Source organism: Ambystoma mexicanum, chromosome 2p (assembly GCF_040938575.1).
Source record: "Ambystoma mexicanum isolate Mex_15411 chromosome 2p, UKY_AmexF1_1, whole genome shotgun sequence".
Classification (NCBI taxonomy): Eukaryota; Metazoa; Chordata; class Amphibia; order Caudata; family Ambystomatidae; genus Ambystoma; species Ambystoma mexicanum.
The window spans coordinates 250,153,770-250,225,858 of record NC_090923.1 but is presented as its reverse complement, the minus strand read 5'-3'; positions in this window follow the sequence as shown (position 1 = coordinate 250,225,858).

Here is a 72,089-nt window from a genome sequence, read left to right as displayed (position 1 = left end):
TACTGTTCATTAAGAAACAAGACAGAGACTCAACATCCATGTAGTTTTAAACATTGTTTTGATTATGTTGTCTAGCAGTGTGATGTTTGTATGTTTGCAGGTTAATGGACATAATTGCGTTTTTCAACATGCACTTCACTTGCACTTTATTTTTTGAATAGAAGATTGAATTTATCCTACTTAAGTTCCTCATTCAAAGTAGAACTTAGACACATACTGTACTGGCCACTAGGGATCACTAGTAGGCATTTCTATAATAAATATAGCATCAGATCAGCGGGCAGAATACAGTTGAAGTTATAAATATTACATATTCAGGTCAGACAAGTTCATCCATACACTATTTTAGTGTGGTTTTCTATTGATATCCCTCTCAGTTTATAGGATTACAAGGACACCCTGAGTAGGTCATTGGTACAATGCTTTGGTGCACAGATACATACATCTAGTGGCATTAAAAAGATTGATATGTGGATAACACTGATACATTCTGTCAATGCAGTGATCACCTTGCCACAGGAGAAACAAAACCTGTATATGAGGTTGAATGACCTCAAACATTAGATGCACAGACGTATATCAAATGCCTTGGAAGCCAAAGAGAGTACTGGTGAGGAGAGATTCAACACCACCACCAGGGAGAACAAGGTGCTCCCACTGATCACATTGGAAACTGTTACAGGCCCAGAGGAGAGACATGACACAGGGGAGTGAGACATCGACAAATCCAGGCATGCAATTATAAGGTGTTTCTCCCAATGTTTCTGTAAGAAGAGTAAGCAGCAACGTGTAGGAGTCCTGAGTGTGCGATACTGGATGATTGATCTATCCTCATATGAGTGCCTGGAACAGACCATTGTATGTGCAGGTGGCCCTGTGGGAGGGTAGGCCCTCTCCTAGTGGCTGGTCAGCCCTGGTGACTAGCAGTAATCCATGAGCACCGGTTTAAACAACCAGTCAAAGCCTTATTTCATTTGGCAAGCTTGATCTGCCTTCTTTATGTAACAGAATATGTAAAACCAGATCCTCAGTATGCCCGAGTAATATTACACCACAGGGGTAACATCAGTGGGTCACATGGGAACAAGTTACATCACATTTGGTAAATAAATAATTAGCATCAAATGGGTCACCTGGGAGCAATGTAACTCACATTTGGTAGATAAATAATTATCCTATTTGAGGTGCTCTTGGTTAGTTCATGAACTAAATAAATACTTAAGTGTATTCCTTCCATTACCTCCCTTATTGAATTATTAAATAAACATCAGTGGGTCACCTGGGAACAAGGTAAATCACATTTGGTTAATACATAATTAAATAGCATTAATTGAGTCACCTGGGAGCAAGGTTAATCACACATGGTAAATAAATAATTAGATAGCATCAAATGGGTCACCTGGAACAATGTAAATCACATTTGGCAAATAAATAATTAATTAGCATCAAATGGGTCACCTGGGAGCAATGCAACTCACATTTGGTAGATAAATAATGATCACTGGCAAACTCTACATTTCTGGTAGCTGCAGACTACCACATAGCTTCACATCACTTTGGTCACAGACACGCAAAACTGTTAGCCTAACCAGGGAAATACCTGCTCAATTACCCCTTTACCAGTGGGGTGTGTTATCGGTCCTTAAAGGAGCATACCATTATCCTTCAAACACCGCCTTGTATAGGAGGTGGACGTGGGCTGATTAACATGCACTCTGCCTGCCCTAACACATTAAACAAATAGGGTTTTGTATGAGCCTGCCACCAGACAACACACAAAGGACTTATACCTCCTTCTCTACCACTTCACTATCCCCGATCAGGAATGAGGACCCGTCTCATGGAGCAGACTGCTGTTAAGCGACTTCACTACAACACTACAGCTAAGTCAATGCCTAGTCTGGGATGCTGAGGGAAACCCTTATTGATATATTTTTAGGTCCAGTTCATGTACTCTGGATGACAACCCTTATATAACACCCCTCTCTTAGAATCCCCCTGACCTCACTGAGCCAAGAAGTAGGTTTGTTTTTGCAAATTAAAAGGTTTATTTGAAACATTAAGCAATATATATATATATCACACTTTTATAATAAATTAATATCTGATAGTACACTGAGACATATGATGTGGATCCACAATGGGTAATGTTACAGTTGTACATTTGATTACTTAGGAGTAGTATAGAGGATGAGGTAGCTGAAAATGCTTTATGGTTTCAAGGAAATGCAAGGTGGAATAAAATGCAGTACAGCAAATAAACTTGATATGATTTCAACCAACAACAATGTAATCACTTTTTCTCTGGCAATTCACCCCCCCCCCCCATGCAATGTAAGAAATGGAAGGAGATGGAAAGAGGAGCACACAGTTCTCAGGAATGCAATCAAATACAATATGAAATTCAGTTCCCCCCCAGCAAGCTTAGAGGAAACAGGTAGAAGTTTGAAACACAGGCCCAAAATGCCTTTAAATTTGATGGCAAAGGACGGGTAAATGCGCTAACTGATTTTAATTCCCTCTAGAGATTCAGGGTGAGTGAGAGATGCTTGTTGGTATTAGTTCAGGCTCACTTTAGCAATGCTCTATGAGTTATTACCAGGTTGCAAACGGATTTTAACAAAGGAAGGAATGGAGCTGCTATTTTGATAAGTGGAGAAATTGAGCCAAAATCGCAAATCGCGGTAAAGTGCGTAAATCGCGATTGCGGAAAAAGTATAGGGAGTAGGAAGTCGGTTCAAGGTTCGTTGGAAATCCTAGAATCACAGCTTTAAAATGAACAAACGGTTCCGGAGATACAGACGATTTAATAAAGGTTGATTTTGGGATTTAAAGTAAAACTCAAAATGACAGGTGACAGTTTGCAGCCGCAGAATTGACAGGTGACAGTTGTGCAGCTTTACAAATGACAGATGACACGATTTCTAGGAGGCTGTTCTAATTAGGTTAAAATAGTTTGGATTAGATTATTTTAACTAAGAGATTGGGTTCTGCACAGTTCTGGCGGATACTCACTCCTAATTTTGAAATGAATGGGCCTCGTCACGGATCTGGTCAACACGTCCAGCGGCGGTTCTCTCTGCTCGGCGGGTCAATCAGACACCGGTTCTGCTCACAGCGATCCGGATCTCTGGTTCTGCTCACAGCGGTCTGGGTCTGGGCTGCGGTTCGGGCACAAGTTCGTGGCGAAGAATTCAAACAGTTCGCCCGGCTGTTGAATAGTTTGGTTAGGTTTGCTGGATTCTGAAGGCCTGCTGAGAATACTTTTGCTTGCAGTGGGCCTTCTTGTTTCAAAGTTCTGTAGTCTCTGTTTAGCTTAGAAGTCTAAGTGTTGGATCTCTGGATGTGAAGTCGTCGGTCAGCACGCTCCGCAGCAAATGGAATTCAATGTCCCTACCTAGGTTTCAATGTTCCTTTTATGTATTTTGAAAGTGGGTGTGTGCGTGGGCCTAGCTAAGCCTGCCCCTCTCTACTTGTCATTGGCCCAATTCTCCCCTCTCCCTTGATTGGGGGAAGGAAATGGATTGTCATCATTTATGGGTCCGAGGATCCTCCCCTGGTCAATTTGCCCACAAATCTATATTTGATTCAAATACATATTTCCCAGATACACAATTTGTTGAAATTACATGTACACATTATATATTCCTTATGGTCCATGCTTGTCCGCCTCTGATCTTCCTGGGGGCTTGCATTAAAAAATGACAACATTTTGCGCTTTTTGACTGGTTTACCAATATCGGACATTTACCAAAAATTACACACATGTGCGCAAGGAGTATGGACATTAATTGATGAAGTGTCAGATTTTTAACATGCAGACATTTGGAGTAAGACCCTATTTTCTGCTAGCAACCCCCCAGGATACACCACAGGGTCCTAACACCTCTTAAAACGTGCACAGAAAAATCACCAGAATAATGATATTACTTATATAATTTTGACCAGCCCGCACTATGAGTTATCTATCTTTTTTAAATTATGCCCTGGTCAAAAAGGGGTGTGGCTTCCCACATCACAGGGTGGAATAACTGGTTTATCCACTTCCCCCAAGGTCAGCTGCTAGCAGAGGCACTGTCCCTCCCAGTTTCCCCCAAGAGGAAGCCACTTTACGGCCCCCCCAATATAACATTTGCCTGAATTCAGGACAAGGCTTTGTTCAACCTCCTGCTGGTGCCCCTCCCCTAATCTAATCAGAGAGGTGTCTTCTCCTTTTGGTGGGGAAGCAGGAGGCAGCCAGGCTTGGGAATGCAGTTTGATCAAGTTTCAACTCCTGTCGGGGGTTGTTGTCAGGCAGAATTCAGCTAAATGTCACTTTAGTTCCCAGTTTAAATCAAAACTTACAATTTTTACATATACATTAAATAATTAGTTCCTTCAAGTCATTTCAGAATATAGTTTTACATTGTATCCACCTCTTAGCAAGTCTTTCCTTGGCCTGGTTTGGGTTCCTCTGTTCAGTTTTACACAAAAGTCTGGTGGTTTTAAAACGCCGGCTTTCTGATAGTGGTGAGTACCGGTATTGCATCCATTTTTGGAATCTGTCTTGAATTACTGCATTTCAATAGAGTGGTCTTTTGCTTGATAGTATAGGACCCTTGCTTAAACTTTGTTTTGATGGCATCCTTACAGTAGAGTGGTGATGTGGAACCCCCCCACAAGAAGGTTGTATCTTTGGAGTGGTCTTGTGCCAACTGCGCAGTTCTCCTGGATTCTGAAGTGAATGTGGGCGGCAATAGCTCATCCCCACATCCACCCAGTCTATTGATTTAGTTTGTTCTGGGATAGAATAATGGGCGGCGACAGCTCATCCCCACATCTACCCAGTCTAAGGATTCAACATGGGTCAAAACCCTTGAGACTGCGCTGTACACGCTAAGGCGCAGGTGAAGAAAACAAAACCACCCAGTTCACAAGGGAACCTCTGGAGGGGCACCTAACGTCTGACTGATTGGGAATTACCTCAGTAACACATCCCTAGAGAACCCTGTTATACCAGGCGTCAGCGTGTCTCTTAGGCCAATCACCACCCCCACTGCAGTCAAGTCTACCTGAGGCAGAGAGAGGGGGAAAAAAACAACAAAACGCACATTGCCTAAAGTGCCCCTTCCCCACTTTTGTTTCACTCCTACCTCAGTGGGCAAACACCAGCTAAACGTTCTCCCTACTTTCCTGTTCCCAGCACCGGCACTGCTCCAGCATTCGACCATGTGAAGGGGAGAGAGAACTGCAAAACCAGATATGGAACAGCCGATAGGGACATCCCTGGTCTTTATTCTTCAGGGAAATTGTCACCACTTTTCCAGTCTCCTCGTCTCTCCCTCTCATGTTGCTCCAGTGCTTTCCCCAGTCTGAGGATTCACTCAGGGCTTTATGCTCCCAGGGGACCTTCTACTTCAGTTTTCCAGCAGGGGAGTTCAAAGAGCAGCTGAGGTGAATTCTCCTCACAGACCGGTCCGCTCCCCCTGCTGGCGGATCATACCATGCCGGTCAAAAACAAATGCCTCGCGCTGGGAGCGCGAAACGGAGTAACGAAGTAAAAGGAAAGAAATAGAAAGGGTGATGAAAAAATGCCTGCAAACAGGGACACCATGCTCATTCATACACATAATCCCACAAGAAATAGGGATATACACAATAGTAAACCATACTCGTACGCACACACACACAAAAAACACACATACACATACATACATATGCAGATATGCAAAAATAAATACATACAGATGCAACACAAACACATGTTAACCAACATACCCCCACACTGAGCACACACACATCATACACATACATGTATTCATATTACTTTGAAGAACAGGAATGTACATTTCGAGAGAAATTACTTCCAATAATACATTTAAAGAGGCATTCCCCCAAAGGGTCACTGTACAGTAGCACAAAGATGATAACAAGTGGTGAGCCAGGTTATGAGGGTGCACAAAGGTGGGACATATACCAGTGACAAAAAAAAATGTATTAGACAACAGGCGACTTACAGAGGTAACACTATCCTAAGGAGGCATGTGTTTTAAAGTAAAGAGGAGTACTATTGAAATATATAAAATTACAATATTTAGCATAAATGGAATCAGTGGTGGGGTCAGGCAGGGAGGATGGGCGAGGGGGCATCAGGGTGGGATCGTCACTGGAGAGTGGGGGCCAATTTCTGGCCATGCCTGGGGCGGTTTGGAAGAAAAAAAAATCACATTTTTTTTTTCCAAAAGCCTTTCATCCTTCTTAGGTCCATACATGAGTACCAACACAGGTTCGGTGATATTGTATGCATATTTGTTCTATAAAAAAGAGCTTATTATCAGTCGGCCGTGTACGTCTGCTTGGATTCACAGTAATTTAGTGTACTTAGGAATAATGCTATTTGATGCCAGTTCATGTTTTGTCAAAGGGTGAAAGGTTGTGTTTCATCGCTTCCCGGGATGTCACTTTGGGTGGGATCAAACTACATCACTTCCGGTGATGTCATCAGAGGGCAAGGGTGTGAGGCGAGGGGTGGGCCGCTTTTTTGAGGCGAGGGGTGGGCCACTTTTCTTTGGGTGACAGTGCCTATTTCTTGTCCCAGTCCGATTCTGAGGGCAGTGGGAGCTCCAGCTTTAACAATAAAATGAAAGGCAAGATGAGCATCTGAGAGATCCACAGTTGAACTGGTTTTGATTGTTATGGGTAGTGGAGAACTGAGAGGTAGCATAGGGATGGTATGAGGTGGTGAGGTTTACTGCAGTGGAGGATAGCAGGGAGCAAGATAGTAACTAAACTGAGATACAATCAGACAGGTACTGAGGAGCAAGACTACTGATAGCTCTGAAGGCTAAGAGAAGCCATTGCAAAAGAGATGCTGTGCATGGAGAGCCAACCAGTAACTTGTTGGCAGGTAGAAGGAGGGTAGGAACTGGGTGTTTCTAGAGGGTACAGATAGCAAAGTGGATAACTTTGTCGAGTTTGGAAGTGGAGATTAGAGTTTTTGTAGAGTGGTTTGTAAGAAAAGGACACCATTTTCCAAATGTTTCAGAGGTTAATATGAGAAACAGAAGCAGTTATATTGATGAATTGTTGCAGTCATAGGGCACTATCAACGAGGACCCCAAGATTGTGAAGGAGCAAGGTGTCAGCTGGGAAGGAAAAAGGAGAGGAAAGGAGAGGAATGGCATCAAAGCCAGGAGAAAGACGACTTCTATGGTTAAACAGTTCAGTATGAGGCAGCAGACAGTCATCCATGAACAAATTGCAGTGAGACAATGTATAATCTGTTCCAATATGCATGAACGTAAGGAGGGGAATGAGAAAAATCTATCAGTGTCATTAGCAAAAAGGTGATAGTGAAAGCCAGACATCACGGAGAGTGTAGCCAAGCACAGAGATGCAACATACCAATGATGCAAATGATGTCATTCATTTCTGTGGGCAACACATAACATCATTCCAGTGAGCCTGAGGATGCACATGCCAAACAGCAGAGAAGGCATGCAAAGAAGCAACACTATGCAATGTCAAGGTGCATTGCCAGCACCAAAAGTGACACCACACATGTCAAGGAACGCAGTGCAGACTCAGTTGCCACTGAGACACCTGCACTCAAAGTGGGCTTTGGCATTTGTAGTGGCTCCACCTAGTCAACCTCTGGAGCCCCCATGTAGATATCAGAACCCATATCACAGGTGGGAGCCATGAAGCAGGCGAAATAGGTGCCATCAGAAGACCTTTTGAATCAGGAGCCTATACAAGGAAAATATGAAGACCAACAAAGAGACATTTCAGATAATTAGACTGATGATTATCCCACTGCCCCTCTACAAATGTCCGCCCTCCAGCACACACCTACTCCACATGAAGATGTCATAATAGTGTATGGCCAACATGACATTTTTGAAGAGGCCACAAGCAGTCTGATGCTACTGATCAACAGCTGCACTTACAGGACGGGATCCCCCAAACAGTCTGAGCAGCACAACTAGTTCTTGACATATCACAATGAAATCCAGGCACCCCTGAAAGAAAGACAAACAGCAGCTTTCTTAACCTCTCATAAAGACAAAGACAGTACAGTGACAGCATGATAATGCCAGTCTAGCAAACCTTGAACAGAGCATTCACCGTGCTGTGGCAACTGCTATCACCCTGCAGTGTGGCGTTCATCAGGACATTGTTCGCTGTATGGAGGCCACCAATAGGGTGCAGGAGCATCTGACAACTTGTTATACTCGCAGGACAAATCACTGTAACATGCACTACTGCATCAGCAGCAGACAGAGTTGCCCACATTGTGTGTATCTCGCACGACACCTCATTGTTCAAGCCCAGCCTGTACATGCAGTCAATCCACCCTCATACCAGGATTAGAGTACTGGGACATGGAAAATACACTAGAGGTATAGTCACCAATGTAAACGTGATGAGTATGCTCTGTTGAGTACCTCATAGGAACAATGTTGTTGCACAAATGGGAGGGAATATGTGTGCTCCAAGACCCACAGCCCCATTGGGGCCCATTGAGAGCAGGCCAGAACTCTGCATGTAAGGGAATACTTGAGCGCTCAGGACTCATAGCCCTCGGTGGTCCACATTGACACCAGGCCAGTATGCGTGCCTGTGGGGTAACACGTGTGCTGCCAGAACCCATAGGCCCAGTTAGTTCACATTAACAACAGATGCCACAAGTGGGGAACTTGTATGGGGTGCTCTCATCCACATAATTGTGTGGATAGATGTCATTCCTGGTGGGCAAAGGCAATATAAAGATGTATTTAATCATACTTTGGACTTTGGACCATCATCATTCTAATGTCCATGTATGAGCATGTGCCTAGCTACCAATAGGCACATGCTATGCATTTTTGTAAACATGTCTACCAACTGAGCAGGGGCCTTGGGGGATAGCAAAGGTGATTGACAAATGATGATTGGTGCAGTGTGTCTCTGCTTTTGTGCAAGGCCCCTGCCCCTGTGCGGCTATGTCTGAATTCAAACTTGTAGAGGAGCAGCTGAATGCCTCTGCAGGAAGTCTCTCCCCCATTCTTCCAATATGTCTGAAACCAGAAATCATGACATGTATGACACCAGTGATTGTGCCAATTTCACAAAAAGTCTTTGTGAAAAGGTACCCATTGAGAAGACCCAACATGGCGTATCCCCATAGACATGACAATCCCTTGGGGCAGATCCCTGAAGGAATATGAAGATGAGAGAAAAGAAGGAGGCTGGTGACATCACAAGAAATGAGTGTGAAACACTGAGAAGAATGGTTAAAGAAGAAGATGCATAGACCTTATGGAATCTGATGAAGAAGTAAAGAATCATGTAAACTTTCGTATTTGTATGCAAAATGAAGATTGCACTGCAGAAAATGGAAGCTGTTTTATAAATGTACAGATGCAGCAACGCAAGTAGACAAACAAGTCATAAAGGCAGGCTATACATAGTGAATAGACTGCAGGCGGTGCTGCCATTGTATAGAATCTGGACATCGGTGTCACACATTTAGTAAGCTTAGACCCGTAAAGAAAGAAGGATCGGAAAGTTGTGTTGCAGTAAGAAAATAGCTGAAGATCGAGGAAAGTCTTGAAATAGCTGTCTGGCCTGGTGTCAAAGAATGAAGTAGCCAAGAAACGGTTATCTATTTTTGAAGAACAGTGAACATGAGAAGCTGAATCAGCCCTTGTTAAGGTGCAAGAAAGAACACTATGAGTGCCAAGTTTATTAATTCAAGACAATTAAATGCTGCAAAACAGGCCAAAATATGGTTTCCAGTCACGTGAGTCAAGGATGGAAATAGGAGTTGGGCATACAGACCTGAACTGCGATAAGAGTGTGTCTCTATAATCCCTTTTATTCTCAGGAGCAATGATACTTTGCAAGGACAAGTTCAAAGACAATCTGAATGGCAGACAGCATGAGTGATGAGAGATGTTGGGCTAATTGGGTCGGGAGACACAATCAAATCCACCCACTGGCAACTGGGGTACCAGCTTACGTGCTGCTAGTGAATGGAATGTTCCAGAAGGTTACAAGTGTGCCAACCAATAGTTGACAGCTATTTAATGAAGGGCCTTATGGTTTGATAGCCAATGGTGTAGCGTGTATCTAGTAACTGATGAATATTACTTGCAGTAGGGGTGGGCATAAATTGTACACCTGACTGTAGAGACCCAATCACAACACAATCCCTTAAAGAAAGTATACTTAGATGTTCCCCTTAAGCCAATCACAACCCCCTGCAGGTTTTCTTAGTTTGCCACGTAATATGATGCCACGTAAGACACATTTTTGCTATAAAACAACAGTTTTTATGAAATGCATTGAGATAATGTTGTGCGATGTCTGTTGATGTCTGTTGTAACTCCATGTTTTAGACAATTGAAAATAAAACAGTTGGAAGAGACTTTTTGACAGCTTCCTGAGTCAGTCTTATTATTTGGTGTAATAAATGAGTTATTCTGCATCCTATCCTGAATATGACATGTTATTGATTTAAAAGGGTCCCATAAGGGTTCACGTGGTAGCAGAGGATATTTATTAAAGAAGACCCATCGACCTGTTGACTCCAGAGCTTCAGACAATCGGACATCCACTGCCATCTAGCAAGAAGATTGCAGGGTTTCCTCTGGAGAGCGGCCGAATAGAAAACTTGCAAGTAGAATCCAGATGGTCGGCAGGGTCCCTCTTTGAAGAAATCCCTATGTTTTTTCAAAGGCACTTTGCAGATGGAATGCAAAAGTGGTAGATTGGAGGAGGATATGATACTGAGGGCTTTGCGTGAATGGTGAGTAGACTAAGGGGAATCATAAACTAGGGAGATGGGTTTGTGAAAACGAAAAGTAACGAGAAGTAACGAGAAGTAATGGGAGTAACGGTAGATTTTTTGCATATGAAAAGTGAGATAAAGAGATAAGAATGCCTGCAAGTCCTAACCTGAGGGGTTTTAGAAGAGGTTGCTTCACACTCCAATTGGATTAAACTAGGCCACGTGCAGGACAGGTCCACATAAGGTGACAATCTAAACTCTATAAATCAGGGTATTAATAGGGGCAGAGAGTAAGAGTGATCACTGAGGTTTTTATGTAAAGAGTTGACTTGTCTGTCTCTTTATCTATTTATGTTGAAATTAAGGTGTCGAGGAGCGACCAAAACAGTTGTATGAGAACTGGGACAAGGTTAAAAAGTTATATTACCTATCTAAAGAAGTAGTTGGTACCAACCCAGAGGTAAACAGAGGAAATTGGAGAGATAAAGGTTTTGAGCAGTGATTGTTGGAGCACGCTCATATTTATTGTTTTAAGAATCAAAAAGCAGCAAAGGTATTGTGTAAACACTGGTAAGTATTGACAGTCAATTGAGACTTGTCACAATGGGAGACATTACTCATCTGATGCATTTATGTTAGACATTACCAAAGCACATGCCCAAGCTCAAACAGTATAGTGCGGAATGGGTGAAAGGCAGGGCAGATAAGATGTTCATGCAGTGGCAACAAGGGGGAATCACTGTCAAAAGCAGTATTGCAACAGATGACCACATACTTACACGCTGCATACACTGGAAATACATTAGAGAAGAGGTGAGCTATTTTAGAGCTTTGGAAGATGTACCAGGAAGAGGGGGAAGATCCACCACCTGAGGAGTGCATGCTTAATCAGTGTAAGGAGGAAGGTGTTGAGCCCTCAGCTCCCCTTTCCTCGTCGGGAGTAAACAGCAAAAGTACGGAAGAAATGGGATTGTATCCTTTAGAGGAACTGAAAGCAGCGATGGGGTATCACAATCAGATATACAAACCGCCTGCTTATAGCAGTTACGTCAGTCCAGAAGAGAGTAAGAGAAAAGAGGAGATCTTTAAGATCTTGCAGGACAAAGGGGAGAAAGGTAAACGCTCAAATATACCGACAGATAGAAAGAGAGATAAAGAGATGGAAAGGAGAGAAGGATAAAGCTGATGAGGTAATGCTCGTACAGAATGAATGCATGGGAGGACAGATATTGCTCAAGCTAGATGGAAAAGTATTGAGGAAGTAAGGCAAAGATATGATCCGGACGAACAGGATAGAAAAGATAATGAGCGAGAAAAGAGATTAAAGGAAGATGAGCATAAACGAAACAGCAGGCAGCAGCGTTAAAATTGTATCAGGAGGGGCAACAAAAGAAAGAAGAAAGGGCAGAGGAGCAAAGGAAGCATGACAACAAGCAGAGAGCAATAGAAGAATGGGATAGGCAAGAAAAGAAAAGAGAAGTGGAGGGAGTGCAGAGATTGAAGGATAAAAGAATAAAAAGATAAAGAGAAGAGGAAGAAAGTAGAGCAGGGGCAAGGAGAGAAGAGAGAAGAGATAAAACAGGAAGCGTAGAGAGTTAGCTGGGAGGCAGAAAAAGAAAAGAACTAGATGAAGAGATAGACCAAAAGCGAAGACAGCAGGAGCCCGATTTTACCTAATTCAAAAGGAGCTGATGGAACCCAGTCCAGCAATACAATGGGGCAGTATAGAGGAGTACCCCCCATTACAGAGAGCAATGTTAGTCCCATCTAGGGTAGCCTTAGAAGAGAACGTTTATGTAGGATATAAGGCTTATCAAGAATTAAGGTAAGGTAGAAAATCGGGAAGCTGAGTGAAGGGAGATCTCGCCCTAGCCTTCCAACCAAGAAGTGAAGAAGTTGGGGACTAGATACGTCAGATGAAGAAAGAGAATCCTTCCATGGGGAGGACTGAGGAGGTGCATGTGCCCCCGAGGGATGCCGGCAGGCGAACAAGGAAGTAAGATGGTCTTATTTAGAGCAACCAAAGGATAGAATGCCAGATCCCATGGCATACCCAGAGCATCCCAAAAGACGATTGTAGTGAGAAGGGAGAATCACCAACATATGTGAGCAGGTTAACACCATTGCCAGGGAAGAGACGGTCAGGACCATTGTCCCTACTATGGATAGGCAGACAATGGAAGCCGAATGTGGGTTAGGGTTTACGCAGTTTCCCTTATTGGAAAAAGGGGGAGCAAACCCACAGTATATTCCATGGCCACATATGGATAAGGATCATTTAAGATGCAAGCTCACAAACTTGTCATCGGGTGCTGGGAAATGGATTTATGTATTGGTAATAATGACAGGAGGAAACATGCTAGCCATAGGGGATATTAAGGATCTCTTAACAGCCATTCTTGGGGAAAGAGCTAATGACAAATGGAAGAGAGCAGTCTATTAAGTGTGACAGCTCAGCACACAGTGCATGATGTAGTGCTGTTTAATAATTGTAGAGCAGATGTCAGGAGGGCTCTCAGGTTACAGTATCCTGACACGTCAGACACGGGTGGAATCATGACATGTTAAATGAAAGAAGATGAAGATCCTCTTGCTTACATTCAGGACAGACAAGAGTGCTGGACTATTGAAACGAGTAAACCTTGGGAAAAAAAACTGAACTGTAGCATTATTTTACCACACTTTATGTTAAGGGTTGCCTGAGCAGGTACAGAGGCAAATAGAAAAAGCAAGTGGGAATGGAAGCAAAGCCATGGGTAGAAATACAGTTGACAATAGTACATCACTCTTGGCTGTTGCAGGAGAAAAACAAGAAGAGGGAAGAGGCTAGGAAACTTGAGGAAGATAAACTAGTTCAGAAGAAACTGTCAAACTATGCCATACAAGCAACAGTATTGCCAAGGGAAGAAGAACTAGGAATACAACAAGCAGCGGGTACATTGCAGGTGAATAATCATCCTCTAATGGACCAAGGAGGGAATGGGTTTGTACGACAGGTTTGAGGCATGGGATACAGAGGAATTTGTGGATTCCAGAACAACCAAGGTGGGCTTCAAAACACACAGAATGAAAATCAGAATGTGCAAGGAGGGTTCCACCAAGGGGGACTAGTTAGAAGGGCTCCTCCTGTATGTTGGACTTGTGGGACGACAGGGCACATTGCACGCGTATACAGGAGACAAGGGTATGTACAGAATGGTCAATTCTCAAGAGTTTATACTCCAGCATATAGCTCACAAGATAGGGAAGGGTTCGCCCATGATCAGACAATGTAGCAGACACAGATGATGCAAATGCAACAGGCACAGTAACCACAGAAAGCACAAATGAATCCACTGCAAGGGCAGTCACAGCACGTCCCTAAAAAATGCAGCAGACTATAAACATGGGGCAGTTATTGACACCTACAATAGGGGGTGTCACTGTGGTAGGAGGAAATCCTTTTATGAGTTCAGGGGTATGCATGTATCCACAAGAGGACAGCTCACAGGGTGACTTGATGTGTTCAGTAGTACCAGTAACAACAGACCCCCAAGAGGAACTAAGGTCCAACGTGACTAAAAGAAGAAAATCGTTTTCCTTTTTAGTAGACACTGGGGCTACTGGTTCATGTATACAAGAGGGAAAATATCCAATGTCAGGAAAGCCATGAATGCTCAAGGATTCTCTGGAACTAAGAGTTGAGTTCCTTTTACTGATGAATTACCAGTCTCTATAGGAGAGTGTTACATGTCCGTTCCATTGTTGTATTCCCAACAGACGCCAGTTAACATTTTGGGAAGAGATAAGATGACCAAACTCAACATGACAATTTCCTTTACTGATGGAGCTGATGAAGGGATAGTGTGTTCCACTCCTGGAATGCATTACAAAATTGTGGGCAAATTCATATTGACATTCACAAGGCAAACGGCTCTGTGAGGTGTTCCAATAGAGCGAGAGTTTTTTCTTTATGGGGTGAGCATTCTGTTGACATGGCTACCTGGCTTAGGGGAGAAAACTATGAGAATACCTGATGATTTTTGTTTAGACCACAGATACCCATGGACAGAGAGAGGGGACAGACCATCCCAATAGAATTAGATGTAGCCATAGTATGAAGGGAAATGGCAATGCTCGAAGGAATGGATGACGAGCGTAGACCATGGAAAACAGTGATAGCTATTGACAAAGGGTGTTGGTTAACTGACACCACTGACAATGACATGTTTAGAGACAACCCAACAGTTGATGAAATAGTGTTTTTTATGAGCATCACATATTGGATTAGAATGGAGAAAATGGAGATCCCACTGCGAATGGTGATAATGAGGCAGCGACAGGATTTTTTTGACGAAGACCTGGAGAAAGTGCCTAGCCCCTTACAAATTGCAGGCTCTTATGACGTAGGTCTGTTAAATGGGGTAGGGGACATCATAATAAAGTTGAAACCAGGAGCGATTTTACCTCTAACAAGACAGTACACAATGTCTCGAGATGCTGATGAGGGCATTTTAAATACTATCTCAACATTGATGGAACAAGGTATTCTGGAACCTTCAGAATCATTGTGCAACCCTGCAGTGTACCCTGTGAAAAACTCAATGGGAGGGTCGTGTATATTCATACGGGACATGAAACTGATTAACCAGATTGTATGCAGAGTTCCCTTTAGTTCTTATCCCGGCGACAATACTATGCAGTATCCCAGTAGAAGCTCGATATTTCACGGTGATCAATTTGATAATTGTGTTTTTCTCAATCCGTTGCATGAGGACTCACAAGACCTGGATTCATTTACATTCCACCAGACTCGACTGAAGCACACTAGGTTGCCCCAAGGGTACTGGGAGTCCCCATCGATCTTTAACAGGATCCTTATTAGGCAGAATTATGTGCAGTACACTTTGGGAACACTACACAAAATTAAGACTACAAGTGGAAGTACAATTTCACCTCTTCTACAAGCCTGTATTACACAGTAATGTGGTAGCAATGGCTGAGCAGCCAGACTCAAGCGTAAAGTGAGCAGTCCAATAGGTTACACGAAGGACTAACAATCACAGTGATTCAAACAAACACTTACTCAAGGTTTCTTGGTAAAAGAATATACATTTATTTACACATCCATTTGGAAAACATTCCACTAGCAAGTGCAGCTCAATATCACAATCTAATACACTACAACAAACAACAATCAGTTTCTGAACAAGTTTAGCCCCCCTGAGTGGGAGCAAAATGGCACTTCAGTTACTTTAAAATGGGGTAGAAAGACAAGGTTAAAAGAAAGATAGCACAAATACTTTGTAGGGGAAGGGAAAATAGTTTCAGTTCACTACAACCAGCAATTCAATTAATTTGGCCTGGGCCAAAGTCAATGGTTCAGAGTCTTGTATAGAATAGAATAGTTCTGGTAGTAAACGGTTAAGTCTTTGCCATGGTTTTTAGAAGAATTTGGTCAGGCGAAAAGTTATATGTGGGTTTAGGGAAGGACAAGCCTTCAAAGTCATGAAACTTTCACAAACTTTCACTGCGGCCGAACAGAGTTCTGCACTGCACTTGCACAGTACCTTGTAAGTGAAGGAAAGCTGTAGTTGAGGCAGTTGTTCCTGGCAGTTCTTGCAGATCTCGCTGTTCCCGAGCTTCAGTCGTGGTGACAAGAAGGAGGGTGTTGGGAGGTTACTGCACTTGCCAGGGAAGAGGCCACAAGCATGGCAAAATGTCAGTTTAAGGTGTGAGTGCCTTAAAGACCACAAACTGGTATCCTTCCCACTGGCCATCCGGTTTTCAACAGCACTCTGGAGAAAATTCGACCAGTATGGGGACAGCGTCCAGGCGGCTTGTGAGTTGGTTATTCCCACCAAACTCAAGGGAAGAAGTTAACCTTGAAGGGCTTCTCTGTCGATGGAGTTCCAGGCAATTTGGACCTGCAGCAGGGCTTTATCGGTGGACCAGGAGTTGCCGCAGTCTTCGTCCTTCAGCTCGTCTTCGGTTCTTTCGTTCCAGTGGTCGACTTTGCTTTCCAAGTCCCAGAGACCTGCTTTTAAACAGTTTTCCCCCATTCATTCCATCCTTGCTGTCACTCACACAGCAGGGTGGCTGTCCTTGCTGGACAGCCAGCCAGCCAATCATGCCAAAGTGCATTCAGGTCTCCTAGGAGACTAATCACAGGGAGTTTCGGGCATCTCCCTCACATCCTGTCCACCCCAGACCCTCAGGCGCCAGAGGAGGGCTTCAGCACTGAAGCCTGCCAAAGGCTCAACAAACAAAGAGACCACACCTGGTTTGGCGCACAGAGACAAACACAAGAAGGACTTTCCAAAAAGAAATGGCAAAAAAAGTTGCCCAGAGTCTGTTTTTACAGATAGGTCTTGGGCGCCATATTGGAAAACATGGCTGACCCGAATTTTAGCTACTGGTGTTTGCGGTCGGGAGAAATCATGGTAGTTTGTTTAAAACCACTGCCACCACCCATTTCAAGTGGGAAAAGGTAACATTTGACTGTTACGTTAGTGTTTAGATTCAGGTGAAGCTAGACAGTCCCTCTAACACTCTATAAGAAGATAGTGTGTGCTGGGTCTGTACATTTTATAAGACTAGTAAAGTTAATTTAACCTTACATGCTCTGGGAGACAGTAGTCAGTCCCAGAGAAGGTATTTAAACCATGGGGACGTCTGAAAGACACCCCTGCACCACTGCACTGAGGGTGCTGTGTGACAAATAGAAACAGATGATGCCTATGGAGTTGTTTTAAAACTCCATATCCAAAGAACACAAAAGTAAAACACACATCAAAATAAATGAAAAAGTGGGAACAAGACTCACACTCTTTCTAGGTAGAAATTAAAGTCCTAGAAATCCAGCAAAGTTGCTGGGGGTCTCAAAATGTAAGGGAAATGAGCACATTCTTGAGAATTCTCCCTAACATTCCTACCGATGGACCTAGGCAATATTGATTTGAAGGGTGTTGTGATACCGGTTGTGATGCCGTATTTTAAGTTATACCACCACAGAAGATGAGTGCAGGCAGGACTCGAATCAGTTTATGGAGTAGAGGAATCAAGGACTCCATTGTTACCCGGGTCAATGCGACCTCATATACCAAGTGCCTAAATCAAGACAAAGGGCGCAGAGTTCTACCTCAAATAGATTCCTCACCGTTCTACAGTCAAATCAGTTTATCACTATCCTATCAGAAAAAGGATACACGGTAGACAAAGAGAAGCTACAGTTCTGTCAAGAAGAGGTGTTATACATAGGCCAATTGTTTTCACATGAGGGAAAGAGAGTGACACCTGGAAGAGCTGAGGTGATTATGAAAACTGCAAAACCGCACACGGTAAAGCAGATACAACAGTTCATGGCACTATTTCATTATGTAATAGACTGGGTGTTTGACTACAGTTCTTACACAAAACACCTTTTGCAGGCTTTAAAGAAAGTAGATGCAAGCAAGGAGAAAATAGAATGGACTGAGGAAATGGAGGAAGGTTTTGAAGAATTGAAGAAAGAAATTCCTGCAGCTCCTGTTTTAGGAATTCCCAATTATGCTAAGGATTTTTTTTATTTTCGCACACAAATGGGACAGTTATGACTGCAGTGCTTACACAGAGGACCACATTGGGGTATAAGCCTCTAGCACATTATAGTGGGATTCTAGACCCAGTTATGAAGGGACAATGTCCTTGCGAACAGTCATTGGCAGCTTCCATGTTTGCAATTGACAAATTTACAAGAATGGTGATGGGCTGCTCTATGACGCTTTTTGTTGAACATGCTTTATTTGCCATATTAGAGAAACCCAAAGTACATTGACATCACAGAGAGCTTCTGCTTACAAAGTTATGATTTCAAACCCAGCGATTAAAATTGTCAGATGTAAAATAGTGAACCATGCCACCTTTGCAGCTGAGCCAGTGGCAGAGGGTGAGCATAAGTTGTCCACTTGACTGTACAGACCCAATTAAAACCCGATTCCTTTAAGGAAAGTATACTTAGATGTTCCCCATAAGTCATTTGCAACCTCTGTTGGTTCTTCTTAGTTTTCCATGTAGTATGAGATCACATATGATGAGTTGTTGCTACAAAAGACTTTTTTTATTAAATGCGTTGAAATAATGCTGTGCAACCTTTTTTTGATGTCCGTTGTAACTCCCTGTTTTAGACAATTGAAAATAAAACTGTTGAAGGAGACTTTTTGCAAACTTCCTGAGTTGATGTTACTATTTGGTGTAAGAGTTATTCTGCATCCCATCCTGAGTATGATGTGTTACTGATTTAAAAGGGCCCCCTAAGGGTTCAAACTAGTGTGGGATTTGGAAGTCCCAGGTATGTCCTACAAATGACTAATGCTAGGTTTATCCATGTTCTCCCAATATTGCTCTTGTGGATAGTCCGGCCATTACTCCATTGGTTTATATCCCATGCATGCCATATCCATTGTGACTTGTCTGGTGGTATACACAGCAACTTTACAGAGTGATAATAGATCTGTATTGGTGGATGCGTGTACCAGAGTGTGCATGCAGAGAGTACAGTGTTCTTTTCCAACGTTCACACTTGTATTCACAACAAGCTGTGCAAGGAACGCCAACAACACGCCCCCTGCACACCACAAAGCAAGCCAAACGACTAACACGGCACAAGTCTCCATGCCACCCCTCGCCCAGCATCCAGCACAACCAGCAAAATCACGCGCTTAACCTCAAAATCCCATGCCGCACCCCAGAAAAATTGCTTGCCCTCCCTTGCAAGCCCAGCCCATACCCCAGCAAAATCGTACATCTCAGTTCGCAATCCCAGGCCACACCACAGAGAAAATGCGTGCCCTCCCTCGAAAGCCCAGTCTGTACCCCAGCGAAATCGCATACCTTACCTCGCAACCCAAGGCCGCACCCTAGCGAAAACATAAGCCCCCCATCGCAAGCCCAGGCCACACCCCAGTGAAATCACATGCCTCACCTCGCAATCTCAGGCCGCACCCCATCAAAATTTCACGCCTCACTTTGCAATCCAGGGCGCACCCCATATAAAATGCATGCGCTCCCTCGTAAGCCCAGGCAGCACCCCAGTGGAATTGTGTGATTCACCTTGCAATCCTAGACCACACGCCAGAGAAAACTTGTGACCTTGCTCGCAAGCCCAGGCTGCAACCCAACAAAATAATGCACCTAACCTTTGAATCACAGGCCACACCCCAGAGAAAATGCATGCCCTCCCTCACAAGCCCAGCCTGTACCCCAGTGAAAAGGTGCAGCCCCTCATCAGTGTAGACTACACCCCTTACAAAAATGTGAGTCCCCTTACTACACCCTCAGCACCCATCCTGTCCACATACCCCCCTACGGCATATGAACCAGTATAGTCCACACACCACCCTGCTTTGCCCCTCACCTGTGACACCCCCCACAGGTATCCCCCTCCAGATGGAACACTAACCGCCAACCACTCTCACCTGTGGCACCCCCCACAGGCAGCCCCCTCCAGACAGGAAACCATCCCCCAGCCCCCCTTCACCTGTGACACCACCACATGCAGCAACATCCAGATAGGAACCCCCACCAGCCCCCCTTATCTGTGACACCCCCCACAGGCAGCCCCCTCCAGAGGGGTCACCACCCTCCAGCCCCCCTCACCTATGATATCCCCAACAGGTGCCCCCTCTGGATGGGTACCCCCATCCCCCCTCACCTGTGACACACCCGAAAGGCAGGGTGCCCCTCCAGATGGGACACCACTCACAGACAGCCCCGTCCAGACTTCACAGCCCCCCACAGGCAGTCATCTCCAGACAGGACACCACCCCCAGCCCCGCTCACCTGTGACACCCCCATAGGCATTCCCCTCCAGATGGGACACCAACCCCAGCCTCCCTCATCTGTGACACCCCCCTCTCTGTTCTCTCCTCCCCTCCCCCTTTTCCTATCTCCTCCCCTCCTCCCCTTACTTTCTTCTATGCACTTAATCTATCAGAATTGTCCCTGGACCTACTATGATAGCAACCTCGTCTGTCGCTCTCCTATCCCCTTACTTTCCCCCCCCCTCCGCCTCCAGCACTATCTGAAACGTTGTCAGGCCTAGTACGATAGTCACTTGTTTTGTTTCTCCCCTTCGTTTCTGCACACCTCTCCCTCACCTTTTATTTTCCTTCGGCTCTACCAGAAATGTTGTCAGGCCTAGTACGGTAGTTGCCTGTCTGTTTACATTTTCTTCCCACTCTCCCCCTCCCTTCCTTATCTATGTCTTAGCACTTGCACTATCTGAAATGTTGTCATGCCGAGTACGATAGTTAATTTCACATCCTTACTGTTCATGTCCTGTAAGAATGTCGTCGTATTTTCCCTTGTTTCCTTCCTTGCCTTGAAGCGCTTTGAAACACATTGTGTATAGTCGCTATATAAATAAACTATCATATCATATCTATCATACCCCCAGACCCCTCAGCCGTGACAACCCCCACAGGCAGTCCCCTACAGATGGGACACCACCCCCAGCCCACCTCACCTGTGACAGCCCCCACAGGCAGCCCCCTCCAGAGAGGACACCCCCCACAGGCAGCCCCCTCAAGACAGGACACCACCCCCCAGCACTCCTCACCTGTGACAACCCCCACAGGCAGTCACTTCCAGATGGGACACCACCCAATACCCCCTCACCTGTTACACTCCCCACATGCAGCCCTCTCCAGATGGGACACCACCCCCATCTCCCCTCACCTGTGAAACCCAGCGCAGGCAACCCCCTCCAGAGGGGACACCACCCCCAGCCACCCTCACCTGTGACACCCCCATAGGCAGCCCCCTCCAAACGGGACAGCGCCCACAAACAGCCCCCTCCAGACAAGACACCACCTCCCAGCCCCCCTCACCTGTGACACCCCCACAGGCAGCCCCCTACAGACAGGCCACCAGCACCCCTCACCTATGACAGTCAGTCTTCACTGGTTTGCGGTTGAGGACTGCATTAAGTTTAAAGTGGCATATCTGGTATTTATGTGCTTGAACAAACTGGCACCAGAATATCTGAAGGACAATATTAGTCAATACAAGCCCTCCAGATGTATAGGCACATAGGACCAAGCCCTTATTTCTATCCCTCTATCTAAATTTGTATCTAGAGAGGACAGAACATGTTCAGTTTTTGGCCCAAGACTTTGGAATAGCAAACCTAGTGAAATTAGGACTCTCGATCACTCTCAGAGTTTCGTAAGGCCATAAAAACATTTCTGTTTAAATAAAAAAAATAGTACACTTCTGTGCCTGCTAGGAACACTATTTGGTTCTGAGGATGGAACCTAACATAGTTATACAATTCTGGGGATGTCATCTGCGCCATTATATGGTTTAGTCCATTCCGAGCGCATTATAAATCTCTCAAAATAAAATCTCTCAAAATCAAATGAAATGAAAATCAAGTCTGACACATTACCATTGCAAAGCATGTCTGTTGCTCACCTGAAATTCGGTGGTGTGACAGCACCATGATTTGCAACATGAACATGTATCCTGCATCCATGAGTGGAGCATCTGCTCACACACCCTTTCAGGCCTTAATCATCGCCCAACATACACATGTGACAAGTGAGTACAAAACGTGTGCACGCTGCCCATGCCACATTGCCAAGGCATTAAAGCACAGTGACAGAATGTGTGCCCACAACAGAAGCAAACATGCCAAAAGTTGTTGCCAGATCAATAAACAATTGCCAGACATGTCACAACCTGAGCATGAGTGAGATGGGTGGCAAAATACCTATCAGGAAACTATCACATGACTGGTCCGTGCATGGCTGATGGTAGCGCAGTCAGAGAGAGCATAACTCACAGAGAATGGTGAATTGTGCAGCCACTCAGGAAGATCAAATATGTGCCACTACTGTATTCCAGTGGTAGAGGTTGACCAACACATGAGAGACGGCATTGCATGGCTGCACATGCTGGTGAAGGTGTATGCACGGCATGTGTTTTAAAAAGCAATAACAAAGTAATATGTTTTGAACATGACCATGTAACACTCCCACAGTGAGCCCACCTCCCACCTCCCCTACCACACTGATGCAGCATAGGTCAGTGCAAATCCAAATATACAATGCACACCCATTTGTCTGATTGACACACCACCAAATGTCAGACACATGTGCATCTTGCCATCCACAACCATCTCAGCACAAGAACAATACATAAGCATGCACACAACAAGACACATGACTTGCAATGGAGAGATGCCATGGCTAAAAATAGAACTAGCAAACATGCTGACACACAAATGAACAGCTCAAACCATGGAATTTAACAAACAGAATGATATATATTGAAGAAATATATACAGAAAAAATCTTCATATGAAGTTAAAAGTTGTCCATGTAAAATCGGTGCAAAATGAAATCCTTAACCCTAAAAAACTATATAGAGTAAAAATGGGGAAGGAATGTCAGAAAAGTCTGGGGAAAATAATAAATAAAGAACAAAAGCCTACATCTAAATAACTATTTACACAGGCAGTGGGCTAGTCCAACTCCTCATCACCAATCTCATCAGGCTCTCTACCAGGGCCACGTCCTCACTCCTCAGGTGGGCCTTTGGTCTTGCCTGAAGGGCTTGCAGGGGTCTCCAGCATCTGTGCCTCTCTCTCTCGTCGGCTGCCCTTCAGGATGGCAGACCACCTCCTCACCAAATGCAGCGCTATCGCAGCCCTGGTCAACACAATCCTCGCGTCCCATGCCCGCTGCCTCTCTGCTCCGATCTGCTGCCCACATTGCCAGAATACAGAAGACATCCTGTCCCTCAGGTCAATGTGTTCCTCCCACCATACATTGCACACCTGCCCCCTTTGGGTGTTGTGCTCTGAGAATATTAGCCTACTCCTGATTGCCGGCTTCTGGCTTAGTGCCCAGTGCCTGCTTTGTGTGCACACCCTCCGGGCTGATGATGATACCTGGGGGCGTACGTCCCCATGCCCTGCTTAAGAGTGCCTGCTGTCCCTGTGTAGGCACGGTGACCACCTCAGCTGATAGACCTTGGACTCCCAATTCATGCAGGGATGTTGTCTCCATGTGAGTGGGACTGGTGCACAGGGATCTCTGGTGGTATACGGGCCGGCAGGCACCCCGAGGATGAGTGACATACAGAGGAGTTACACTGTGAGTGCTGCTACCGTTAGGACCCTCCTGTGCCTGAAAATCTTTTTTTTTTAATAAATTGAGCCCATCCAGGCTCCAGCATCCATGATAGTTCCCCGACCTTCTCCTTCTCTCTCCCCTCCATCCGCCCACCTCCCAGACCACCCTCCTCCCCTGATTGGACACTGTGTGTCCTTGTACCTGGGTTAGCAGCCGGCACCCGTGTGGTGTGCCATTTCCACTTGGCATTACACAGCGAGTGTTGCTGTTGTTAGGACCTACTTCGGCCTGAATATTGTTTTTTTAAATCTTTTTTTATCCCCCCCATGCCCTGGCGTCCACGCTAGTTCCCTGACCCTCTCCTTCTCTCTCCCCTCCCTCTTCCCACCAACTAGCCCACCCAAATCCCCTTATTGGACACTGTGTGTCCTTGTGCCTGGGTTAGCAGCCGGCACCTGTGTGTGTATGCCACTTCCACCGGATGTTACACTTAGAATGCTGCTGCTGTTAGAACCCTCCTGGGTCTGAAAATCATTTTCTGATATTTCTTTAGCCCTCCCCAGGCCCTGGCATCCACGCTAGTTACCCGAGCCCCTCCTTCTCTCTCCCCTCCCTCCTCCTACCTCCCAGCCCACCCCTCCTCTCCTGATTGGCCCATTGTCCCTCTTAACTGACCCTCCCAGGGCAGCCCTCTGCCCGGCAGCCTCTGTGGCTAAGGTCCTAAGGCAAAGGGCAGGTCCCACTGAGGCGGCTCCAGCTAGTGTCTGCAGGTGTCGGTAGGGGAAGCCAGTGGCCAGCCAAAAACCAGCAGCAACTAAGTAAGATAGGAGTGGGCTGGGTTAGATATAGAGCCTCACTCTACCTTGTAACCTACCTTGTAACCTGGCCACATAGCAGACTCTCAGACTTAGGTGTGTTTCTCCGGTATTTAAAATTTCCTTGTGAAACCTAAACCTTTTTCCTCACTATACAGGACTCTCATACTTAGCTGTTTTTCTCCAGTATTTAAAATTGCATTGTGAAACCTAGGTGTTTCTTCCCTCTATACAGGAATCCCAAACCGAGGTGTGTTTTTCTCCAGTATTAATGAAAGTAGTTCCAATCTTTGTTTTTTGTCTCCTAGGAAAGCACTTATCTAGAAACTTTCTACCATTCCTGAGCTCCTGTTGTCTTGTGCAATTGTCGACTTGTCTCATCTCTCTCTGTCTTGTCTGCTTGCGCCCCTCCCTGTGTCCTTCCCTAGTGTCCTCCCTTCCCACTCCCTTCTTCTTCTCTCCACTCACTACCTACTATCTGGTGCTCTCTGTCTCTCCTATATTGTCTAACTTCTTCTCTGTCGACTTTCCTGCTCTCCTCACTAAATCTGGTAGGAAGACGTTTAAAAAATGACATCCTGGTCTCCAACCCTTGCCTCCCTATCGCTGACACCTATTCCAGTGCCTTCTCCAGGTAAACCCTCACTGACATCCTCTTTGTCGTTCCCTCACCAGACGTTTGGACTCTACATATGGTCTCTATGCTTTGTCCTTCCTAACCTTCTCCTCTTTGATAGACGCTTCCCGTGCCTCATCAATTTCCTTTCTTCTCCTGCTGTCCACTCTCTTCCCTCCATGGCTTCCTCACCTCCCCCTACTGTTTCCTCCTTGGCTAACTTGCCCTCTCCTCCTTCCTCTTCTGCCCCCCTCAGGATTCTTATACACCTCTGCAGGGTGTACCTCTGATTTGTACCCCTCCCCGTAAGTCTTTCAAGGATGGCAACCTTCTCCCTATTGCCATACTAAACTTTCGCTCAGCTTTCAAATACTCCTCTAACATCTGCCACCTCCTGGAGGAACTTGACCTGAATGTCCTCGATCTCACCGAGACATGGTTCAAGGCCGGCTCTGTCACAAGCTTTGACACTCTCCTCCCTGATGGCTACAAGATGCTCTCTGTGACCAGATCCAACCGTTCTGCAGGCGGTGTAGCCCTGATCTTCTTGACTCTGGCATTCCTACTCAGGCCTACTCATCTTTCGAATGCCTCGTCTGCAGGCTCTCTCTCTCTCTCCTGACCATTCCCTTACTGTGGCTACAATCTATCAGCCACCTGGAGACTTTAACATCCACCTGGATGCTTCCTGTCCTTGCTCTGGACTCTTTTGCAACCTCTGCGACACTCTCTCTCTTTCTATCCTTGTTAGGCAGAATCCTGTGTAGTGCCCTTAGGGACCACTACACACAATTAAGGCCACATATGGTAATACAAGTTCACCTCAAGCCTGTACTACTATGTTAAAGTGGTAGCAGTAGCGGAGCAGCCAGGTTTATCTTAAGAGTATATGAGCAGTAGCAGAGATTACACAAAGGGACCACAATTACTGTGACTCAAGCAAACACTGACTCAAAGTTTCAGGTAAAAAAATATAAGTACATTTATTTTAAATAATCTGTTACAAAACACAACACTTCTATAAATTCAAAACCACACGTAAAATACACTACACACAACCAATTCACTTGGTACAGTATAACTCAAGGTAAGTACCCTATGTTTGAATGGACGGTGTTGTGAAACAAAAGATGCTACGGGGAATACATATGCAATCACTTTTTGACAGTAATGACAGTCCGGTCTTGGGGGCAAAAATCATAGGCAATACTTTTGTCAGGGCAGACAGAATCAGAGAACACTCGTTGACAGAAATACAAGAGTCAATAGGCCGGAGCCAGTGTCAAGTGGAACTGGGTTCCTGTTGTCGAGGATCACACATTCGGACAGTTCAAGATTCAACGTTCCTAGGAATACTTAGATATTGTGAACAGAGGAAGTAAAAGTTATAAGAAGGAGGGAAGATAAGGACAAGCCTTGGAAGAGGAGAAAAGGGATTCACCCTAGTTCCTCAAGCAGAACACGGCACCTTATTCAAGGGAGAAGCTGGTGCCACAGCAGTTGTTCCTGGTAGTTTCCTGCAGACCCACGGTTCCTGGAGCTTCGGTCGTGGGGACAAGAAGGAGGACGTCTGGAGGGGTCTGCACCGCACACGGTTGAAGCTAGCAGCAGCGACGGTGAAAAAAAGGTGTGCCCCTTTAAAACAGGAGAGGCTCTTCAGGTGGCTATCCGGACCACTACAGCAGTGTGCAGTGATTTGGACCACAAAGAGGATCCTCTGGCTGTGGACAATTAGCTGGTTGACCCTACCAGGCTCAGGGGAAGAAGACTCCTGACTGGATCCTCTCTGGTCGTCGAAGGGTAGATAGCTCAGGACTGCAGCAGGGCTTTACCGGGACCGGGTAGTTGCAGCAGCCGTCTTCTTCTCCGCTTCTCTTCGGTTCCTTGCAGTTCCAGTGGTGACTCTGACTTCCAGCCCAAGAGTCCTGCCTTTTATGCAAAAATCCCCCATTCACACAGCCAGGCTGTCATTCCCGCATCAGGGGGGGTTGCCCAGCCCGGACAACCACCTCAGCCAATCATGGCAAAGTGCGATTTGGGTTTCCTAGGATACCCTGTGCAGGGGGTGACTACACCCGTCCCTCACATTCAGCCCACCTAGACACCCAGGTGCCTAGAGGAGGGCTTCTTGGCAGAAGCCCGCCAAAAGACAGTGAACAAAGGAGGCAAACCTGTTTGCCGCGCAAAGTAAAACACAAGAAGGACTTTAACAAAAAGAAATGGTGACTAAACCCAACCGGAGCCAAAAAAAAGATTATTTGGTGAAGCAGGTTTAGTTTGAGGCTAATATAATAGCCTATAACAGTACCACAGTTATATAGTATAAACGCGGTAGCTACCACTGCCACCAGCCAAGTCTAAATGTTAAAAGAGCAAAACAGGGCTCTAGGAGGTACAGAAAAAAAGGCTAAGGAGTAACCCTTTCCAGTACTCCATGTAAGATGGGGTGGACTGGATCTGTGGTTAAATGACTAGGTAAAGTTAATGGCAACTTTATACCCTTTTCTGGGGGACAGTAGTCAGCCACAGAAATGGAGCCGGTGGGAAGTGTAAAAGACAACCCTGTGTCACTGCACTGAAGGTGCTGTGTAACACACAACAGAAGGGGGCTACTGAAGTGGTGTACTCCAGAGTCCACAATCACAAAAACAGAGGAAATGCACATGGCAAAACATGGGTAAGAGTGGGGGAAAAGCTCACACTCTTACCAAGTGGACAAAATAAACTCCAGAAATCCAGCCATAGACTGAGAATTCTCCCTAACAATCTTCCCCTCTGGCCCAACTCACTCTGCAGGGCACACTCTGGATGTTCTGATCTCTTAAAGACCTTACCTTTTCAATCCCTCTCACCACTCCTCTCTCCTGGAGTGATCACTTTCTCCTTTCTTCCCAGCTACCCTCTTGACCCCTTAGGCCAAGCCAACTCCAGCACTGCCACCTACCTTCTCGGTCATCTGACCCATGAAGCATGTGTTAGTTGAGGCTTTTGCTGCCACTTGCTCACTCCCTCCATCCCCTTGGCTGACTCACACCCTGACACAGCCCTTTTTATGTTCCACTCTGTTATATTTGACACTCTTGATGTTCTTGCCCCTATCACAAGGATCTGCTTGAAGCCCAACTCTTGGTATGACTCAGACCTCGTCACCCTTAAACGAAAGTGCAGGGTGGCTGAGAGGAAATGGTTTGCTTCCGGTACATCCTCCAACAAACTGACCTGACGCCTGCTCCAAAGGCAATACTAACTCTCTGTCCGCACCAAGAAGAGAACCCACATCCAAGACCACTTCTCTGCAGCAACTAACAACTCGGCCAAACTATTTAAAATCTGCAATGAACTGGCCAATCCTGCTGCAGTCTCTACATCTCCTGTCCCCTCCCAGTTCCTCTGCACGGCGTTGGCTTCTCATTTCTTCTCTAAAACTCAGGACATCCTGTCCTTTCTCTCTTCCTCTCTCTCTCCTCCCCCTACTCCCTGCTCTTCCTCAGCCCTTTTTCGGCCACCTCTCCTCCCTCCTTCTCTGTCTTTCCCCAGGTCTCCCCAGACAAGGTTTCTAGACAAGTCTGATGTATGAAAGTCTTGTCAAAACAGGTTTACCTCTGTTCCTCCAAAACCATCAAGGACCACATTGACACCCTGGCACCTGCTCTGACGGACTTCTGCGAAAACAACCCCTTCACCACTGGAGGCTTCCTTTCCCCCTGAAGCACTCCCTTGTGCACCCTCTTCTTAAGAACCCCTCTGCTGACCCTGCTAACTATTGCCCAATCTCATCCAAACTCCTTAAAAAGCTGGCAATCGCCCAGCTTAATCTAAACCCTGAATCTGTTGGTTGTCACCATGACCATCAGTCTGGCTTCAGAACTGCCAGAAGTATGGAAACTGCTCTCCTGAACATCCGTGAAGACCTGCACTCCAACCCTGACTCCAACATCCCCTGTTTCCCCATTTTACTTGATATTTTTTCTGCCTTTGACATGGTCAACCATTCCATCCTGTTCAACTGTCTCCATGATAACTTGGGTATGACCGATCAGGCACTGGCTTGGCTGACTTTATTTTCTCTCCGATCGACCCTCCCAGGTCCAACTTGGGTCCTTCCTCTCCTCTTTCTATATCTCTACTGGGGATGTTTCCCAGGGGTCTAAACCCTTTCCCTGTCTGTTCAACCAACACCTGTCTGTTCTTGCCCACCGTATTGCCACTCTCTGGCCTAACTTTCAGTATTATGCGGATGACACTCAAGTCATTTTCAGTCTCCCTTCTGCCACCTCCTCTCCTTCTCTCATCTCTGACTGTCTGTCTGCTATCCAGGAGTGGTGTGCCACCAATAATCTCTGCCTTAATGCCAGTAAGACCGAGATTCTCCTCATCAGAAAAACTGCTCCCTCCTTTCCTGTTACTCTCTGGCTAGCCTCTCTTGGCACTATTCCTGCTCCCACCTGTGAGGCTAAAAACTTCAGGGTCATCGTTCCTTCTCTCGTCACATCTCTGACGTCTCTAAGAAGTCACACTACCAGGTGCACCTCCTCAGAGGTATTCATTCTTTGCTCTCACGGTTTCCAGTGCTCTGGTTCTCTCCAGGCTGGACTACTGCAAAAGCCTCTTTCTAAATCTGCCTTCCTCTACTCTCCACCCTCTGTAACTCATCCAAAACAGGACTGCAAAGCTTGTCCTTGGCCTCAAGCCAAGGGATCATATCTCTCCAGCACTGAAATCTCTGCACTGGCTCCCAGTGGTGGTGAGGATTAACTTCAAAACCCTCTGCGTTGTCCACAAAGCCTTCTGGGGCCTGAGGCGTCAATACCTTCAACTCTCTCTTCCTAAATATCTTCCTTCTCAAGCTCTTTGCTCATCCTCCTCCAAATCACTCAGGGTCAGTCGCTTCTCCAAGCAACGAATTGAGGGTCGATCTCTTTCTTCGGCTGAGGTCTTTCTCTGGAACAGCCTCCCTGCCTCTCTGAAACTTGAGGAGAAGCATCTCCGGTTCCGGAATCATCTCAAGACTTTCCTCTTTGCTTCTACTTTCTCTCCTTCTCTCACCTGCTACACTCCTGGCTGAAACTGAAACTTCACTGGTTACATGGCTACCCTGTGATCTTGGGCCTAGGTCCCCTGCCTGCCGGTTGCACACCTGCACTGCCCCCCTGGGAACCCTTGCACACAGGGACTGCTCTGTATCCCCACAGTCCCCCACATACACTTAACACCTGATGTCTGCACATACCCTAGCACTTGCCACCAGCTGGCCACACTTTTATCTATTGTCTTATTTATTTTACTGTTATCCTATATATTGAACTGCCCCCTCCCCTTTCCCCCTGCACTTTTTCCCATTGCCCCCCGTTAGGCAGAATTACATGCAATACCCTTTGGGAACACTACACACAATTAAGACTACAGGTGTAAGCAAAATCTCACCCATGGTATAAGTCCGTACTACACAGTTTTGTGGTAGCATGGCTGAGCAGCCAGGCTAATCTCAAGAGGAATGTGAGCAGTACAAGGTGTTACACAATCACAGTGGTTCAACCAAACACTTACTCAAGGTTTCTTGGAAAAACAATATTAATTTATTTACACAGTCATTTAGAAAACATTCCACTAGCAATAAGCAGGTCAATATCACACTATAATACAATCCAGTACCAAACGAATACGTTTCTGAACAAGTGAGGCTCCCCAGAAGTGGCAGCAAAATGGCACTTCAGTAACTTTAAATGGGAGTAAAAGACACAAATTATTAGAATTAAACACACATACTTTCTTAGGCAGGGCAAATATGTTCAGTTCACTATCAGAAGCAGTTCAATTCAATATGCTTCGGCCAAAGTCAATGGACCAGTGTCTTGGATAGGATAACAGAGTTCTGGTAGTAAACGGTTAAGTCTTTGCCAATGTTCTCAGAAGTAGTTTGCATGAAAGAGTTATATGTCGGATTAGGAGTGACCAAAGAAATGGTGAAAAAAGTCGGTCAGAACCTGTTTTTACAGAGGGGGCTCAGACGCCATCTTGAACAACATGGCTCCGGTGGATTTTAACTACCGGAGCATTTAAACAGGTCACGGTCGGGAAAATCATGTTAATACCACTGCCACCAGCCATTCTGAGAGGAAAGGGTAGCATGTGGGTGCTATATGAGTTTTCTAGGCATAGGGAATACTAGGTATTCCCTTCAGCACTCTGCTGTAAGTCAGTGTGTGCTGGGTCTAGCAATTTAAAAAGACTAGCAAAGTCAATTTAACTTTACATTAATTTGGAGACACTAGTCAGTCCCAGAGAAGGTATTTAAACCTTGGGAAGTCTGAAAGACATCCCAATGCCACTGCACCGAGCGTGCTGTGTGACACACAAGAAAAGATGATGCCTATGCCTATGTCTAAAAGTCCATATCCAAAGAACACAAAAGTAAAACATACATCAAAATACATGAAAGAGTTGGAAAAAAGGCTCACACTCTTTCCAGGTAAACATTAAAGTCTTAAAAATCCAGCAAAGTTACTGGGGGTCTCAAAAGGTAAGGGAAATTAGGACTTTTCTGTAAATTCTCCCTAACAGCCCCTCCCCTGAACTTGCGCAATCTCAATGTGACCTGCCCTAGTAAGATCATCGTCTCTGTCTTCCCTCTGTTCCCCTTCCGTTGCCTCGTCCCGCCTTGAAACACTTCTGTATAGGCGTGTTATAAAAGCCATATCATATCATATATCATATCAGGAGGAAGTCGAGGAGGGGGTTACATCAGTGAGTAACCAATTGAGCACAAAACAGAACAGGCATGTTGCAAGCGAGGTGATGAGGTGGCACACCTCACTGTGATGCTGTGCAAGCAGACTATGTGTATCCTGCACATCATCATGGATGATGGCTGTACACCATGCCACACAGTCCTGCAGGGGATATTACATAGTCTCATATGGCAACACCAGATGTGGGTGTCGGTCTGAATGGACACTGCGGATGGGACTGGGTGGAGTCATCCCAGCAAGCGCAGCATCGGATATCAACATTCACATGAACATGACTAGTCAAGGGAACAACTATCATCCTCCACCCCCACACACATAGACATTCAATCCACATCCATACAGATACATGCATGCCCATCACTACAGACATTCACATCAGGCTATGTGCCACTCTCACGATCAATCAATTTTGTATGCTACACAGATATGCATCAAGTGCACATAGATATGGCATGCACCCACATCAACAGAGAGGCCACAATCAGCATTATAAGCAATCACATCAGAGTCCTGCTAACTGTAATCCCTCTACATGACTACGACAGACAACCAAATGCATGTGCTGCATCCAGGTGTGAGTGATGGCCAGTCCCAATTTCCATCTTTGGCACATACAAATGAACATCATGCATGACCATGATGCAGGCACCACTACTGCAACTGTCACACTTGTCAGACGGGCACGTCTCAGACACAGGTATCAAAACATGTGCACGGTCTGAAAGCCAGCAGTACAACACACAATGCAAGTGACATTTCATTCAAAATACATATGGTCCAATACACACATGGATAACTATGCCTCGGGCATGCATGCAGACATGCATCTCAGAGGCATACTTGCTGCAAGCCTAAGGGTCTCACTGCCAACATGCAGCAACATGCACATGCACAGTAGAGCATAGCAACACATGGATACTCACCAGCCGACGCCAAACACTGACGCATCTCACAGACGTGGGTGTGCAGCGCCAGGTAAAACTCCTCCAGGACCTGCATGTTGGTATTGGACAGCCGGCATTTGTACGCATGGTGAACCTCCATGGATGCACCATCCTCGATGAAGCAGTGGGCATTGCTGTGGGTCCTGGATTTCAGGTCCTCCCACCGCTTGTGCACAGTCTTAAAGGTCTGGGATGCCACCCCCTCCACGTGGATGGAATCCGTTATCCCATCCCAGATCTGCTGACTTCCTTCCTTGCTGCATTGCATCACTGGGTTGAAGAGGGCATCATAATTCTCCAGGACCTTCTCCACGATGTCAACCTCCCTGGCAGAGTAGTTGACAGCCTTTTGCTCACTGCCATGGGGTTGCTGCTCTGGTCTGAAGATGACAGTGCAGACATGGCAACCCCCGAGGCAGGTGTGGGTGGGCAAGGTGGTGCTGGAGATGGGCTGTGGAGCGGTGGTGGTGGTATGGCATGGTGGGAGTCCGTTGAAGCAGCTGAGGTGGTCGCAGGGCCAAGGACAAGAGCTCTGGCAATGTCTGGACAGCAGGCACTCAAAACACAGTGCTGGTGGGCAACAGGCACACAAACTGGACAGGCAGCAGCAGATGGCTAGGTAGGAGGCAGCTCAGGGCAAAGGGAGGCAGGCTAAATAGCTCAGAGGCAGGAACGTGGGTCTTCCATGTATTGATCCGTGGGCAGTCGGAAACCGTAAGAAATTAGAATGGAGATGTTAAATCCGAGAAAAGGCCCTCAGCGCATAACTTACATGACATGCGCTGCACGCTGGCATTGAGCACACCGGATTTGGGTGTACATAAGTCCGTGAGGAGGCGACTCTGACCGTACAAGCAAAGGGGTGTAGACAGACGGGTGGAATTCTGTAATTTCGGGGTGTCACGCAATTCTTTGACTTCATGGACTGTACAAACTTCTCATTTTGGTGGGGGATTTGCCTCTGCGCATACGCGCGTCTACATTTGTATTTTCAGAGGCTAACAGTGAGTCACATATGCATTTTCCTGTGTATCGCGTACCTCTAGTCTTACCTTTACTGTAGCTTTCCAGGGTTCGCATACACATTGTTAGTGTTGCTGGGGGCCAATGCATATCGCATAGCGCTTTTACTTTTTTGGAAGGTATCCAGGTCTCGCGTATGCACATTTTCTTTTTTTGGGGTGCATGTGCATTACGCATCCTGTGTTTTCTCACCTGGGATACTTTTAAGCCTTGCTAGACCACAGAAGTACATTTTCCATTACGTACTACACTGCCCTCTAACTCTAATTGCCCAGGACAATTACTTGGTGTGCCTTCCATTGTTCACTTAACCTGGAACATGAGTGGAAAGACCCCAACATGGACAGGTGGCAGAGGTGGCCAAGGTCCGGGATGTGCAGCGGAAGCTGCTGTCCCAGGCCCAAGGGTCCGGGGACATTCAGCATGAGCAGCTATCCCAGCCCCAAGGGTCCAGGGATGTACAGCGGAAGCAGCAGTCCCAGCCTCAAGGGTCCCAGGACGTGCAGCAGAAGCAGCTGTCCCATCCCAAATAGTCCATAGACGTGCAGTGGAAGCAGCTGTCCCAGTCCCAAAGGGTAAGGGATGTGCACCGGAAGCAGCTGTCCTTGTCCCAAGGGTCCAGGGATGTGTAGCAGAAGCAGCTGTCCCAGCCCCAAATGGTAAGGGATGGGCAGCTAAAGCAGCAATGCATACATTCAGACATACACACAATTCTTGCACACATGCATGCACACAAACACATTTGTTTTCTTACCTGCTCCTTCTGGGCACAGCAGCAGGTTTGTTGCTTAGGGGGGGGGCTGATGGGGCTATAGCCCCAGATCTTTTGGTTTTAACCCCAGCTAGAAGCTCAGGAGCTAGCCCCGAGTCCTGACAGCCTGGACATTAGCGTAGCTCCAGATCTTTTCCAGACCTAGCAACACCCCTGCACAGCAGGATGCTTCCCTCTCAGCGGCTACTTGTGCCATAGGCCCCTGGCTACCCTGCTCCACTGAAGGCACAGACAGGAACCAGATAGCAGGGGGAGCTTCCTGGTTCCTGACATGTATCTGTGAGCCCAGAGAATGACCACTGCTGGTCAGCCTACCTGGTAATATCTGTAAAATGCTCACATATAGCTGCTGAGTGGATATGTACACGTTTTGTCGGGCCCTTGCCCTCATAGGGCCTACCCTTTCTACGCCTCTGCACCACCTACAGCGTCCAGCCAAATGACTGCCAATGGAACTGCAGGGATACAGGTGCAAATCAAATGCAATTTCGATCTTTCATCAAACCAGTATGATGTTTGGTGATACTGAAAACTGTGTAACATGATGTATGTTTGAAATGAGGTGTGTCAGTGGGGTTCCTCGTCGCTTTTTGTAATGCCTTTCCTAACACCTTAGTTACTTAAGCAAAGCATTGTAAAATATATAATGGCAGACACCCCAGAATGTGTGCTTTTTAGTTTTTGTTTACAAGTTTCCAGCAATGGGAATGATTCTTTTACAAATACATCATACACAAACTATAGAAAATATAAAACGATGGGATTGCTACCCAACAAAGACAAGGTAGCGGGTTGGAGAATATAGACATTGGATGGAGACGGAGAGGTAGACGGACAGCCGCAATAAGTACAGATTATAAAGATTGGAGTGATGAAAATATGGGCCTCATTACGAGTTTGGCAGTATTTTGGTAGATCTAAGGCTGCAATACTGCCAAATTTTATTACTGTTACAGCCACTTGGTCCGATGGAATAACGCCGGATTACAAGTGGCAGTATGGTGGTGTTAGTCCCCATTAATTGAGTCCATAAGACTCCAAAGGGATTTCGCGAGTATTACCACTGATGGTAATTCTGCTGAAAAAAGGGTGTGTTTTGGCAGTAAAGTGGTGAAATTACCTCCAGCATTTAGCTGGAATTCCTTACCTCCACCCCACTTCCAAAACCAAAGTTGGGCAGTGTGGTGATGCAGCGGTAAAAGTGGACTCTGTTAGCACTGAGTTACCACTGATTTTAACTGCACAGCCCAACTCATAAAGAAGCCAACGGCCTCATTTTGTGAGTTGGGCTGTGCGGCTAAAATCAGCGGTAATGAGACAGTAATGTGGAGCTAATGGAGTTTTACAGAGCAGTAACGCCTACGGCACTGCCCAACTATGGATTTGGTGGTGGGGTGGTGGAAAAACCTCCAGCAAAATTGTGAATGCAATTTACCTATTTTACCTCCACAATACAGCCATTCAGCTGAATTACTGCCAGTGGAATTATCATTGGCGGTAATTCCATTAAAATTCCTGTGGAGTCCTATGTAATCCGGTGCTAATTCTGCCAGACCAAGTGGTGATAACAGTAATACAGTTTGTCGGTATTCTATCAGTAATTCTGCCAGAATACTGTCAAACTTGTCATGTCCGATTTAGCCTGGAAAGCTGGAAAGGCGAGATCAAAGTCACTGAGGATAAGGGTTGTATAGACTTGAACATACTTGATGGGACAATTTTACAGATACTGTGTAGCTAGAGCCTGCAGGTGTGAGGAACTAAGTTAATATGACTGCAAAAAGTGGTGCACACACATTTCAGCAGTGAGCACTTATTTCCTTACGCAAAATGTTTAGCATCAGATGAAAACCAATAAGAGAGCCTTAGGGGATGATTAAAGATTCCACAAACAACTAGTTAACCCACCAATTCTCTATTGGATCCATATATATATATATATTACACAGCAACAGTAGTGGCTGTGTAGTTATGGTTAAGTTGCTGTTTCCATAGGAAGAGCCCTTTTTGGCCGGCTTATAACTCCTCTCCCCCTGGACAAATCCTCACCAAACTTTGCAAGAAAAGTATATGGGTCACTCTGAAATGTTTTGCAGAGTTTGGTGAGGTTTGGTCTAGGGGGGACAAAGTTATATGGGGGGTCCCAAAACTTATTTTTTTCCCATAGACTGAATGGGGAAAAAACTTTGCTCACGCCTACAGGCCAAACCACTGAAGGGATTTTCAACAAACTTGGACCAGGAGCAGCGGCTTGGTCCCAAAAGCGTGCTTTTGCAAATTTGGTGAAAATACGTCCAGTAGTTATTTGTAAAATGACCAAAACTATGTCACAAAAAATGTGTGATACCTATGTTCGGTCCGTGGACACACTTCCCTGTTCGCTCCGCGGACAGTGTCCTGATTGGCCAACTGGCGTGCGTCATGTCCGCGGACATGCAACGTGTTCGCTGATTGGACGGTGAAGAGCATGAAGCAGGTCAGATTTTCGGGAACGCCCGCCATCTTGGATTTGCGGACATCCGCGGACAGCGCGGTGAAACTTGGTGGAAAAAATACTATTTAGTAGAGTGTGTTGGTGTGTAAAAGTGTTTGGGGAGGGTGGGGGAGTAAGAAATGGGTTAAATGTTGTATGCGTATGTTCTGAGGATGGAAAGCCTGTCCGTTTTGTTCGCAGGCAAGTTCATGTGTCCTGGGATGTTCGTCCATATGCAAAATGGGGGTGTCCTGAGGACGGTATGCCTGTCCGTACTGTTCGCAGGCAAGTTGAAATGTTCGAAAATAAACGAAATGGGTGTGTCCTGCGGACGGTATGCCTGTCCGTTTTGTTCGCAGGCAAGTTGAAACTGTTCTAATAACACATGCAGTGTCCTGAAATGTTCGTCAATGGACGAAATGGGGGTGTCCTGAGGGCGTTGTCCGTATTGTTCGCTGGCAAGATGAAAGTGTTCTTAGAACACATTATGTGTCCTGGGATGTTCGTAAATAAACAAAATGGGGGTGTCCTGAGGACGTTATGCCTGTCCATACTGTTCGTGGGCAAGTTGAAACTGTTCTAAGAACACTCATCATGTCCGCGGACATTAAAAGTGCCAATATGGCATTGTTCAAATATTTGACTCTATGGGTGTGATATGCTGCGGTGGTTGTGGCCAAGGCATAGAGTCTTGGGAGCATGGCCATATGGCCATGCACCCAAGACTCTATGCCCTGGCCACAACCACCGCAGCATATCACACCCATAGCGGCTTATAACTTTGGGATCCAAGAACAAATTTATAAGCAACAAAGTTATAAGCCACTACGGGTGTGATATGCTGTGGTGGTTGTGGGCAGGGCCTATAGTCTTGGGAGCATGGACAAGACCAAATTTATAAGCACCAACATAATAAGTCACTATGGGTGTGATTTTCTGTGATGGTTGTACTTAATATAATATACTTACTGTTTGGTTTAGTAACTGTAGTACATGTATTTCTTGTTTATTTCTGTGATAAAAGAAAAGATCATGTTAGTATTGGTATTTTGTAACGACGTATAACATTGAATAATCAACATTTTTATTTTTACCCTCATATTTAGTAGATTACAAACCAGTGTACTGTGCAATTTGCTCAGTTTCTGTGTTTGTTGCTAAAATCATTGGGTCTGTGGGAGAAAAAAAAATCCATGTTGGATTTAAAATAAAAAAAACTTTTTTTGTTATGCTACAGTCTATTTGTTTGTTTGTTTTCAGTGTTCATTTGTTGTTTCTGGCTAATGCTCTATATATTGGTTTGTTGAAGATTTCTGGAGCAGTTAGATACCTGTTGACATATTCTAACAGTCTATTTTTTGTTATAATGAAGTGGTATTGATTTATCTGTTTGGATATTGTATAATTTCGGTGTAGTTAGATACCAGTTGGCGTATTCTGTCTATTTTTTGTTATAATATATTGGTATTGATTTATCTGTTTGGTTATTGAAAATATTGGGGTAGTTAGATACCAGTTGGCGTATTCTAACTGTTTATTGTTTGATATAATTTGGTGGTATTCATTTATCTGTTTAGTTGTTGTAGAATCTTGGGGCAGTTATATAGCTGTTGGCATATTGTAACAGTTTATAGTTTTTTAACAGAAAGTTTAGTTAATGTTTAAGTACAGTTTACTTCATAAATTTTGGTTTTAAGAACATTAAATAAGCGTTTGTAAGATTTGCAGGTAATCTCTGCTTTAGAGTAATGGTACTATCATTACATTCGAACCACCTATATTTTCTTTTTATATCTGCAGTATAGTGACCTGCATTGGCTGTGGCTCCTGTGTGGTAGATTATACCTATTGTTGTGAAGGTTTTTTTACCAAGTGATACTTGACCATGTGTGAATCCAGTCAGCTTGCAGTTGTTTTTGGTACCATCTGCATTGTAACGTAGAAGCATTAGTATTACATATTTACTATGTGTTTGTATTAGTAAGGTGGAGCGATTATCCATATTGCAGGTAGAACATAATCTACCATGGATGTGCATTTTGTACAAGTTGCTGAAATGGAACGGATTCACAATTAGGTATGGATATATACACAAAACGCATTTATGTTTCCACATGTATGAAATCTGGAAGATTTCATTTATAGGTATGTTTTTATTTTCCAGTACTTTTAGTAAGTACATTAGAAATTCTTGTGGATCTTCCTGTGAGTTTATAGTGAATTTCACCATTCCAGCACAGTAGTCTTATTGTTGTTGTATTCCATAAACGCTATACGTGTTGTCAGGATTGTTTGTTGCGTTTCTATGAAGCACTAACATTTGCAAACACAATTGGTCTGTACTGTGTAAGTAAATGTTGTCAACTATTGGTGGTAATTGAAATAGAATATTCATTGCTACATTTGCGTAGCAACTTACACCAATTACATTTGAAAGTTTAAATGGACCAGGTAGTTCTGTATCTGAGTGCTTTTTTTGGAGTTTGTCTTCCTTCTTTGAAGAAGTTCCTGGTTTACTTTCCCTAATAGGTTCTTTTTTGATTGTGGTACTTGATGAAGTATTAGTTTCTGTTAATCTCTTTGGAGGATTTGCAGTGACATCCTGTTGCATTTCTGTTTGATTTAGTTTTCTTTTAGAAAATTTTACTTTTTGTGGAATAGGATATGTTTTTAGATGGGGGTGTATAGTTAATGAAGTCTATTGTATTCTGAAATGCAAGGAATATCAGTGTTTACTTTACTTGCATCAAAGTTGATTAGAAATAGACCGTCATGTGTACGTACGCGTGATAGTGCTACGTAGCTCATGCCTTCTTTAAAGATGTCTATCAATGCTTTGTCTAGGGTAAGACCTTGTGATTTATGAATTGTGACTGCATATGCAAGAGTTAGAGAAAATTGTTCTCTGCGTACATACATGTCTTTGAAGAGAAGGAATCGAGCTGTTGAGCGTCCTATCCTTTTCACTTCTGAAAGTTTGTCAAAGAGAATATTGACAAACTGAATGTTGTTGTCATGTGGGTATGTTTGAAAGCCAACCACTGTACCCAGTGCTCCATTAACTATTCCTTTACCCACGTCAAGGTTACGTTTAAGCATTACTCTGCAATTTAAGGATAATTTTGATATTTTATCCAATTCAGCTGTGTTGGAGATTGAATTTTCTAAACTATTTAGTCTTGTTGTGGCTTGTTCACACATGGGTAGTGTCATACGATGTATGTCTAGTTTGTCTGTGGCTCTAATTTCAATTATTGGTTGCATTTCTTTTTTAACATTGTTTCATTGAATATGAAACAGCTTGCAAGATTTGGTATTAAGGCCATACAATTGACATTTTTGTGGGCTAATTGTTCCATAACATCCGTAGCGCATGCATTATCGCCATAAAGTGCATGAATGTGCCAGGTTTTCAATATTGCTCGTGCTTCTTGTGATAATATACCAACTCTAATACTTTTTAAGATGTTGGCATAAGTGAGATCTGCAGATTGCTGCATGTTTTCTGTTAATTCTCTATATTGGAAATGTTGCCAAAGGTTGACATTTCCAATGCTGCCAACTGTTTTACGGAAGAGTTTGTGTCCTAAGATTTTAAAAATAGGCTCACCTTTCACTGGTGTCAATTGAAGAAGATCTCCGAAAACAATAATGAGCTCTTCGTAGTTCGTTTTGAGTACTTCTTGTAATCTGAGGTGAATCAAGGCCAACATTAGGTTGTAGACCATGTTTACTTCATCTATTAGTAGCATTTTATTTTGTTTTAATACTGTGCTTAGTTCCATTGCAGCTTCTGTAGAAACTTTGTAATAGTCTAATTTGTTTTGGTGTTCTACGGCAGGAGTAGCAATCGGTGTAAATTGACACCGCCTATGTTGTAGGCAGCTAAACCTGTGGGGGCAGTGACAACAGCTGACAGTTTGTTGTTTGTCAATTGTTGAAGGAATTTACTGATGATTTTGATTAAGAATGTTTTGCCAGAACCAGCTTCACCACTGACGTACAATAGTATAGGTTTGTAATTTTGGCAGGTGCATTCTTTGTTTTTATATTGTACACCATGTGCAATTTCTTTTGTTACTTCTTCAAAAATGCTACGTTGCTCATTGTTTAGTTTTGATTGTAGTATAGTTAAGTCTTCTTTATCTTCATACTGACACATGGTGTTTTCTACTTCTGTCATAGCTAATTCTGCCTCATTTGTTATTAGTGGCTCTCCCAGTGGTCCCTGGTTTCCTGTTACAGAAGGTTGACTACTGTCAGGAGTGTCCTTATCTAGTTGGGCCTAGATTTCTTCTTCGTGTTGCTGTTTATTGTGCAACATTGTTTTGTACTGTGTAAAGTTTACATCAGTTATAGTGCTTTCATTTGCTTTGAAAGCATCTTCATAGGACTCATAGTTATCTAGTATTTCTTCTTCTTTTCTCCATGGTTTAAAGAGTTGTAGCAGGGACATGTAATATAGTTCTTTATGTTGAGGAGTCTTTAATGACAATTTGATATGATTAATTAAATTTGGTTTGGTGAGTTTTACTAAGCTGCCTTCACAATTTGTCACTCTGTATTTACCTTTTTTTCATCGGGTTTTATATTATTTTTGTATGTGAAATTTTGGGCTATTTGATATAGACACATGGTCTCCAAAGTGGTACTTCTGTTTGGGTATTATGTGTCCAGTAAATTGCTTTTTAAAATGTCTTGGCTGTTGAGATTATGTGTGGCTATTGTTTCTATATCTTCGTATGATTTTAGAACTCTTTTTCTAGATTTAGCAGGACCAAGACTTAGCCATACTATATTTTCAGATTTTCGATACAAAGCAGGACTAGTTAAACAATTTGCTGCTTCAAAGGAGCCACATTCTCTATGTGAGAGCATTTTTATGCCCAAGCTGTATAATTTCTGAGATAGTGTTTTGTCTGATGACAGGTCATTCCAGAGGTCTTTGAGTTCTGTTTTTCTGCTTTGGTTAAGTATGCTGTAACATAACGTGCAACTGCAGTGGAATTGTCTGCAATGTACTGCACATCTATGTTTGCATTCCATAAGTGGGCAATGTTTGCATTGTAATCAATGATATATTTTTCTTCTTCTGTTCTTTTTATGTATTATGTATTTTTAGGTGATTTACCTTTAACATTATGTCTAACTGAAGACATGAAGTTGTTCATTTGACCTGTTTTTGTAACCGGTCTAGGGAAACCAAAGCTGCATTTGGTGTAGTATTTCCCTTTGTTTTTTTTATTTGCGACAACAATATTTGCCACATTTGTGTCTTTGAAATTGTAAAATTTGTGCATGAAGATCACTATTTGTTGCTTCTGATGGAATATTTTTCAATAAACTGTAACACAGTGGCACCATTGTCTTGACCAAATTTGGGAGCATCTTTAATCCATACAAGCATGTGGATATGTGGTGCTCCTCTGGCTTGGTATTCTTTTCTACAAAAGAAGTGTTGCACTTCTCCGAGGGGAGGAGCAGTTTTATTACAAATAAAGTGTAGCATAGCAATGAAGCAATGGTGAAAATATCTTGAAACATTAACAGGATCTAGAGAACAAAGTTCTCCAGGTGTTAGTATATCTATGTTTGTTTTTTTTTGTTTGATATGCGTAGGAAATCATGTAAATCTTCCCACGCATATTCTGCACAACTTAATGTAACAAACCAAGTGGGTGGGCCAAGGTTTCTTATAATACAACGTAAATCTGCATGACGTCGAAACCAGTACTCTTTTGTACCACTCATGTTTGCTAATAGATTTGTAATATTTGATTGTAAAACCTCATCTTTTTGTTGCATTTTTTGTAATAATTGTGTAGCTGACATATTTTGAAAGTGGGATCCTGATTTTAATGTGTGTGCAACTCCATAACATAAAGTTGCTAGTTCACTTTCAAAGAGTAGGTGGAACATGTATTCCACATGTTGTCTAAATCTGGGATCTTCAGAATACATCCGTAACAAGCGGTATTCTAATGCTGTTATTTGAATAGGTCTATCATCGTACCTTCCTCCTTTTCCAGTAGGAAAGAGTAGAGGAAAAGCACATGCTTCTATACTTTTTTCCCATATGTTGATTGGTGATCCTTTTGTTTGACGCATTTGGTATGTTTCTAGGACATCTTCTACGGTGTCATTAGAGTGCAATTGATGAATTGTATAATGGTCTAATGTACTGAATATTGTAGCAGGATCTAGGAGCTCAAATTGACCAGCTTCTTGTGTCTTTTGAATTATTTCAGTAGTATCCTTCAAGTTTTCTTCAATATTAATTTCTTTATAGTATTCAGTGTTGTCTTTTAGATATTGCAAGGCTTGTCTAACTTTATGTAAATCTACCAGTTGTTGCCAATTTTTTTTGTCTTTTGTAGGTACACCATTTACTAAGATAATTAAAGATTGCTCCATGGGACGTTGCACTCCTAGAGTGTGCACATTTTGTTTTAGATCTAATGGTAAATACACTACTTTTCCATGAATACCTTTCACTAATTCAGAGGGAGGTAATTTTGCTGTTTTTGGTTGAAGGCATATTATTGCTTGAAAGGGATGCACTGTTTGAATTATGATGCTCTCATATAAATTGAGTTGTTGTAGGGGTTTTGGTAGTGGACATAATTCCAAATTATTTGTGATAGCACATGAAGGAGTTTGGTTGTTGTCAAGTTTTGTAGTGCAGTAACTGCAAAGTATTAAGGTGTCAGTTATTTCGTATTTGTTTTCTGCTATAAGGTAGAGAGCTAATTCAAACCATTTCAAATCTTCATTGTCTTCTATTTTGTATGTTAGGTCTACAGTTTTTGTGTTACTTTTATAAAAAAAAGTTCTACAGCAACATACACACACATGGTTTGGTACTTCAGCAGATGTACTTTTAAATTTCAGTATTTCTTTTTTGTATGTGTGTAGTAGAAGGTTGCCATGCATAGAATCGTTGCTAATTTGCTTTAAAGCTATTTCATTCTGTAAGTGGCATTCACTTCCAAAATATTTTTTCTGGATATAGTCGATTTCTTCAAGTAGGTCTTTTCCTGTACCATGTAGAAGAATTTTATTTAAATTGGTTAGTGCTAAAGCAGGTCTTTTAGCATAATACAGTGTATAGACTAGATTTCTTATAGTTGAATGATGTGTTGATATCATTTTGATATAATGGAAGGTGGTTTCGCAAGTAGGTCCTGAAATGCAGGCCAATGAATGTCCTTGTAGTCCTGTGTACTTGCGCACTGGACAGGTATCCATATTTTGCAGTAGTTTAATTTTGAATTTGTCTTTGCTTTTCACATATTGATTGAGGAATTGGCGTAAAGACTTGAAAGAATTTTTTGGAATGTTACACATTGACGTGCATGGCCATTTGTATACTAGGCGTTCTGATTCAGTTGAATGGAGAGGTAATTTTAAGTTTTCTGGGGATATTTTTATAAGAAGTATTTCTTGTTTCATTATGGTATTATTAACTTTTTCATAACCTCATTCACTGCTATCTATGGCAATTGTATTTGTTTGCTTTTGTTTGTATGCTTCTTCATTAAAATCTGGTTCTGTGCTTGTAGTATGACTCCACTCACCTCCACAGATACTTAAGAAGTTATTTCTGTTGACATTTAATTTATTGAGAAGTCTTTTTTGTAATTTAGTCATTAGTTTTGTTAGTGGTTTCATTTTGTTTAACACTAAAATGAATAATATTCTTTTGAGAAGGATTGCACTATCAACGCTTCTAAGATTAATTGCCTATGATAGGTTTTAAGGGTTGTGCCTGATTTCTCTCCTGTTTTTATAAGATTTTGAAGGACTCTGTGACGGAACATTTTTGCTAAAATACTTTTTTTGGTATGCTTACTTTGCACTATATCAAGATTTATAGGAGCAGTAGTATCTGTAGTGGTAGCTGAATTTTTGTTAACTGTTTTCTGGTTAGTTTTACATTTTGATAGAGGAGGCAAAGTTTCTGTACTTGAAGCTTGTTTTGTTTCGCTAAATGACTGTATTAGCTGTTTTGTTTGAACTTTTTTTTACAAATTCTGTTAGAGGTGGATGCTTATTTTGGACACTTCTATTTTCATTTGCTCTGCTTCTGTGTTGCTTTCTACGGACTTGATTTTTGGTAGGCATTCTTTAGGGTCTGTTGAAAAAAATAAAGAAGCTATGGGTTGGGGTGTTCTGCAATGTATGTGTGCTGTGTGCATGAGTGTCTGAGTAAGATGATAAAGATGTATGTGATGGTGTGTGATTATGCATTGGGCAACTACAACTCGTTGGTATGTGTATTCTTCAATTCCTGTGCTATTAAACTGGGGTTCAGATGACAGTCGAAAGTAAGCTAGTGGTGTGGATAAGTACCAATAGTAAATCTAATGATATACAATTAAAACAGTTGTTTGTTCTATAATATCAAAATTCTAGGGGCTGAGTTGGGTCATTTGTGTGCCGAAAAATAGGAATTTGTGTGCCATTCTGCTTGTAAATCTCTGTTTTACAAATGGGGATTTGTGGACAGAATGGTACACAATCTCTATTTTTAGGAGTAGAAATAGCATGAATTAACCTTACAGTGTGTTTGAGTAACAGTACAAATACTATGGTGGTATTCAACTTACTTTTCTTTTTTTAATTGACTTTGACCCTCAGCGCCTTCCGCAAAACCATGAAAACTATCCTATTCACATAAGATGCGTCGCACCAGTTGAATACATATCATATGTTCTTAATGCATACGCTGTATTGTAATGACTAACTGTACCAACCAAAATATCAGTTCTATGCCTTGTGGAATTCATAATGTACCACTGAATGCCAATATTCCTGTAACTAAGCTCTTGCAAGTAACAGCGCCTCAATGCCCATGGGCTGCTTGCGTGCTATATAAATATAAATAAATAAATAAATACATTTTCATGTTTTTGTACAAGTATTGTTGTTTGATATCTGAACATACTGTGTGCATGCAATTTTGTTAGAGTATGTTAACTCTTTATATTGTACTTTAAATATGTTAGTTCAACATGTTTTGCAAATGTGTGTGTAAAAAGAAATTAAATAGCAGATAGGTTTGAAAGTGACAGTTGATTATAGGAGATGGAAAAAATGACAGTAAATAGATCATACAAGCTAAAAGTCAGTTAATCTGTTTATATGAATGTATAAGAATTGTACATGTACTATACAGAACATATGCATACTTGTAGTTTGTGTTCATGCATATGGATATGCATGCAGCTGCAAGTAGAAATCTTGGAGACTTGTACAGTATTTCTTGTAGAAGGTGCTTTCCAATGATATGACTATGATGATGCAGTTAGATGTAGAGGTCTTGGTTGTGATTGATGGATGGTTGTGTGCCTTCTTAGCCATATCCAATGAGGGAATAGCACAGAAAGTGAAATGAAAATGGTAGAAGGACTGTCCATGTTACGATATGTCCACGGACATGGCGGAAGTCCGCAGATATTGCGTGTTACATCCATGGATTTTGGGGTGAGGAGGCATCCAAATGAGAATGAGCAGACCAAGGGATTGGTCAGTAAAGTTTAGCTGGTGTGTTGTGCCAGGAGAGAGTTTCTCAGATACTCTTTTTGCTGAGAGAAGAACAGATAGCCATGGCTGTATTTTGGAAGACTCTTGGATACATTGGTTGAAGGTGCATGCAGAAAGCTGTGGAGTAGCTGTAGATATTGGATTCCCAAATGTGGAAGTGGACTGGCATGGAATACTTGGAATGAAGTGGTTGGACTTGCTACCTCTTTGTGCTACTTTGGAGACAGAGCAACATCCAGACATAATTGTAATTCATTGTGGAGGGAACAGTTTAGGACATGTGTCTGGAATGTCTTTGCAATTTGCAGTGAAAGAAGGACTTGGGAAGGTCACGGACATGTTTCCAAATTCTCAAGTTATTTTTTCATGGATTGCGCAGAGACAAATGTGGCTTTGTTCTTCTTCATTTGGTCCACAAATGGAGAATTCAAGGCACAATGTCAATAAGGCTGTTTGTGCCTTTCTAAGAGATTTTGGCATGTCATCTTTTCACAATGAAAATATTATGTTTCATAGCACATACATTTTTCGCAGAGATGAAGTCCATCTTACTTATGCTGGCAATCAGATTTTTCTGAGAAATGTACAAATGCATTGCAACCTTTTTTGGAATTACAGCATCAATTTTGTAGTAGGTGTTGAGCATTTCAAATTTTTCAAACACAAACAAACACCACCAAAAGGTTCTTTTCAGAGCCACCACTTCCTCTCAGAAAAAACTGCAATGGTTATGATAGGGCAACACCCCAAAATTTTAGATGTTCGGGGACTGTCCGCGGACTTCTAAAAAACACACAGTGCCCTGCTTCATTTATTTTCACTTCTATTTTTAAACTGTGAAAGGCAGCTCTGAAAAGAGCCTTTTTTTATTGTTGTTGTTTTATATTTTTTTTGTTTTTTTTATACACGACACACTAGGAGAGGAGGGAAAAGGAGGGTAAAGGGGGACACCAACCACAGGGATAAGAAAGGGCGGGTGGAGAGAGGAAGATGTAGAGTGGGTTTTACTTGGGTAGTGAGCAGATCTTCTCGTGCTCTGAGACCAGAGCCTCAAAAGCACTTTGAAGTCTCTCCCCCCTGCAGAGTTCTGCATCGCAGTACATACACACAACTGTGACCCTCGAAAGATAAGAGTCATCAGTATTGCGTATGGCCTGTGAGGCAGTTTGAGGAATCCGCTGTCCCACAGGAGTGTTCCTTGTGGTGACAGAATTGGAAATGGAGGATGAAGTAGAGGAAGTCAACCTACTATGCTCATTGCAAGGTTTTAACCTTGCGAATGGCCCCAGTGTGGAATGACTTTAGGTGTCGCTTCATGGTAGTTGTCCCAAAGCTGTATGAACCAGCCCTCCCATGACTGAGTACCATTTTGCACTCTTTGCAGGTGACTCGGTTCACACTTCCCTTAGGAACATTACCATGAATGGTAAATAACCGCCACACCCAAGACTCACGCCGAGTACTAGTAGTAGGGAGTTCCTCTACCTCATTCACGTCCTCCTCTTCATCCTCCTCTGCATCCTCACTCCTGTTCCCCTCTTCAGGCCCTTGGGGAAGTGGTGGTGGTGGAGGGGGTAGGGGTGGTGCTGAGGCAAATGTAGCACCAGGTGGCAGTACTGCAGCCATGGATGCCATCAGGTTTCCGATTAAAATCTGGAAAGTTGGTTGGAAAATGCACTGTGTTCTGTAAGATAGCCAGAAACACAATGAGAATGAGCTCTATGGTGTGGCCTTTTATGGGGGTGCATGTTCACATGCGCGCTGTCCGCAGACAGATCGAACACCAAAAAAAGGTTTAAAAAGTCCCAAAAAGTATATAGAAACTCAGGATTACTATGTGGGACTTGTGCTAAGGTGAGTTATTATTGTAAAATGTTGTGGATTGCTTGAAAAGGTAGTTTTAAATTGTTTGGGGACACAAAAAGTGTTCGCAGTCAGAGCACATGCTCAGCATGGGTGCGGTCATATGATAGCTTTGCGAACATGTCCGCGAAGGGAGCGGGTGTCTGAAGGACATCAAATGCACTGAAACTGTTTTGCGCATGCGTGTTGGTGTTCTACGGACACTGTTCGGGACCTGAAACTAATTAAAAGTGTGTCACAAGTGAAACAAATAATTACGGACAGGCGTTTGTTCTTAGAACAGTTTTAACTCGCTTGCGAACAATACGGACAGGCATATAATCATCAGGACACCCCATTTTGTTTATTTGTGAACATCCAAGGACACTTGATGTGTTCTGAGAACAGTTTGAATATGCTTACGAACAGCACGAACAGGTCTAGCGTCCTCAGGACACCCTGATTTTGTTTATTTACGAATATGTGTGTGTTCTTAGGACAGTTTCAGCTTGCCTCCAAACAATACAGACAGGTATAGCGTCCTTTGGACACCCCCATTTTGTTTATTTACGAACATTTCAGGATACTGCCTGTGTTCTTAGAACAGTTTCAACTCGCCTGTGAAAAATACGGACAGATCCAGCGTCCTCAGGACACCCCCATTTTGTTTATTTACGAACATTTCAGGTCACAGCGTTTGTTTTAGGACAGTTTCAGTTTGCCTCTGAACAATACAGACAGGTATAGCGTCCTCAGGACACACCCATTTTGTTTATTTACGAACATTTCAGGACACCGCTTGTGTTCCTAGAAAAGTTTCAACTCACCTGCGAACAATACGGACAGGTCTGGCGTCCTCAGGACACCCCCATTTTGTTTATTGGCGAACATTTCAGGACACTGTGTGTGTTCTTAGGACAGTTTCAGCTTGCCTCCGAACAATACGGACAAGTATACCATCCTTAGGACACCCCTATTTAGTTTATTTACGAACATTTCAGGATACTGCCGGTGTTCTTAGAACAGTTTCAACTCGCCTGCGATCGATACGGACAGGTCTAGCGTCCTCATGACACCTCCATTTTGTTTATTGACAAACATTTCAGGACATCGCATGTGGTAGTTTGATTGCAGACATTCCGAACACCAGCTCTGTTCTTAGAACAGTTTCAACTTACATGCGAACATTACGGACAGATATAGTGTCCTTAGGACGCTCGCATTTTCATTTGCTTACGAACATTCCGGACACCCACGCTGTCCGCGGACACCTGAACTGCTTTTTAAAAAAAGACAAGAAATTAATTAGGACATAATATAATAATTTTACTTTATTTTATATGGATGTTAAATTTATGACAGAGAAGGTGAGGCGGAAACTGAAACAAAAAACAGGAGAATAGGGGGTTTAAATTGGATTTATATGAGGTGAAGAAGGGATGGAAGTGATGTCATCAATGGCATTTGTGATGTCATCTTTGATGTTGTGGATGTTAGTCTTAGCAATGCACAGTGGTGGCGCGAGTTATGGTTGCTTAGCTTACCAGAACTGGTGAATTTCAAGGGTTTTTCGATTTTACTTAGAACCACAACGTCGCTTTAACATAGTTTTTTTACTGAGTTTCATAGGTTTTTAGTGGCGCAACTTAACCATAACCTCCCTTTAACAAAGTTTTTTTACTGAATATATATATATATATATACATATATATATATATATATATATATAGGAGAAAGAGGAAAAATGAGCCGCACTCTCCGCGGCCGATTAATAGGCCACGGTCATGGAGAAAAAAGGCACAGCTCACAGCAAAATGCAGGTCTGAAAGTAATTTAATGTGTCATACAAAAAAAGACATCAATAAAAGATACGGCTGGAAGGCAGTAGAAAAAACAGGCAGGACGCCGTAAGCGCGACCCACACACAACGCGTTTCACACTCAACTGAGTGCTTGATGAAGGATCTCATTTTGACACACTGCCAATAATATGTGCTCATTTGGGGGAATCGGGGCAGAAAACCCATTACCCAAGTGCTGGAGACACACTGGCCGAACCCTCTGTATTGTTTCTGAGTGCTCTATATTTGTAATTGTATTTCGTATTCAGAATGTATTGACCACCTGAAGGTCTCTTGACACTATGTGGCAATGAGAGGAAGTGGGAAAAGGCAACACAAATAGAAGAAAAGAACCAATTCATCACAGTTCGCAGAGGCAGTGAATTCCAGAGTTTGGGACATAAAACCGAGGAGGCCCTGACAGATTTGGAATTATGAAACGTTGCCATTTACTCCTGGGATCGCCAGGAGTAAATCAGAGCTGGATCATAGAGAGTGGAGGGCATGCATTTAGTGAATGTTTCTATTATATTTGGGGGCTGATAGACCATGAATAGTGTTTTAAAGCAAACAAACTAAGTAACAGGAAGGCAATAGCAGCGTCTCAAGGCTTGGGGGGTGTGACGAAAACGCATCAGACTTGTAAAATAGAGTCTGCCACATGTTGCCAGATTTGCCCAGACTCCTTCTATCTGAATCAGCTGGCAGAATACATATCTGTGGAAATGCCAGAAGAAGCAATTCTAGGAGTTTGCACAACATCTTCAACTCACCACAGAGTGGATTTGTGGAGTATGCGAGAGGGACCCGGATATTTTTATGCAAGAGAAGAAGGGATGGGCAGATTACTCAAAGGTAATTGAGAAGATTACGATCCAGCCCAATATGTCACCTATTCTCCTGGCACATTATAGAGAAGGTTGATATAAGGGAAGGGACGTGCTACAGGAACCGGACCAAACTGTAGACATTTTAGAAAAAGTCCCCCTGCAAAAGCAGCTATTATTTGAGGTGCTGGTTCCTAAATGTCTTCTCATCAGCTAAATCCCTGATATATATTTACGCCTCTTAGAATGTTGCTATATCTGAACGCCAGCGCCCCTCTTATGCGCAGGCTGTATATAGTCTATAATTGCTGGGAAATGATGGAGAAGTGTTCGCAGGAAAAAAAAAACCTGTCAGACCTTCTGCATAACATGGCTAAGTAATGAGAGCAAAAATAGCGCTCATTTAAATGTAATCTGGTTAAATTGCCTACGGGTAGACTAGCTGAATGTGTTGCTGCTGATTCTGAAATCACTGGTCACAAAGGGAACTCACAAACAGCTCTTTTCATTCCATTAATATCATGTATTGTGACATCGTCAACTTGCAGTGTGTGCTGTCACTGTCAGTGTGATTCGGCGGGCGGGGGGCACACTGCTGCGTGGGGCTGATGTTAGCTCTATTGTAAATCCCGCACCATGGTTGACGTCTAAAGTAACCCGAAGTGATTGAAACTTAAAAGCAGACAGCAGACTGATTGGTGAATATACCTCACTAGTGTGTTTCCCCAATAATGTTTACATCACAAGAGATACTTTGCCTGCAGATCAAGACATGCTTTATCATATCTTGCTTGTCATCTGTGTCTTCCCCAGGTCGGTCAGTGGGCCTAGGAAGATGAGGCTTGCATCAAGGAATGCCCATCATTCATTCCCACCTCGTAGAAGGCAAAGGATTCCAATTTGCAGGAATGATCTGCCAATGAGTCTGTCTACTGTGGCACGACCCTTCTCCAATTGGAAGAGACGATTCTACGTTTTCATTTGGCATAGGGACAGTGCGACTGCGTGGATCCTTCAGTTAATGTACTGACAACAGAAGCGTGAAACGGGTTCTCGCATTAGCACTGTGGCAGGCAAACCCTTTAAAACCAAATGCAAATCTGTGTAATGCAATGTCACACTTTCACCATCAGGCAGACCCTGATTTGCCGAAGCCCTGAAGCCCAATGCACAACACTGCATAGCTAGTCAGCATCCAACGTACCGCACAACATGACATAGCCCTGGTCGTCCTGGATTCACACGCCACACAAGACCCCAGGATTTGGTGGAGTATCCAGCATTGCAAAAGTGTGGAGGGAGGGTAAAAGGGGGGAGGGGCTGAAGCGACGAAAAACGTCAGGCTACTTTTCCCGCAAATCCAGTGTGCGAGACCACATACGGTATCATTCGCACATGCCCAATCCGTTTTTTGTAACATTAGGGGCAGATGGCAATAACATATGCTCGTAACAATACAAACCTAATTTGCAAATGGATTGCACAACAATGAAGGTGCTGATTCAGCGACAGACATGGGGGCACACCTACGAATTGTGGTAATAAGGGCGGTGGACCGGGACACCCCAAGAAAGCAAACAAGGTGGGCACAGAAACTATAGCTAGCCCAGGGATCAAGTGGCTGTGTATATAACATACCATGGACACAAGGGCACCAGCTGTAAAAAATGCGAGGACAGTGAAACACCCAGATAAGCACACTCCATGGGGGCGCTGCAGGTAGGCCTCACTCTGTAAGCCAACTTGGAACACACGGCTTGTACACCGCAGCTGTGGGAAGGGGAAGCACAGCTCGGGCTGCTTGTCTCCAGCAGACTGCGGTTGCTGGGAAGAGCACCGAGCAATACAATCTCATTTGATGAGCCAGTCACACGGCTCTTCGTGGGAGCTGGCAAAATCGACCTCATCCACAGAGGCACTTGAATGGCAACCAGGATGTTTCAAATCGCCCCTTGGCAGGAGGGTATAGGAACAGGGATGTGGCATGAAGGGGCGCAGCAAGAAGAGCCAATCAGATGGTACGAGCTGGTGTCCCTGGAAAGTAACAAGCCTGCAGTGTGTCCACAATGGTGTTTGCAAAAGTTACCAGCAGGCAGGTGCCACTAGTTCCGGGTGTCTCATGTTCCTTCCTTTCAGGTGCTGACCACTGGCAGATGAATAAAGGCCGGAGGTCAGCACACTTATGTTATTACTAATTGCAAACTGCGGGGTGGAGCGGGAAACAATGTGGTGCCACACAATGAGGGAATGAGCGGGGAGAGGGCAGGTCTATTTGATCCAATCATGTCTAATTAACATATGCCTAGCTATAGGGATATAACATATTCAAACCAGTTAGTTTCATAGGAACGGCGAAGACATGAAGTTTGAAGTGCAAACTTTACAGACATTTTGTTAGCAGTATAAAAGTGATGTCCACTGTGAGCCCATTTGTGAGCTCTCATAAACCAGTTCTGTTCCACTTTGCTGTTTGATTTGTGCTTGCCCAGCTGTAATAAACAGTGTTACTTCTTGCCTGGTGTATGCTCCTTTTTGGACTTCTGTTGGTGACTTACTGGTTGCGAGCTCAAGAGGACCCCTGATACAGCAGCAATAGAGCTTGCTTCACAGAAAAGGACTTGGCAAAGAGCATCCTCAGTCTTTGATCATTGGAGGCACCATGAAAGTTACTTAAGAATACGTTTGCCATAATTAAGCAAATAATCTTGTGGTGCAAAATACCATAATGACACTATTATTATATATAGAGAAACTCCATAGTCATTAGGCTTTTTTATGATAGCATGATATATTAACATAAGCTATGAAGTGAATCACTTTCACAGCTGCAGATAAGACACAGTGCTATTAATTGATTTGCCCAAGCATCACACACTTTGGTTGAATGGTGAAACCAGGATGTGGCCGATTTTAGCAACTGAACACATCTTCCAAGGTTCAATTGACATAGATATTTATTAAGGTTATGCTTTGCAGTTCATGTGTTTAAATAATACTGCATGTATTGCAATGCCTTGCAAGCAAACCACATTGCATAATAACCTAGCCTTTCATAATAAACTAACTTTACGCTATATAATTCGTCATAAAAATATGTTTAGCAATAAGAGTATGGCTATGGTTTTATTTTCCCCATCCTACATGTAGAGACACAATAACATTAATATGAGCCTAACAAATCCCCCTTGGATTTTAAAGCCATATCCATTATTTCATAAAGCAGGCAGCATTATACACCATTCTCGCTTCTGATCATGCCCATTCACATTTCTTAAGGACAACAGTCGCTGCCAATAGTCCTGCCTCCCTCCCATCAGTGCCTAATGGCTCTCATTGGAATGCTTCGTTGACACAGAGCAACGTGTCACGTCCTCGGGAGAGCATCTCTGCTGCCTTGAGGTCCGTGGGACTTTGTCCTGCCACAGGGACACCTCTCCCATTCGGCAACCTCATTGTTAATGAGGGTTCAGAACGCAGACGTGTCCCACTCCAAAGTCTGGCTAGTGAAAGAGCCACTCAGGTGGAAAGCTGCTCCCCCCACACCCTGGGCCTCCTCGCTCGCTATACCACTGCCTGGGATCATCAGAAAACACATCAATCAGGGTCACAGGGCATCACACTTATAGCCTTTTCCAGCAGGGCCCACTGGGTCGCAAGTCATCTGAGAGGTGTGTTGGGACAACAGATTAGGGAACAATTGGGTAAACGGCAGAGTGAAGGCATACCTCTCACTTCACATGGTTTTGGTGTCATGATGCCTACCTCCAAGGAGCCAGGTCTGACCCAGCAACCCCAGAGGCAGGCATCATTTCCCCCAGGGAAGTGCCAGCGGGCCCAAGCTGGGGCCCTTTGGACACAGTCCTGGCGCCTCAGGCGCCAGGCTCATGTTGGACCCCTGTCCTGGCGCCTTAGGTGCCAGGCTCATAAAGCTAGACATGTGTTCAAGTGTTTTAAGGTGCACTTACCTGATGCAGACCATGCTGCTAGACCTTACCTGCTAAAGCTGCGTCACAGAGACATCACACCGACAATCCTGAAAGGGAAGACATCATTTTAAAAGCATTTTGCTTCGATCGCTGCAGCGCTGCATTTCACTCACCTTTCCTGGGCACCTTCATCTTCAGCAGCGATCATCCGGATCCGCAGCCACTTCCCAGAGCCTAGAGAGAAAAAGACAAGAACACAAGGTGAGAGAAGGAAGGGAATAGGAAAAGCTCAGTTTCCTTCTAAGACTTACCTGTTGGGTCATTCCCATTTCATTTCGGGTCCTGCGGCTTCCTGGCATTCCGGACCCCGGCCCCTATGGGGAAAAAAGACAAAGACATTGAATGAGCGAATGCAAAGACATTACCCGAACGCTCATCCAGAACTTACCTGTCATTTACTGGAACTGCACGTTTCACTTCGGGTCGGCGCCATATCTCCGGCATTCCGAACCCCGGCCCCTAAGGGGAAAAAGACATAAGCGTTAGCGCTTGCTGCAATAAGACAATGAACATTATTATTAAGCTTTAACTTTTGAACTTGCTACAGAACTCGTACAGCGCCTTACCTGAATAGTCAAGCTTATTTGAACTCCCATCAAACCACAATCCAGTGAAGTAACTGGGTTTCAAGGCGCCCCTGCATCAGAAGCAGGATGGAGAACTCATCCTTCCAGACCCTAAGGTGAGACTTCACGGGGAATCGAGGAGGGGTATCGTGGAGGGTTGGAAGGGAGTGGGAGGCGTGAGCATTATTCAGTCAGTAGGTAATACTCCCTTTTCACGCACAGGGGAATATTCCTACGAGCCAGAGAGTCCATCTTCAGAGTCCTGCGCTTCACCATTGAAGAAGCATCAGCACTCGAAGCCAGACCTGCGCCTCCGTGGGAATCAGGTGAGCGTGACAGAACGCGAAGCCTACCCACAATTTCCCACCCGGGCGCTATGGAGACTTCCGAGACAGATCAGCTGGCCCAGCTTTTGGGGGAATTACGGGCAGAAGTGCACTCAGCCCGCAGGGAGACTAACGCTCTCAAAAGAGAACTGATCCTATCCAAGGAAAGAACAGATGACCTGGCCAAAAGGTTATTGCAGGCCCAGGCAGGGCACACTCCTTTACCTAATTCCGGAGGTACTTCCACATCAATGGGTTTGAATAACCCGGTACAAATCTATCTACCTGGACACATGCCTTTGGCCCTGCCTGAACGTTTTGCGGGAGATCCCAAGAAATATGCTGTCTTTATGAACCAATGTCGTTTACACTTTCTATGCAGACCCGTGGCCTTCCCTAACGACCAGACCAAGGTAGCCTTTATACTATCTTACCTCAGTGGCAGTGCTGCCGATTGGTCTATTCCATTGGTAAATCAGGATGATCCCATTCTCCAGAATTTTCAGGGTTTCCAGGCCAGCATGGAAAGATTGTTTGCTCGACACTCTCAAGGACAGGCCCTTGATAACGAACTGCTATCCTTACGACAGGGTAATCAGGATCTCCTGTCCTACGTTGCCACCTTTAATAGACTGGTTGTGGAAACTGGATGGCCAGAAAACAAAAGGATCACATTGTTTCATCAAGGCCTGCACGAAGAGCTTAAGGATGTTCTAGCTCAGATAGTAGATCCACCCCAGGTCTGTGCTGACTACATAGACTTGGTGGTTCAACTTGATCACAGACTTCAAAATAGAAAAGCAGATCGGTTCAAGTACGAAACCCGAGTACCGATCAAAACCCACGCTAACTCCAAGAGTACCGACGTATCCGAACCTATGCAAATCGGCGGTGTTAAAGGACCATTAATGCAGAAGGAACGAGAGTGAAGGCGGCAATTGCAACTTTGTCTGTATTGCGGGACTTCCGGTCACTTTCTTCGAAATTGTCCGGTTAAACCACCTAAAAAGGTGGTTGGAGCCACTGATAACAATTTTTTGACACCTGATCCGGGAAACGACCTAGCCCGACAAGCGTAGGGGTCCGCTTGCCGAGCTTGAAAACAAACTCTTTGACCTCGCATTTTGTCATGCCAATGGTGCTTGTGGACCCAAAACAGCCTCAGCTGTTACATGCCATAAAAGCATACATCGACAGTGGAGCTATTGGAAATTACATAGATGGTGAATTGGCTTCCAGGATTAAGCTCCCTCTCCGCCCGAAAGTAACCCAAGATGTCATTACTACAGTAGATGGAACCGAAATAGCCTCAGGGCCTGTAACGCATTCCACTGTTGAAACGACACTGGTGGGTAAGGATGGACATCGGGAAGCAATCGTGTTTGATGTGATCAAGGCTCACAATTTCAAGTAATTCTTGGAATTCCTTGGTTAGAAACACATAATCCCAGAATTGTCTGGCGAGCAAAGAAGATATGTTTTCCTGATTGTGAACCAACTTGTTACCCAAGAAATCCAGTTATGGGTCTAGCCTCAGCAACTTCCACCCCTGTACAGCTACCGTCAGAATACCAAGAATTCCAAGACGTTTTTCAGAAAGAACAGGCTAACACGTTACCTCCCCATCGGTCTTATGATTGCCAAATCAATCTGGTACCCAATGCTCAACTACCTTGTAGTAGGATTTATGCTCTTACGGAACCTGAGAACCTACATTTGCGTCAGTATTTAGATCAGTACCTAGCCAATGGTTTTATTCGCCCGTCCAAGTCTCCTGTCTCCTCAGCTCTGTTCTTCGTGCCGAAAAAAGAGGGCGACCTTAGAACATGTATAGACTATCGCGCCCTAAATCAAATAACGCTTAAGAATCGTTATCCTCTGCCCCTGATCCCTGAGCTTATCGACCAGGTGAAAGACGCTTGTGTGTACACCAAGTTAGATCTCTGAGGAGCTTATCACCTGGTGTGCATAAAAGAAGGCGACAAATGGAAGACTGCATTCCGCACCAAATTTGGGCTCTTCGAATATCAGGTGATGCCCTTCGGTTTGTGCAATGCACCTGCCGCCTTTCAGTACTTTATGAATGATGTTCTTCGGGAACTTATCGACGTCTGTGTCATTGTTTATATTGACGACATCCTGGTGTACTCTTCTTCAGAATCCGATCACAGAAAACATGTTAGGGCAGTTCTTAAGAAATTGCGCCAGCACAGACTATTTGCAAAGCTCGAAAAATGCGTTTTTCATACCACAGAAGTGGAGTTTCTCGGATTTATCCTGACACCTCAAGGAGTCCGAATGGACTCGCGAAAGGTGGACGCCATCCTCCAATGGCCATCTCCTAGCTCGGTGAAGGGAGTTCAGAGCATGCTCGGCTTCGCCAATTTCTATCGAAGATTCATCCCGGAATTTTCCCAAACAGTCCAACCCATCACAGCTCTCCTAAAGAAAAACACACGCTTTGAATGGACTCTTGAGGCCGAACAAGCCTTTCAGGACCTGAAAACCAAATTCACCTCTGCACCTATATTCAAGCACCCGCACCCAGATCTCCCTTACATTGTGGAAAGCGACGCATCCATTTCGGCCATGGGAGCTGTCCTGTCGCAAAGAGACCCAGAAACTAACCAACTACACCCAGTGGCCTTTTGGTCCAGGAAATTTTCTCCTCCTGAAATCAACTACACAATTACCGACAAAGAGTTACTGGCTATTAAATCTGCTTTCAAGGCTTGGCGTCACTACCTTCTCGGGGCAAGACACACCATCACCGTAATTATGGACGACAGAAATTTACAGTATTTAAAGACGGCCAAAGCTCAATCTTCACGACAACTCCGATGGGCTCTATTCTTTTCGGAATTTGATTTTGTAATTACCTATCGCCCTGGCTGCAAGAATGGTGAAGCGGACGCCTTATCCCAGATTGGCATGGAAGAACCCAATTCGAGTTTAGAACCTGTGCCAATCATACCTGAACAAAGAATCTTAGGCCTAACTTCATTGAAAACTATTGAGGACATCCAAACGCAAGTAAAACAACTTCTAGACACTTCAGCCTTACGGGAATGGAGTCAAAAGGGTCCTCATTACACCGTTAAGGATGATTTACCCTACTTCCAGGAGCGGTTGTTTCTGCCAAGCAAAGAATTGCAAGAACTTGTTATTGCCCATCATCATGAATCATTAATGGAAGGACACTCTGGTATCGCTAAAACGGAGGAAAAAATCAAACGCCACTTCTGGTGGCCTTCTTGGAGAAAAGACATAAAGTCTTTTGTATTGTCTTGCGGAATTTGCGCCCGAAACAAGGGTCAAAAGAAAAGGCCAGCCGGCCCACTTCAACCCTTGGATATTCCACCAGCACCATGGCACACCTTGTCAATGGACTTTATAACTGACCTGCCTCCTTGTGCTGGTTACAACACTATTCTTGTAATTGTGGATCTATTCTCCAAAATGGCCCACTTTATCCCTTTAAAAGGTTTGCCTTTAGCTTCCACCTTGGCCAAGGTTTTTCTGGAGAATATAGTTTGCATACATGGTTTCCCTTCCATATTAGTCTTGGATCATGGAAGTCAATTTATCTCCCATTTTTGGAAGAAGTGTTGCCAACTAGCAAAAATAGATGTGCGCCTATCCACCAGCCACCACGCCCAGACCGACGGACAAACCGAGAGAACCAATCAGACTCTCGAGCAATATCTTCGGTGCATGTTACACCAATCCGAGTTAAATTGGAAAGACATCCTTTGGATCGCAGAATATGCATACAACAATTCAGTGCATTCTGGAACCGGATAAACTCCTTTTTATACTTTGTATGGTCACCATCCTCGGACCTCTGATCTAGATCCACCTCTGACCCTGGAAATGCCCTCAGTAAATCATCTGCATTCCACAATAACCCTAGCCTTCAAAGAAGCTGCAACTCATTTACAGCAAGCCAAGAAAAAGTATAAAGAAAACGCTGATTTGCACCGAAGTAAAACTCCTCCTTACCAAGTAGGAGACCAGGTATGGCTAGCAACTAAACATTTACCCCTCAAGGGCCCGCGAACCTTCAATCCCAGATTCATAGGACCTTATCCCATCAAGGATATAATCAATCCCGTGGCCTTTAAACTGGATTTACCATCTAACATGCGTATTCATCCAGTTTTTTATGCATCACTTTTGAAGCCAGTACAACCAGGGACCCGACTGTCCAAGCCTCCAGACCCAGTTCAAATTGAAGGGGAATTAGAATTCGAAGTAAAAGACATTTTAGACTCCAAGGTGTTAAAGTCCAAACTCTTCTATCTTGTTGACTGGAAGGGATATGGACCTCAGGAGAGATTGTGGGAGCCTAGTAACCATGTTCACGCACCTCGATTAATACAAAGATTCCACCGGAGATTTCCGAACAAGCCAAAACCCCCGGAGGGAACAACCTTGGGAGGGGCCTTGAGGGGGGGTACTGTCATGATGCCTACCTCTAAGGAGCCAGGTCCGATCCAGCAACCCCAGAGGCAGGCATCATTTCCTCCAGGGAAGTGCCAGCGGGCCCAAGCTGGGGCCCTTTGGACAGAGTCCTGGCGCCTTAGGCGCCAGGCTCATGTTGGACCCCTGTCCTGGCACCCTAGGCGCCAGGCTCATAAAGCTAGACATGTGTTCAAGTGTTTTAAGGTGCACTTACCTGATGCAGACCATGCTGCTACATCCAGGTCCTCTTGAGGCCTGAATGGAACTACTTTACCTGTGGAACTACTTTCCCCTGGGTGTGGTGGGGAAGGATACATACCTGATCGGTGGAAGGATGCATACCTGGAACTTCTTCCAAAGCTATTTAAACCACGCCCGATCAGCAACTCACACTTTGCGTTGTTCTGCTCCTCGCAGCTGGACGCTCACCGTGTCAGCTCCTGCATCTGGACTTCAGCCACACCTGTCAGCATCCTGGGTCACCTGTTAAGAGAGAATTGGAGAGAAAGAAGACCTTACCTGCTAAAGCTGCATCACAGAGACATCACACCGACAATCCTGAAAGGGAAGACATCATTTTAAAAGCATTTCGCTTCAATCGCTGCAGCGCTGCATTTCACTCACCTTTCCTGGGCACCTCCATCTTCAGCAGCGATCATCCGGATCCGCAGCCACTTCCCAGAGCCTAGAGAGAAAAAGACAAGAACACAAGGTGAGAGAAGGAAGGGAATAGGAAAAGCTCAGTTTCCTTCTAAGACTTACCTGTTGGGTCATTCCCATTTAATTTCGGGCCCTGCCGCTTCCTGGCATTCGGGACCCCGGCCCCTATGGGGAAAAAAGACAAAGACATTGAATGAGCGAATGCAAAGACATTACCCGAACGCTCATCCAGAACTTACCTGTCATTTACTGGAACTGCACGTTTTACTTCGGGTCGGCGCCATATCTCCGGCATTCCGAACCCCAGCCCCTATGGGGAAAAAGACATAAGCGTTAGCGCTTGCTGCAATAAGACAATGAACATTATTAATAAGCTTGAACTTTTGAACTTGCTACAGAACTCGTACAGCGCCTTACCTGAATAGTCAAGCTTATTTGAACTCCCATCAAACCTCAATCCAGTGAAGTAACTGGGTTTCAACGCGCCCCTGCATCAGAAGCAGGATGGAGAACTCATCCTTCCAGACCCTAAGGTGAGACTTCACGGGGAATCGAGGAGGGGTATCGTGGAGGGTTGGAAGGGAGTGGGAGGCGTGAGCATTATTCCGTCAGTAGGTAATACTCCCTTTTCACACACAGGGGAATATTCCTGCGAGCCAGAGAGTCCATCTTCAGAGTCCTGCGCTTCACCATTGAAGAAGCATCAGCACTCGGAGCCAGGCCTGCGCCTCCGTGGGAATCAGGTGAGCGTGACAGTTTTGGCGGGTGTCACCCACCTTGTAAGTAGCTCTCTGACACGCCCAGCTCCCTATCCGCCCATATAATTCAGTGGGCTTTCACCGCCCCCACAACAAAATCCAGTGTTTACACATGCCGAGGGCCCACAAAACATTGGGAACTATGGTAAAGGCTGGGGATTGGGCCCTATTACAGGTGTGGGCTAATCCATTGTGTAAGAAGCCACAACGATCAAAACTACATTTCCCATAAACAAATGGTGATGGCCATCTTCTAAAATGCTTATAAAAGCTGGCTTGTGTCCTGGTTTTATTACACGTCACACTCCAACCAGGGACTCCTTCCCCGACAATGAATGTGGCATACAATGAAGTGCTTTTATTTTTAATAAACCACAGATTTTTTTTTTTTTTTTTTAGTAGACCACCAACCCATCTCACAACCAACCTCCACAAACACCCTGTCTCACAATGGACCAGGAATAAGGCTGGTGTGTATCAAGGAGATATTTATTAATTTATTATTTAATGAAAAAGGAAAATCAAACAATGTCACAGCCACCAATGTTGTGGCAACACAAAATGCACTAATCTCTACAAAACAATTACGTTAAGAGATCCTATTACAATTCACACAGTCTTTAATAGCAACACAGAAAAAAAAGAACAATTTGATAAAGAGATAACACCAACGGTTTAGAACTTCCCCCTGCAACACTCACCCCCAAACATCAGCTAACTTGATTAATTTGAATGGAAGGCAGTGGCAAGGAGTAGGAATGGAGATAGATAATTGGATTTGGGGTAAAGCCCACCACCCCAAGATGGGAAGCCAGCAAAGAAAGTAAAAACCTGTTTTTGGAGCAAAATGGCAGAATGGGATTTTGAATATTACTCACAACTGCTAGATGACAGAATGAAAGGACATACATATTGCTTACAATTGAGGACATAGGGAAGCTTAGATAATACTAATCAGCACACCAGGGCAAAGTAAGAATGAAATGGAAAAATCGGTACTGGGAGAAATCAAGTGTAAAAGAGAAAATACAGTTGCGAATGGAAATTCGGTTTACACTGGATTTACAATGACAGGCAGCTCAGGGAAGGAAATTTGCTTATAATAGGAAAATCGGTTTTCAAGGACAAGGACAGAGGCACACAACAGATAGACTTGTAGGCAAAATGAATTACTCTAAATGGGACTACGATTTTGGGTTTTAATAGGACAGATGCAAATAGGAATTTGCAGGGAAATGCACACAATACATGGACAAATTCAGTTTTCAGTTTCAAATAGACTAATTAATTTGAAGCAATACTTTAATGACAATAATAATTAAAGAAAGACACCAGGGACAAGATGGTTAATTTCAAATTTCAAAAGAGGGAAGTATAGGGGTGCACAGACAAGTTAAATAAAGGTTTGAGAGTGGAAGGATTGTGAATAAGAATGTATCAACAAGAAATAGTGTGCACATGTTATACAAAGACTTCTTGTGCAATCGGGCTGTCGTCACAAGGCCACTTGGGACAGAGAAAACCAAACAAATCCAAAGCTGTGTATTGCTACCCAGCAAGCCCAGATGCACTCAACAGGAACAATAAGTACCCTCTATTTTAAATCAAAATTCATTTAAACATTTGGTGCCAACAGGGCGTAAATTCTACGGTGTACAAGCACCACCTAAGTTTCTCTAGTTTCCAAAAGAAAATGTCATTACACAATTTAACGGTGTTAATAAGGATAAATTGTAAACACAGGTGTAAAATGAATGGAACAATCAGAACCAAGACATTAGAGTTAACTTTTGGATTTTAATTCTCTTAATCCAATAAATCGTACATGAATAAACAAAAAGTAGTACGATCAGTGTACTCTATTTACATATGGAGAGAGCACTTGTGGGTGTTCCATATAACACAAGTAGTAACAAACGGCGTAGATAGAAAACAGCTTGTATAGAGCAGCACAATTGCAAATCTGTATAGCAGTTTACAATTTACAGTTTACAAAGCTCTAAATGCATAGGTTCAACCATTCAACAATTTACAAATGAAGTCTCATATTTAGATATAACAAATGAGGCCGACGCGTTTCGGTTCCAAGAACCATCTTCAGGGGATAGACTTCATTTTTCATATTCATAACCATTAAGTCATAGCACAGTCTCTGTGGAGTAGTAAAAGAAACAAGATTTTTCAGTAGAACTCTTCAGTTTGTAAGAAATCCATTATCAAAGTGAAAAGAGTCAAAGTCACTAACCTTGCTGATACAAGAGCCGAGACACAGAAAAGAAATCCAGTCAAAAAGCAATGGGTAGCCGAATGCCACAGATTGCTAGGATATCTGTGGGTGTAAGATCAAAAGACCATCCATTTAGAAAAGCCAGATGGCTAACAGTCCATAGTAGAACAATCAAGTAGAAAAGTAAACGGGTGGCAAAAGTACCAAATTAGGGGCGATATAAGTGCAGTAACAAATGAAGGCCCATACATGCAAACCGTAACGAGTAACGGGGTAGAGACATCAAGTAAGCCACACATGTGGAGAAATGCATGAAGTTTAGGGGTAGCTGCACACCAACTCGAAAAGTGTACATCAGAAACGAGCACACTAACATAGTCAGCAAATCTCTTCAGAGCGAGTAACGTGAACCGGGATATTCCGAGTGTGACAAGTAATAGAGGGAAACAGATAGCTTACCTTCGGATGCGTGAGAAACCAGATCATCTCGCCGCAGCCGTGCGCGCGAATTGACTCTGTTCACACAATCCAAACACAAGCGTTGCCTTAGTAAAGTCGCGCATGCGCGTGAATGCACCAAGGCGACATCCATCTTGGTATGGGAAAAAACGAGTGTGGCGTAACCATGGAGATGATGAAACAAACTACAGTGACAATGTCACCGAGACAGAGCGGTCAGTGGGCCGGGCAGTATCGCATTGGAGGAAAACAAAGGGACGCAAAATAAGTCATCAGGAAGGTATGGAAAGAGTGTAAAGGGAACGCGCGCGTGGGGGCAGCAACGTAGCTCAGAGGAACTACGGGGTGCCCCCACGGCACGGAGGGAAACACAGTTCAAAGATCTATCAGAAGCCGTCAGCCAGCAAGTGTAAAAGGCAACACATAGGTCTAAGGTCCAACTAGGAACGGAAGCAGCAGGAGATACAACTAGTGGGGTCTAAACCCAATAAACAAATCAAGTGGAGCAAAGTAATCACACAATGTATAAAAAGCGTGAAGGGATCCTTAGAAAGGATGGGCGCGGGCAAAGGTACAGCATCCTGGCCCACAACTAAAGCGAAGGCTAAAAAGATGACTAGATAGGTAACATCAGTCGGGGAGGAACTATGGTCATCGGGCGAGTAAAAAGATAAAATCAACCACAAGAAGGGGCAAAGAGAGTCACCTTGAAGCGATGGAATAAGTACAACAGTCCGCCATGTGAAAAGTCCATGTTCAGATGGTGCATGTTGTCAGATTTGAGACATAAAAATATTCATGAACAGAAAGGCTAGGCGGTGCTATTAAGATGACATGTTATTGACATGTTATTACGAGCAAAGCATACCAATAAACAGTTTTCCAAAACACATAAATTTACACAAAACACATAAGGTCGAATTCGGTATTCATGCCACGTGGGCTCAACGAGTCCAACAGTTCAATCCACAAAATCTCCCGTTGCAACAGTTTACGCTGCACATCACCTCCCCTGCTTCCTGCTGTGATTTGCTCCAGGATAACACATTTCAATTGTGCAATGGTGTGCCGTGCTTCAGTAAAGTGTAGTGATACTGGTGACTTGAGACTCTTAGTACGAATATTCGATTTGTGTTCAGACCATCTAACTTTAACTTTTCTGGTGGTCATGCCTACGTAGTATAACCCACATGGACATTTTAAAGCATAAATAACATTTTGAGCATCACATGTGCACGAGTGTTTGAGAAAAATGGGTTTACCAGAGTGGGGGTGTGATATGTTGTTGCCTTTAATGATGTTACCGCAATGTTGGCAATTGTAACATGGAATGGTACCCTTAAACACTTTCTGTGGACTAGAAGATGGAATTTCAGCTTTGACAAGGCTCTTGCGTAATGACCTATAATTCCTGTAGGCAAAAGTTGGAGGTTCATGAAACAGTTGCTGTAATTGTGGATCCATTCTAAACATGCTCCAGTTCTTCTTGATGACCCTCTTAATCTTCATGCTCTGCATGGAATAGGTAGTCACGTAAACCAGTGCTTCGCCCGACTTGGGTGGTTTTGGAGTCAGTAATGTCTCTCTCCCAGTGCTTCTGACTTTGTTTGCGACTTCAGTGATCTTCAGCTGGTCATACCCCCTCGATGAAAATTTAGTTTCCAATAGCCGTGATTGGCATTCATACTCGGCAGTCTCCGAGATAATCCTTCTGTAACGCAAAAATTATTGGCTAAACGGGCCGCTATCAACAGTTCTCTTAGGATGAAAGCTTGTGGCAAGCAACAGGCTATTTCTATCTGTCTTCTTGGTGTAGATTCTTGTCTCAAGAGTGTTGTTACTGGCATATATCTCCACATCCAGAAAGTGGATGGCAGTATCACTTGTCTCTGTGGTGAATTTAATACAAGGATGAATCGAGTTCATCATTTCGTAAAAGTTTTGCAATTCTTCTTCCGGGCCGGACCAGATTCCAAAAATATCATCAATGTATCTCAAATACAGTGGCAGATGCCTCATCCATCTTGGTGAACTGAGAATATTTTCATGTTCAAGGTAGTACATGTAGGTGTTGGTATAGCATGGTGCCATTGCTGCCCCCATGCTAGTACCGGATATCTGAAGGAAGAAACGATCTTGGAATTTAAAAAAATTGTTCGTAAGCACTAATTTTAATAAAGTTAGTACAAACAGTCTGTCACCTTGACATTGCTCTGATTGAAGTAGGAGCCATCCAGTTGCTTCAAGACCTGCTTCGTGTGTGATGTTAGTATAGAGAGATGTCACGTCCATGGTGAACATCACATCTCTTCCTTTGACGAATTGCACATTTTTTAGTTTGTGTAAAAAGTGCATAGTGTCTTTTACGTAAGTCTTAGATTCGTGTATGAGAGGTTGCAGAATTTTGTCCAAGTATTGGGCCAATGGTTCAGGAGTCTTGCAGTGGCAGCTATAATGGGACGTCCAGGTGGATTTGCCAGTCTCTTGTGTATCTTAGGAAGTATATAAATAACTGGCATGATGGGATGTTTGTTTTCAAGAAACAGACGTGTCTTTTCTGAGATGACATCATTGGCTTCCGCCTCATCCAGTATCCCCTTGATAAGGGATCTTACTGCTTCAGTAGGATTCAGGGGTACTTCCATATATGTTTCTTGGTCATCCAGTTGGCGTTCAATTTCGTTGATGTAGTCCTGTTTATTCATAAGAACTAACGCACCTCCCTTATCCGCTGGTTAAAAATGATGGTTTGATTATCAAGGAGATATTTAAGTGTCTGACGTTCTCTCACAGTAAAGTTGCCTTGTGTGTTATTTTTTAATTGAATTTTCTTCAAATCCTGTAATACAGTTTTCTCAAAGGTAGAAAGGATATGATTCTGAACCGGAGGGTTGAAGTGACTCTTAGGTTTCAATCCAAGAAATTTGTGTGGTTCCGTAGTGATTACATCCTCATCTTGTGAGTCAAAGAAGACTTTAAGTCTTAGCTTTCTCATTAGTTTGAAAAAGTCTATTTTTTCGCGGAGCAGAGTGCTATTGTTGTTGGGAACAAATGATAACCCTTTCTTTAGGACTTGTAATTCCATTTTCGATAACTGGTATGCTGAAATATTGACAATCAATGTTTCTTTGTCGTTTTTTTCCGTTGTGGGTTTTTTCTTCTGTCCTCTTCTGATTGGCCTTTTTCTAAAAAAGGCGAAGCGTTAGCTGCTGGTTCTTCTGTAGTGGGACCAGGGAAGGTCTCACTGCTCTGCCCTGGGAGAACTTCAAGCTCAGCGATTGAGACGTCGGATGAGGTGTTTTCTGCCAATTGTTGGCCTGGTTTCCGTGGGTTGTTGAAGTTGGGTTTATTGGAGAAGTGTCCGTAGTATGCCTGCCAACTATACACGATATCAAGCTTATAATCCTGAGTGTCACGTCTAAATTTCCTAATTTTCTTAATTTCAAGTTCTTGTTTGAAATTAGCCAATTTTTGATTTGTTTCTTCTAGAATCTGTTTGAGTTGGTCCGCCGTGTATCCCTTGCTCAGAGAGGTTTTCAGCCCTTCTATATCTTCATTGAGGTTTGTTAGGGAATGCGCTAGTTCTTCAATTGTCAAAAGTATAAGATCAAGTGAACACTTGTTTAGAATTTGGTGCCAACGTTTGACGAATGCTGGATTCTCCTTGCAGAGTGTTGGCTCTAAACTGACACGTAAGCCCCTAGGTATTCTCTTGGCAGTATAATACTGAGCCAAGGTGGATGCATGGAGTTTAAGGTTGATCTCCCTTCGTATTTTCCATTCCAATTGTCGTATCAAAGCTTCTGGTTTATCGGTTGTTATGATCTCCGCTCCTGCGGATTTAATCAGACCTAATATCTTGAGGGCTTCCTCTTCACTAAAGGCAAGAGTTTCAGCTCTGTTGTCTGTGGTCTGATCAATTCTAGAAAAGGACATATTAAAGTCCTGTAAGGATAGTAAGGTATGGTAGTAAAATAAAGAATAGGATAGTCAATCAGTGCGTGCAACCCCTCAGGAATGGCCAATGAGGATAAAGCAAAAGAGAGAAGTATAGGGGTGCACAGACAAGTTAAATAAAGGTTTGAGAGTGGAAGGATTGTGAATAAGAATGTATCAACAAGAAATAGTGTGCAAATGTTATACAAAGACTTCTGGTGTAATCGGGCTGTCGTCACAAGGCCACTTGGGACAGAGAAAACCAAACAAATCCAAAGCTGTGTATTGCTACCCAGCAAGCACAGATGCACTCAACAGGGACAATAAGTACCCTCTATTTTAAATCAAAATTCATTTAAACATTTGGCGCCAACAGGGCGTAAATTTTACGGTGTACAAGCACCGCCTAAGTTTCTCTAGTTTCCAAAAGAAAATGTCATTACACAATTTAACGGTGTTAATAAGGATAAATTGTAAACACAGGTGTAAAATGAATGGAACAATCAGAACCAAGACATTAGAGTTAACTTTTGGATTTTAATCCTCTTAATCCAATAAATCGTACATGAATAAACAAAAAGTAGTACGATCAGTGTACTCTATTTACATATGGAGAGAGCACTTGTGGGTGTTCCATATAACACATGAGGCACAAACGGCGTAGATAGAAAACAGCTTGTATAGAGCAGCACAATTGCAAATCTGTATAGCAGTTTACAGTTTACAGTTTACAAAGCTCTAAATGCATAGGTTCAACCATTCAACAATTTACAAATGAATTCTCATATTTAGATATAACAAATGAGGCCGACGCGTTTTGGTTCAAAGAACCATCTTCAGGGGATAGACTTCATTTTTCATATTCATAACCATTAAGTCATAGCACAGTCTCTGTGGAGTAGTAAAAGAAACAAGATTTTTCAGTAGAACTCTTCAGTTTGTAAGAAATCCATTATCAAAGTGAAAAGAGTCAAAGTCACTAACCTTGCTGATACAAGAGCCGAGACACAGAAAAGAAATCCAGTCAAAAAGCAATGGGTAGCCGAATGCCACAGATTGCTAGGATATCTGTGGGGGTAAGATCAAAAGACCATCCATTTAGAAAAGCCAGATGGCTAACAGTCCATAGTAGAACAATCAAGTAGAAAAGTAAACGGGCGGCAAAAGTACCAAATTAGGGGCGATATAAGTGCAGTAACAAATGAAGGCCCATACATGCAAACCGTAACGAGTAACGGAGGTAGAGACATCAAGTAAGCCACACATGTGGAGAAATGGATGAAGTTTAGGGGTAGCTGCACACCAACTCGAAAAGTGTACATCAGAAACGAGCACACTAACACAGTCAGCAAATCTCTTCAGAGCGAGTAACGTGAACCGGGATATTCCGAGTGTGACAAGTAATAGAGGGAAACAGAATGCTTACCTTCGGATGCGTGAGAAACCAGATCATCTCGCCGCAGCCGTGAGCGTGAATTGACTCTGTTCACACAATCCAAACACAAGCGTCGCCTTGGTAAAGTCGCGCATGCGCGTGAGTGCACCAAGGCGACATCCATCTTGGTATGGGAAAAAACGAGTGTGGCGTAACCATGGAGATGATGAAACAAACTACAGTGACAATGTCACCGAGACAGAGCGGTCAGTGGGCCGGGCAGTATCGCATTGGAGGAAAACAAAGGGACGCAAAATAAGTCATCAGGAAGGTATGGAAAGAGTGTAAAGGGAACGCGCGCGTGGGGGCAGCAACCGTAGCTCAGAGGAACTACGGGGTGCCCCCACGGCACGGAGGTAAACACAGTTCAAAGATCTATCACAAGCCGTCAGCCAGCAAGTGTAAAAGGCAACACATAGGTCTAAGGTCCAACTAGGAACGGAAGCAGCAGGAGATACAACTAGTGGGGTCTAAACCCAATAAACAAATCAAGTGGGGCAAAGTAATCACACAATGTATAAAAAGCGTGAAGGGATCCTTAGAAAGGATGGGCGCGGGCAAAGGTACAGCATCCTGACCCACAACTAAAGCGAAGGCTAAAAAGATGACTAGACAGGTAACATCAGTCGGGGAGGAACTATGGTCATCCATAGAGACATTACTGACTCCAAAACCACCTAAGTCGGGCGAAGCACTGGTTTACGTGACTACTACGTGACTACCTATTCCATGCAGAGCATGAAGATTAAGAGGGTCATCAAAAAGAACTGGAGCATGTTTAGAATGGATCCACAATTACAGCAACTGTTTCATGAACCTCCAACTTTTGCCTACAGGAATTATAGGTCATTACGCAAGAGCCTTGTCAAAGCTGAAATTCCATCTTCTAGTCCACAGAAAGTGTTTAAGGGTACCATTCCATGTTACAATTGCCAACATTGCGGTAACATCATTAAAGGCAACAACATATCACACCCCCACTCTGGTAAACCCATTTTTCTCAAACACTCGTGCACATGTGATGCTCAAAATGTTATTTATGCTTTAAAATGTCCATGTGGGTTATACTACGTAGGCATGACCACCAGAAAAGTTAAAGTTAGATGGTCTGAACACAAATCGAATATTCGTACTAAGAGTCTCAAGTCACCAGTATCACTACACTTTACTGAAGCACGGCACACCATTGCACAATTGAAATGTGTTATCCTGGAGCAAATCACAGCAGGAAGCAGGGGAGGTGATGTGCAGCGTAAACTGTTGCAACGGGAGATTTTGTGGATTGAACTGTTGGACTCGTTGAGCCCACGTGGCATGAATACCGAATTCGACCTTATGTGTTTTGTGTAAATTTATGTGTTTTGGAAAACTGTTTATTGGTATGCTTTGCTCGTAATAACATGTCAATAACATGTCATCTTAATAGCACCGCCTACCCTTTCTGTTCATGAATATTGTTATGTCTCAAATCTGACAACATGCACCATCTGAACATGGACTTTTCACATGGTGGACTGTTGTACTTATTCCATCGCTTCAAGGTGACTCTCTTTGCCCCTTCTTGTGGTTGATTTTATCTTTTTACTCGCCCGATGACCATAGTTCCTCCCCGACTGATGTTACCTGTCTAGTCATCTCTTTAGCCTTCGCTTTAGTTGTGGGTCAGGATGCTGTACCTTTGCCCGCGCCCATCCTTTCTAAGGATCCCTTCACGCTTTTTATACATTGTGTGATTACTTTGCTCCACTTGATTTGTTTATTGGGTTTAGACCCCACTAGTTGTATCTCCTGCTGCTTCCGTTCCTAGTTGGACCTTAGACCTATGTGTTGCCTTTTACACTTGCTGGCTGACGGCTTCTGATAGATCTTTGAACTGTGTTTACCTCCGTGCCGTGGGGGCACCCCATAGTTCCTCTGAGCTATGGTTGCTGCCCCCACGCGCGCGTTCCCTTTACACTCTTTCCATACCTTCCTG